We start from the raw sequence: 56,871 nt of genomic DNA, 5'->3' as shown, positions 1-56,871 counted from the left end.
ACTCACCGCGGTGACAGCTCAGAGCTGAGAGCCTTTCACGTTAATTTAAAAACAAGCTGTGTGTGTAGCATATGCACCATCTGTAAGGAGCTTAACGTTTTTCAAATGGTGCCTGGAATTTTGCACACACAAATCTTTCTATTTGCAAACTCAGACTCCATGCCAAAATACAATGCCATTTGTCACGTTCACTTCCTTCTCGGAAGAACTGGCCCCTGTTCCAGTTTCTGTTGTGATTCTTGCGTTAGCGGGAGAAACTGAGGCGAGATGGCGCTTGGGCTTCAAAGTCACTTTAAACACTTGGCCCCCGAGAGCTGGTGGGGCGGGGGCCGCGCTCCCCTGCTGCCGCAGCTTTCCAGGGGGCTGCACAGAGCTGGGGGGAGCCCGTCCTGCCAGGAGCCGGGCCCGCGTCAGAGCTGCTGAAAGTGAGCACCCTCAGAGGTCAGCAGAGAGAGAGCTGTGTTTAGAAAGCCCCCCCAAGAGGACGGGTGACCCCATTCCCGGCGCACGTGCAATGGGAGATGACGGCTCGTGCGTGTGAAGTGGGGTCCCCCAGGCTTCTCTGGCCTGCTTGGGTTCGGAGGTGTCTGTCTTCAAACCTCCCTGGGAGGGGGCGGCGGGGCTCCCCCACCCACAGCCGCCTTGCTGCGGGCCGTGGGCCCCGTTCTGCGGGGGAGCCGGAGCCTCGGGAGCCTCACCGGGGCCACTCCGTGAGCCTCTGCTCTGGGGCGGCTGCGTCCGTGGGGAGGCCCGCGCCGTCCACACGCACGGACCCCTCCAAGGGCCGGTGTGATGGCGGCGGCTGGTCACCCCCCCCCCCGACCTCGGCCGCCTGAACGAGCCCCTCCTGGTCAAGGGCCTTCCTAGGGAGCGCCGTCACCCTCAAGGTAAAGTAGACGGAGCTGGGGCTCCGGCCGATCGCTTCCGACAGCAGAGAAATGTGTGCTCTCCGTTTTCTCGTTGCCCGAAGCGCGCTCTGTGCCTGGCGTTCCTGGGGCTCAGCGGGGGAAGGGGACCCTGGAAAGAAAATCTCCAGCCGGGTCCTGCCAGGGGACCACGCGGGACCTTCCGGCGGGCCCATCACTTGTAAATCGAATGTGCGGCGGGGGCGGGGTGTTGGGGTGGGTGTCACAGAGTGGCCTGCGGGCTCCGTGGCTCACAATCCCCCCCATAGGGAGCTGGGAGACCCCAATAAGGAGCCGGGGAGAGGCCGACCGGGAGGCTACGGAAGAGGATCTCCAGGGAGATTCTCCACCCCTTTCTCCTGTACCCCATGTTCAGCCCGGGTGCGAGGCACACGGGTGGGGGTGCCCGGGGCACCCCTGTGCCGACAGCGCCCCCTATGCCGAGAGCCTGACCTCGGGGTGGGGGAAGGTTTTTAGCTACAGCGCTGAAAATTAACGTTTCATTTTCATTTATTGTCCCTGCAGAGGGATTCTGAAAAATTGAAAAGCCGTGAGCGCACATAAACAGTTGAGTGTAGCAACATTGCGCCTGGCGGAGGAGGCCGAGAGGTTGTCTCCATTAAGAGAATTACTTCAGATTCCTTCTTCTTAGTGGAATTAATTCATTAGAAAATGCCTGCATCAAATCTGCAGCGAAAGGAAGAAGGAGCCAGCAACAGAAAACACAGCTATTATCCAACTTGCCGTAAATACTCGCGATGATGATACCTTGGCATGCTTCCACCGTTCGGATTGCTTTGATTAAAAGATCTCAGTCGAATAAAACAGGGCCGTGGGATAATAGTTTTCTGTTGCTAGATAAATGCTAATGTTTGTTTTTAAACCAGGAAACATTGATCCTGTGACAACGCTCTATTACAGTTGCTGTGTGATACGGCAGGGCTGGTGCGTGGTTCATCATTTGGCTAGTGGGTGTGGGTGCGGGCCTGCTGGGGCCTGCCCGGCTCCCTGCCCCGCCCAGCCGGAGGCTGGGCATGGCCGGGCCTCTGCAGGAGAGCGGCCCCAGCCCCCCAACCCGAAGCCCAGTCCGGCCCCAACAAAGCAGCTTCCTTTCTACTTTTTCGTTTCCCTTCAGGAACCACCGACTCGGGGAGACACATCCCATCTCTTAACACGATTTCATTAGGGCTTAGTGCTAAGAAAAAAGCAGAGCTGTGGTGATTGCAGAAGATGACACATTAGCAGACGCGGTTGCTCACAGGACGCGCGGTTTTCCATGTAAGAAGGTCTGGTTCTTTTCACGAGCTGGCTGCCTTTCTTTTGTATTTTAGAAGTAAACGAAAATCAGCGGACCCCCCTCCGCCCCCGCGCAGCGTGCATTTAAATGTTTTTTTTTTTTTTTTCCCACGGACTGGGACTGTCTTTCTTGGCGTCAAAGATCAGAATTTATTGTCTGTATTGCTGAGATCTCATGTCTGAGAGCTGCTGCTCGCTTCTCGCGGGTCCCCGGCTCATTTGCAAACACTGTTTACCTTCTATCGCGTAGATGCTGTGGGAGATGCTGAGAAGTTAATCAATGGGAGTGATTTTGTTCTGGTGTTTTCTATCCCTAAGCAGCCTCAAGGAAGGTGTTGATCGAGCTTCTGTGTAGAGAGAAAAATGCAAAATACACTTGGTCCTCATTTTTGGCGCTGCAGTCCTTTCCTAAGACACACTAAGGGCGGCCACGGAAGCCTCCCGGGGAGGCTGAACGACACGTTAACGCCCCCTCCCCTTTCAGGGGCGACCCGCCCCGCACCCATCTGTCTCGAAAAGTCTCTGCGATTTGTGACGCGTTTTTATTGCCTTTCGTGTGTGTGATTATTTTAAGAGATGTCTACGAATGCTCGGGTTTTGTCATTTTTCTTTTATATATTTTAAGTTGTATCTCCGTTTTGACATGGAATTCATTTAAAAAGTGGGTGCAGGGAAGGACTCCTTACCACCGTCCATTTTGCTTATCTGATGTGTAATAAATCCATGGTTTTATGGCTGACTTTACGTCTCCCAGAGGGCAGGAGATGTATTTCTGCGGCGTCAGGATCGAAGGAGCCATTCACGGCCTGTCCCTGCGCGCCGCTTCCGCCCCGGGGCCGCCCCGCCGGGGCATAAACCTCCTCCTAGCTGTCTCCGCGCTATGTCCAATAAATTCTGTGCCCTGAATATACCGAAAGGATGCTTCAGTGTAAAATTATTTTGAATGGATGGCTTAAGAGCATTTAGCCATGCTTCAGAGAACATACCAGAACTCATCACCCCGCTCCATCCCTGCTGCTTAGGAGACCAGCACAGGTGTCTATGGCACAGAGACCAGCACAGGTGTCTATGGCACAGAGACCAGCACAGGTGTCTATGACACAGAGAACAGCACAGGTGTCTGTGGCACAGAGAACAGCACAGGTGTCTGTGGCACAGAGACCAGCACAGGTGTCGGTGGCACAGAGACCAGCACAGGTGTCGGTGGCACAGAGACCAGCACAGGTGTCGGTGGCACAGAACAGCACAGGTGTCTGCCACAGAGCAGGCCCGAGGGCAACTTCAGTCGACTCCCCTCCTTTCTGATGCAGAAACTTGCGCCCAGAGGCTGTCCTCCAGGGGTTGGGGGGCACAGCCCTCGATTTACTGGGTGCCCACTAGGCAGACGCGCCCCGTCTGCAGGCGGCAAGTCTCGGTACTCAGTCACAGCGGCTGATTCTTCAATGTCTTCTTGTTGGCGCATCCATGAACAAGTGTTGACTTCTTTTGGAAAAGTGTTGTGTGCCAGCTCACACCCGACCAGAGAATAGACAGTCCACGCAGGCCCCTCCAAACCCTGCTCTGGAGACTCCTGAGCCCCCCCGTTCTCTCCAGCTCTTCCCAGAGATGCTCCCTGCACGTGTCTTTCTCAGGTGCGTGCTCCTACCTGTGCCCAGGGCCTGCCTTGTCCGCCCCCAAATTCCCAGGACCCCAGTGGCCGACTCTTGTCAGGTGGCCTCCAGGATGCCCTGGCTGTGGCCCAGGCCTGCCCACCGCCAGCTCCTTCCCAGGTGTCTCCCTGTAGGTCTTTGCCCACCTGAAAAGTGCCGGGCGGGGTGGGGGGAAGACATGGTAGTTCTAGTTCATTGTTGCCAGAGGCTGACCTGCTTTTTCTTTGGGTCAAGGCCATTTGGTCACAGGAGGAACTAGAGGGAAGCCGGAGGAAATAGGCTTCCCAGATGGGGCTGAGGACAGACCCTGGGCGAGGATCCTAAGGGCAAATACTCACGACTGGCATCAGGAACCCCGTCATTTTGCTAATTAGAAAACCAAGGCTGTAGGATGGACCAGCGGGGCAAACACAAGCCTCCGTGGCCCACAGATGAGGCGCAAGCACTCGACCTACACCCCCGCCCCTGGGTGCCTTGGCGCCTCAGATTAGGGTGCTCATGGGGGCTGGGCCCTGGGGAGTGGCTGGAAGAGGGACTGAGAGGTGGCAAGCAGCTTTCAAGGGTTAAAATGCAAGCTGGGAAACAGCTCTCCAAACAAGGGAGGAGCTGTTCTGAAGCAGGGCGCAAGGTGGGCCCTTGTCTTTGTTAGTGTTAGAAGGCAAATCTGCTCCCCGAGAATCTGCCAGAGCCCCGTGGGAGGGGCGGGCTCCATCAGAAACTGAGAATACCCTCAGAAATTGCACTCGGGTCTAGACTTTTCTTTCTTTCAAGTAGAACTTCTCTTTCTGTTTTCTTAGCAATGTTTGATCACTAAAATCACTTCAAAGGAGAAAAGAAATAGTAAAAAAATTGAACCCCCAAATTAGTGTTATGGACTTCTTGAAAAATGTAACTTTATGCTACTTCAAAAATGTTAGGAAAGTGTGCAGGGAAGGCAGGAGGCTTTTTCAAGTCAACCTAAGACCCCCCTTTTACACGATCCCCCTCCCTGGTGTCACTGGCTCTTTCTACACCAGACTCCAAAACACAGAAAGAACTTTCCATCCGAAGGGCTGTTCACTGGGCCCCTGTGTGAGCGCAGTGGCCCCATCTTTGTCAGACATGCGCCTGTGGTGCTCCTGCCAGCCAGAGGTGGAGGGTCAGCCCACTCTGCACAGGCAGATCCCCCCACCGCCCCCAAGCATCTGGACCCTCCCTCACTCGAGACTGCCTTTTACTGGGTTCAAAGCTATTTTGGGGGAGGTTGTAAGTTTTGTTGTTGGGTTTGGCTTTGAGGAGTTTCAATTTTAATTTTTAACCAAGCATTTCATGTGCATAGAGTAAAAAGCCGAATAGCTCTAATGGGATCATACTGAAAACCAGCACACCCTCAGCCCCCTGGGCAAGCACATCCTCAGGCCAGCCGTTGGAGCACTCCAATTCTTGTGCTGTGAATCTCTGGTTTTCTGAATCACCTGGCTGTATTTCTTTTTCTTGAATGTTCACTTCTAGATACTATCTATTGATCTTTTAAGGTAAGGATTTAGCTCTTATAACCTTTCTCCCTGCCCCTCCCCCAGTGTGTTCGCATCGCTTGTGGCTGTGTCAGTATCTTTTGGCATTTTTTAAAACATACTTACAATGCTGTCTACTCCTGTGTCTGCTCCCATTTCCCTTTTGTACATGACTCCCGTTCCCCCTGGAGTGACTGAATCTGGGTGTTTGCTCACTTTCCTGTGTGTCGTTAGCCCAGCTCCAGACTCTGACATTCTAGTGCGTTCATCCACCAGGCAAGCCATGACTTTTGTGTTGTTTTTTTTTTTTCCTGGGGAAGTTCACTTCTGGAGACTGGCAGCATTGCTCTCCTCCTGGCAAAGACTTTTGTTCTTTTTTGGGGTGGTATCCCCTATTTTCTGGAGCTTGGGCCTCCTTGTTCTGGGTGATGGAGCAGGTTTCTGAGACCCTCGCATATCTGCAAATGTCCTGTGTGCTGCCCTCCTCCCTGGTAGTTGTACTGGGTATAAAAATTGAGGTGGGAAATCACCCTGAGAGTTTTGAAAGTTTTGTTTGCTAATCGCCACCAGCTTCCCTTTATCTGGGGAAAGTCAACTTTCATTTCCAACTTTATTTTGATATTTTTCTGCTGCCCTATGTATAATTTTCAAGAGTTCATTCTTTCCCAGTTTAATATTAGTTGTTTATAGCCACCTGGTCTGGCTAGATGCATAACAGTTTCTTCTTGCTGAGGATATTATAGGTTTTTTTGGTTATTGTAGAGGATCCAAAAATAGTGATTTGTAAAAGGTTACCTTCTTTTCACTGAGCCTGGTAGGGTTTTTGCTGTTTCTGTGCAATCCTCTACATTACAAGAGCTGCTAGTCACTTCAGACCGGCTTTGTCTTTTGTTTTGGAGACTTTCTCCAAACGCCTGATTATTCTGGCTGACCACGCATATATGAGGGAAGCCCTGAAAGGCTGACGGGTCTACTCAGTGTGGGTTCTGTGAACACTAGCTAGGAAGGGACCTGACAGATGCCCCCTTGGGGACTGCTGGCTGGCACCTCTGTGGTTGACTTATCACGTTCCCATCTCCTGCCCGATGGCCTAAACTTGGCCACGAACTCTCAAGGAAGACGAGCCTACAGAGGCTCCCTGCCTTGTGTTGGAGCTTTAATTACTACCTAGATGTTCAGCGTCTGGTGTCTCCATGTCCCAAAGCCCCTGATCAAACATCCGGTTTCTTACAGGTGTAGGGAGAGGATCTGGGGCTAGAACTCCTTTACAGACGTCCCACAAATCCTCCTGTTTTCAGCCCCAGCTCCTAACCTGTGGTGTCTCGCCTGATTGCTCAGCCTTCAGATTCCAGTGCCCGTGCTCTGGGCTCCTCCCCCAGTCAGTGCCTGCACTTGCTCTGCTCTGCTGTCAGCCCCCCTGTCAGCCCAGCAGCTTTCCTGACCTCAGGATGTTACTGAGTCACTTGGAGTCTGTCTCTCTCCTGCTCACCATGTGATTTGGAGCCTTTCTCTCATTGTCTGTAATGTCTCTAGGCTTCAGAATGAAGTGGTGGTAAAAGGTCTGTGTCCCACCTGCCAGTGTCACCAGAAGTCTGGGGGCCTCCTCCCCAGGACCCAGCATGGCCCCTGGTCCATGCCGGGTGCTCCATAAATACGTGTAGTTCTTACTGGCATCTTCATTTTAACAGGAGTAATGGCCACCTACGTTGTGCAGGATTAAATAACACCAGTGTAGGAATCATCGTGTTCAGTCATTAATTAACAATTCCTCAGAAGTAAATACAGCATCGCTGGGCAAACACCTGCCCCCACTGAGCTGACACTGACCTCAGAATCCGCATCCACTCCTCGGGTCACGTGCGAGTCCCAGCCGGCGCCAGGCTGGATGCTCCGGGCTCATCAGGAGGAAGCTCATTTTGCTGGGGAGGAGCTAGGGGGCAGGCACGGGGGCGCTCAGTGAGGGTGCTCTGCAGGAGGCCAAGGGGCTCCCCGTTGCCTCACCCAAAGGGGGCATGAGAAGCTGGAGATGGACCCCCAGAAGGCCCTGGGTCAGGGGACCTGGAGCCCCTATTCAGGGACTACTGTTGCCCCTGGAGAGCCTGGCTGGTGGCAGGACTCAAGTGCGCGGAGCCCAGCTGCTCTCCTGCCTTACTCAGACCACACAGGGCAGCACCCCAGGCCGCTTTAGAGCTCATGGCTCCCTCGGGAGGCCCATGTGGGCATCTACTTGTTGGCCCCGTGTTTGTGCCTGGGCGGTGCTGTGGAGACCCGGGCAGACCAGGGTGCTCTGCTCAGGGGTGGGAGGCTGGCGCAGGGTGGGAGGGGCCTGAGACGGGCAAGACCTTGCAGGCAGCGGGAGCACCGTCCCGCAGGACCCGAGAGGGCCGCGTCCGTGTGACGGGAGACCAGCAGGGAGGCTGCTGCCGGCCTGGGGCAGGGCGGGCGTGGGGAGCTGGTGGAGGCAGGTGGCCTGGAAGCTTAGAAGCTTCTCCTCCGGCCCACCTGCAGCTGATTCCCTCGCCTCCCTCTAATGGGGAGGAGGCGGTAGTCTCGAGGCCACCAGGAACCGCGATGGCCCCGGGACCCTCAGGCCACTGCCCCCATTTGTCCTCTGCGGCAGGAAGCCGCTGCCCCCCCAGAAGCAGGGCCCAGTCACTGCCCTCGGCTCTCACCCCGGCCAGAAGCACTCCTGGGAGATTAAACACATTCGCTTAGAGACAGCAAAGAAATGACTTCTTTTGATAACCAGCATCTGTTTGTTAATGGGCCTCTGAGAGCTGTATACAATTTAAACTTTTTATTAAAAAAAAAAAAGCTCATTTGCTCTCCCGGGAGCTTGCGCTGTGAAATTATAAACTGCACGGGTTTTTTCCTCCCTTTTAAACGTGACTGAACATACAATGGAGAACATTAATTTTGTTTTGTTTTGTTTTGAACCAGAACGGCGGGGTTTGCTCTCCCCTCCTGTGATTAGAGCCGCCTTGGGCTCTTCGTGGAGGGTCAAGCTTCACGATGAGGAATAAAAAATGCTGGAGCTCGGGGTCCCCCAGCTGCCCCCCCCTTATTTCAGTTCAGAGTCTGGGAAGAGACCTTGCACCCAGGAGTGTAGGGCCTGTTGTCCTTTCTCCCGCCCTGATGTTGTCCATCAGCTTCTGCGGCCCCAGGACCATGGCCGGCGTGGCGGGGGGGTGGGGGGGCTGAACTCATCCAGTTGCGGGGCCAGGACCCTGCGCTCCCCAGCCCCTGCCTTGTAGCACGTGACGCTCACGCCAGGCTGCAAGCGGCTCTAGATGGCTCACCCCAAATACAGCCGAGGAGTTCCACCCTGTCGGGGGCCCAGAGCCACAAAGGGCACCCTGAGATGGAGGCCCAGCTGCTAATGACCTAGGGCTGCCCCTTCTCTGCCAGAACCCCAGGTCCTCGCGGGTGAGGGGCCACAGCCATCACTGCCAGGCCTTGAACTGGTGTTTGCTGGGGTTCTGCCAAGAGCCAGGCGCTTGCTAGAGAGGGTCAGCCCTGAACGGAACTTTCTCCTGATCCCCAAGCTTTCCCTCCCTGGAGGAGGCAGGAACAGGCGGGCATCCGTGCAGTCCTTTGGGACAGTGGTCGGCGGCGGCATTGTGAGGACAGCACGCGGAGGGCCAGGACAGGCTGCTTGGGGGCTGCTGCTGAGGGTGCTGGGACCTTGATGAAAAGAAGCCAAACTTCCACCATCTGGGGAGGGATGTTAGGGCAGAAACCACCGGCCGTCAAGGAGGCCTGAGTGTGGCCTGGGCCGGGGGAGGCCGGAGGGGCTGTCAGAGGGGCGCGAGGGGCGCCAGGGGCAGCGGGGCGGGGGGCGGGGCTTTCCTCCGCTGATTTTATTCTTTCACACGTTCTGGGGAAGACAGTTGACTTCCTTTCTCTAGAACCATAATCCCCTTGGTTGACTTTAATAACCAGCAAGAACATTTTTCAGGCTGTTTAATTTTATTAAAAGATTCAAATTTGATGATAAATGGCGGCGTGGTTGCCTCGAGCCTGGGTACGAGGCTTGCTCAGCCACGGGCACCTTGGCGCCACCCTCCCTCGACCCCCCCCACACCCGGGTGCAGTAAATAATCAAATTATTTCTTGTGCCGTGGTAAATACGCCAGGAACACTGGTAGCTCGCTGAGGCCCACAGAGCATATTAATGTGGGTTTTTTTTTTTAAGAATGGGCAGGTAAGTGGGAGCAGTTTTAGCACTCATGGAGCCCCACGACCTGGCCGGGACAAGGGCTTCCCTCTGACAGCACATTCGCCTCGCAGGCAATTGCTCAGGGAGTGTGGTAAGGGCCAGAGACAGGAGCTGGGAAGGAGGGCGGGGCGGGTCACCAGCCAGCACCCAGTCCCCAAGCCCAGGCCCGGGGTGCTGGTGACCTTCACAGTGCACAGCCGAGGCCCTGGGGTGGTGGGCAGGGTCCCTGGAGAGGCACAGCCCGCCCCCCTCCCCTGCCCAGGGACAGAGCAGGGGCATCAGCGTGTTAGTGTCCTGGCCGGGAGGCCAGGCCTTAGGCCTGCTCCCCGCTGACCTGGACGTCTCCCCGCGGGGTGGTCCCAGAAAGGGCGGGGAGAGACCCCTCTTGTCAGTCAGCGGTGGGGACTCTGGGGAGGCTCGTCTGGAGCCTTAATTACTTCCCAAAGGCTGGGAGCACCGCTGCCCTCCTCGGACCTGCCGCTGCAGCCAGCCCTGCGCCCTCCCCGGCCCGGGCACCCCCTGGGCACTTGCAGCCTGGGCACGGGGCTGGCAGGCGCGGCGCGCCCTGGGAACCCAGCCCCTGCCAGGCCGCAGCAGCATCTTTAATCCACGGCCCGCGCGGGGTTTGTGCGGCTAAATCTGAATTAATGATCTGGAAACCCCCACAGGCTGGGCGGGAGCGGCCGCCCGCGCACAACCTCCCCCGCGTCCCGGGGAGCGGCGAGAAGGGGGTGCCAGGGCAGGGGCCTGCGCGCCCCCTGCCCTGCGCCTGCCCCAGGACCCTCGAGAGGGGCGCGGGCCTTGGGGAGCGCGGGGGGCGCTGGCGCGGGGGGGGGGCGCTCAGAGGGGCCGGGGCGCCCTCCCGGGAGCCAGACCCGGGCGTGTCAGAGCCCCCCCAGGAAGGCCAGCCCGAGAACCAGGGGCAGGAGGGGGCGAGCGCGCGGCCCCCCGGTGCCCAGGGCCCGGGGGGCGGCGGGGGCGTGGGCGGCGGCGCGCTCACACCGCACCAGGGGCGCCTGGAAGGAGGTGGGGCGCCGCTCCGGGGTGTCGGGGCTCGAGCCGTCGGTGGGCCTCTGCCCGATGAAGAGCAGGCTGCGCCCCAGGGCGTCGCGCTCCACCTTGAAGAGCTCGTACTCCACGTGCGGCAGGCGGAGGCCCAGGGGCCGGCACCCGCGGGTGGCCGTGACGTCCCGCTCGGCCCCCCGCGCCCAGCGCCCCGGGGCCCCGCAGCTGCCGGGCGCCGCCCCGTTGAGCAGCGCCGTGGTGGCCGCGTCGCGGGGCGTCACCCGGGCGCGCGTCACGCGGAACGCCAGCTCCGTGCCGCCCCGCACCGCGGCCGAGGGCGCGCCGCGCGAGTAGCGGCCGGCGGCGGCCACGGAGAAGGTGGGCCGGCGGCAGGCGGGGTCGGAGAAGTGGTGGTAGCGGCCCTCCCAGGCGCGGCCGCGCGCGCGGAACGTGAAGAGGCGCGTGAGGAACAGCACGGCCGGGCGCGCCTCGCAGCCGGCGCTCACCCAGCGGCCGCCCAGGCGCAGCGGCAGCGCCTCCCGCGCGGGCAGCACGGGCGGGTGGTGCTCGTCGGCGCGCGCGATGAGGCCGCAGGCCGGGCAGGGGCGGGCGTGGCGCTGCGAGAGAGGAGAGGACACGCGGGGCGCGAGGGGTGAGGGCGGGGGCCCCTCCCGCCTGCCCCGCGCGCCCCACCCCCACCACACCCCACCACACCCCACCCACAACCCCACACCCACACCACACCCACACCACACCCACACCACACCCCACCACACAACAACCACACCCCACCACACCCCACCCACAACCCCACACCCACACCACACCCACACCACACCCCACCACACCCCCACCACACCCCCCACACCACACCACACCCCACCACACCCCACCACACCCCACCACACCCCACCCACACCCACACCACACACCACACCCACACCACACCCCCACCACACCCACACCACACCCCACCACACCCACACCACACCCCACCACACCCCACCACACCCCACCACACCCCACCACACCCCCACCACACCCCCACCACACCCCACCACACCCCACCACACCCCCACCACACCCCCACCACACCCACACCACACCACACCACACCCCACCACACCCACCACACCCCACCACACCCCACCACACCCACACCACACCCACACCACACCCCACCACACCACACCCACACCACACCCCACAACACCCCACCACACCCCCACCACACCCCCACCACACCCCCACACCACACCCCCCCCACACCCCCACCACACCCCCACCACACCCACACCACACCCCCACCACACCCCACCACACCCCCACCCACACCCACACCACACCCCCACCACACCCACACCACACCCCACCACACCCACACCACACCCCACCACACCCACACCACACCCCCCACCACACCCACACCACACCCCACCACACCCACACCACACCCCACCACACCCACACCACACCCCACCACACCCCACCCACAACCCACACCCACACCACACCCACACCACACCCCACCACACCCCCACCACACCCCCACCACACCCACACCACACCCCACCACACCCCCACCACACCCCCACCACACCCACACCACACCCACACCACACCCACACCACACCCACACCACACCCCACCACACCCCCACCACACCCACACCACACCCACACCACACCCCCACCACACCCACACCACACCCCACCACACCCCCACCACACCACACCTCACACCCCCACCACACCACACCCCACACCCCACCACACCCCACCACACCCCACCCCACCACACCCCACACCCCCACCACACCACACCCCACACCCCACCACACCCCACCACACCCCACCACACCACACCCCACACCCCACCACACCCCACCACACCCCACCACACCACACCCCACACCCCACCACACCCCACCACACCCCACATCCCCCACCACACCCACACCACACCCACACCACACCCCACCACACCCCACCACACCACACCCCACACCCCACCACACCACACCCCACACCCCACCACACCACACCCCACATCCCCCACCACACCACACCCCACACCCCACCACACCCCACCCCACACCCCACCACACCCCCCCACCACACCCCACCACACCCCCCCACCACACCCCCCCACACCCCCACCACCCCACACCCCCCACCACACCCCACCACACCCCACCACACCCCACCACACCCCACCCCACCCCACCCCACGCCCCACCCCACCCCACCCCACACCCCACACCCCCACCACACCCCACAACACCCCACCACACCCCCACCACACCCCCCACCACACCCCACCACACCCACACCACACCCCACCACACCCCCACCACACCACACCCCACACCCCACACCCCCACCACACCCCACAACACCCCACCACACCCCCACCACACCCCCACTACACCCCCACCACACCCCCACACCCACACCACACCCCCACCACACCCCCCACCACACCCCTAACCACCCCACCCCACCACACCACACCCCACCACACCCCCACCACACCCCACCACACCCCACCACACCCCACCACACCCTCACCCCACCACACCCCCACCACACCCACACCACACCCCACCACACCCCCACCACACCACACCTCACACCCCCACCACACCACACCCCACACCCCACCACACCCCACCACACCCCACCCCACCACACCCCACACCCCCACCACACCACACCCCACACCCCACCACACCCCACCACACCCCACCACACCACACCCCACACCCCACCACACCCCACCACACCCCACCACACCACACCACACCCCACACCCCACCACACCCCACCACACCCCACATCCCCCACCACACCCACACCACACCCACACCACACCCCACCACACCCCACCACACCACACCCCACACCCCCACCACACCACACCCCACACCCCACCACACCACACCCCACATCCCCCACCACACCACACCCCACACCCCACCACACCCCACCACACCCCACCACACCCCCCACCACACCCCACCACACCCCCCCACCACACCCCCCCACACCCCCACCACCCCACACCCCCCACCACACCCCACCACACCCCACCACACCCCACCACACCCCACCCCACCCCACCCCACGCCCCACCCCACCCCACCCCACACCCCACACCCCCACCACACCCCACAACACCCCACCACACCCCCACCACACCCCCCACCACACCCCACCACACCCACACCACACCCCACCACACCCCCACCACACCACACCCCACACCCCACACCCCCACCACACCCCACAACACCCCACCACACCCCCACCACACCCCCACTACACCCCCACCACACCCCCACACCCACACCACACCCCCACCACACCCCCCACCACACCCCTAACCACCCCACCCCACCACACCACACCCCACCACACCCCCACCACACCCCACCACACCCCACCACACCCCACCACACCCTACTCCCACCCTCACCCCACCACACCCCCACCACACCCCCACCACACCCCCACCACACCCCACCACACCCTACTCCCACCCTCACCCCACCCCACCCCACCCCACCCTGAGCTCCTGCGGCCTCAGCCTCGAACGTGCTGTTCCCCTGGAACCCCGCCTTTTGAGGTCTCAGCGCAGAGAGCTTTCCTGGCCACCCCGTATGAAGTCTAGGCGCCCCCTTTTTTGTTTTCCTCCTAGGTGTTCTCCCCTATTTTCTCCCCTCCCCACCACCTCCCCTTCCTCGGGCTGTAGGTGAGAAAGCCAGGGTGACCCCCAGTTCCTCGGGGCCACGGGGGGCTGTGAGTGGAGGGGGGAGGGGACTGGACCGGCGACGCATGGCAGCGCCTTGGGCGAGAGATGGAGAAATGTTGCTGGCGCGCGCGGGGCTGGGACTTGCCAGCGGCTGCCCTGTCGCAGCGGCCGTCGCGGCTCGTGGTCTTTCCTTGCCGCCCCCTGCGCCCCAGGCGGCCGGCCCACACTCCCCCAGCAAGCTGGGGCTCACCAGCCAGGGCCTGCGGAGCCCCCCCCCCAGGTGCTGGACCCCGCTCCTGCGCCCCTGGCCTGTTTCCCCCGGCCCTGCCTCGCCCCCTCTCCGGGCTGGGCTCGCAGAGCAACACGGCAGCGCCAAGCAGATGCTGAGAGAGTCGCATGGGAGCCGCCAGCCCGCCGCTTGGAGCCAGAAGCTCCGCGGAGGCCAAGAAGAACCAGGCGGGCCCCTGGGGGGGTTCCCAGAACGTGGTCGGGAGCCCCGCTGTGCAGGTGACTCCTCGGCTCGGCCGCGTGGCAGAGCCAGGCTGACGCTCGAGCTCCCCAGCTCCCTTCCAGGGGGCACCGCGGGCCGGGCCACACCCCGGGCCGGCTCGGCCGGCTGGGAGGGCATCTGGCTGGGAGGGCATCTCCGTTTCCTCCCCTTGCAGAGGAACAGGGAGCCGCTTGCCCGACGAGCGGGGCCGGGAGTTTGGATTCAGAACGGACAGACCCCTTGGTGGGGCAGGGCCCCCCTTTTCAGGTCGCCACATTCTAGACACGTCATACCGGTCTCTGTGCTGAACCCAAATCTGCCTTGATTTCCATACTATGGAAAACTGCATTATCTGTAGTTTGGGGGGTTCTGACCCAGAGGATGCAGAGTCCCTGGGGGGCGCTGGAGCCGCCGGGCTGGGGCGGGCAGCCGGGGCGTCAGGAATTGGCGCCGGCTGAGAGGAGACGACTGAGACGCGGGCGCTTTAACCCTCATCCCAGCTGCTGTCCTGCCGCTGCGCATTGAGGGGACATGCCGCGTCATGCCACCATAGTCCAGGGCTGCTCCCCCTGCACCCCGAAGAGCTGTCCTCTGCAGACGGGCTATCTGGGGGTACGAGTCGGCCCTGGGAGGCAGGCGGTTTCCTGCCTGGCAGAAACACACCGAGAACTGGCTTCTTGGCTGACAGAAGGGAGAGCTCCTCGGCGGCCTTTGAAGGCGCCCGTTGCTACCCCAAATCTTCCCGGCGTCACGCAGCCCGGGCCGGGCGGCACGTGTTCATGACCCAGGCCCGGCCGGCTGAGTTCACGCTTGAGCCGAAGCCAGACGCTTCCTGGTTGAAGCCTGTGACGTAAAGTCGTTCCTCAAACAGCACATAACAGTTTCTAATTAACCCCCAGAGAGGACCCCAGGCTGAGATGATTTTGGTCGAGTGTTGGCTGATTGGTTGGGGTTCTACATCCAGGCAATGAATTTGGGGATCAAATTGGTTTTAAATTAACTTCTAAAAACGTTCCTGTTTACCATCTGGTTTGGGTCCGGGGCAGGGCTTGGGTCCTGGAGAGCAGAAGGAAACGACTCATTCGTGACTTGGGGGGCTCTCGGCAGCCCGTCCTCCTCTGAAATTGTCCCCCTTTCCTGCCTTTCGGGGGTGGGGGGCGGCTGGTGAGCAGATATCCCGCTGGCGCTGCACGGGGGCTCGCCGGCCTGTGCTCTGCTTCCCTCCCGCCCCCCTCAGGAGTCCGCCCCCCAACTCCCGCGCCGCCTGGGGACACATGAAATTATCATCCTGCAGGCCCGGCTGTCCATCCTCTCTGCATTCGGAGCTCCTCGCCCGCTAATGAGGTGTGGGCCCCAGATCCTCTTCAAGTGGGACGAACGTCAGACCGGCCCCGACACTGGCTGCCGGGAAGGGAGTGATGTTGAGATCACGGCGAGAATTCAGATGGATGCTCTGGGTGTGAGAATGTCCGCTTGTGCTGCTCCCCTGCTAGCCGGATCCTGGGTTGGGAGGAGGGGCGGAGGGGAGCAGAGGAGGGCAGGCGGCAGCCCTGTGCCCCAGGGGGTGAGAAGTTACCCCATCCGCTTCTGTCCCGTGCGAGTCTGCATACAGTAGGACTCACCGCATGCCCAGCGGCGTGAGGGCTGCCTCGGGCCCCCAGAGCACGTGACAGGAACCCTGCACCCTCCCGCTGTCTGCCAGGCCACCCGCGCCCCGTCCATCCTCGCCTTTGAACGATGCTTCTTGGGTGCAGTGCAGCCATTGGGAACCCCTAGTTCTAGCCTCTCACAGGTGTGTAGGCAGCAAACTCGTGCTCACACCCTCCCCGCAGCACCTCTCTTGTCTCCGCAGGGCCGGGGTGCTGGGCGGGGTCTCTACCCATGGCTGCTGTTCCTTCCTCGAGGGAGGCCAGAGTCCCACCCGGTGTCCCCCGCACGCTTTGGTCACGGTTCTGCTAAAACAGGGTCCCGTCTGTTCTTTCCCGTTGGGTTCCAAGCACCCGGCCCTGAGCCTGGCTTCCGGCCTCTTGGGTCCCGGCTTGGGTCCTCTGACTGCAAGTCCCTGGGGTGTCGTCTTGGGCTGTTGCCAGTATTTTTGTGAGGGGAGTCCCGCCCTGCGCGCCCCCAGCCGCCTGGCAGGCGCGCTCTGCAGATGAGGCCCCGCTTCCTCCCGCCTGTGCGCTCCTCCCAGGACAAGAAGGGGCGCCCAGCTCACCCCACAACTTCCTTTAAAATCTCAGTTAATCTACTTAAATGAAATGCACTTAGGGTCTCAGGGGTGCATCTCAAAGAGATATGGCTCCCCATGGCTCCCCGCAGGCTGTTGGAACGGCGCTCCCAGGCCTGCAGGGCCTGGCTCTGCATTTGAAGAAGGTGGTGGGGGGCATGCCAGGGTCTGAGAAACGCTCTCTACCCAACAACAGTGTGACGGGTGCCCCCTGGTTTGGGCTCCAGGTCAACAGTAGGGTTTGTGCCCCACCTGGAGCTTTTGCAGGGCCTGCTGGAGGGGGATCAGAGCTTGCCCTCCTGGGGCCCCAACTCACCAGGGCGCTCTGCAGTGGGTGCTGGTAGCCGGTGGGCCGGTAGTGCTGCCGCTCTGCCGGGTCCGTGTGGATGTCCCCGAGGAACAGCTCCTCCACCAGCCGGGGCCCTGCGAGGGGCTGCGCCTGCAGGCGGCGCTGCACGCGCACCAGGCTGAGCTCGTGCATGCTGAAGCCCAGGGCGCCCGTGCAGTCCAGCTCCCCGCGGGCGGTCAGCAGCCCGTACAGCGCCCCAGGTAGCCAGGCCCGGGCGGGGGGCAGCCGCCGGGCGCAGTCCCGGCCGGCCTGGGTCTGGTTGAGGCGCGCGGCGACGCTGAGCAGGGCGTGGCCGCTGTGGAAGACGATGCCCACTTTGTGCAGGTGGTAGTCGGCCTCCATGGCGCCCTGCGTGACCCAGGAGGCCCTGCGCAGGCGGACCTTGCCCTTGATGAGCAGGGAGTGGGCCGGCTCCCGGCAGGAGGGGTCCTCGTAGTAGAATTGGTAGGCTCGGAAGAGGCGGCTGGGGTAGAAGGTGTAGGCGCGGGTGAGGAACTCGGGTCCAGGCCGCACCTCGCAGCTGCAAGGGGAGGGCAGAGGGGGCACGCGCAGGTGGTGAGAAGCAGCCCCACGGGCCCCTCTCACTCGGGCACGTCCCCACAGACTCAGTGCCCCTAACCGGGCCACTCACTGCCTTGTCACCTCTGCAGGCTCAGACGTCTCCTTCCTTTTAATCCTCTTGCCCTCTCCAGCCCACACCCGCGGGCCCCAGGGCCCCAAAAGCATGCAGGGTTTGCACCCCTGGCCCTGGTTCCACTCCCATGTCTGTTCCTTCCCAGAGCACGAGCCTGGTGGATGCCCGCCAGCCAGTAGCGGGGCCTGGGTTGAGGAGAGGGGTCCCCTTTGCAACCACTTGGGGGCCTTTGGACAGTGGACTCAGGGAGGCAGGGTCATGTCTGTTCTTTCCCATTGGGTTCCAAGCACCTGGCCCTGGGCCTGGCCTCCTGTCCCCTGACAGGGTCCTCTGACTGCAACACTACGCCCGCCTCTGCTACCCTCTTCCCCTCCCTCTCCAGGCCAGGTGCCCTCAGTGCCAGGGACAGGCTTCCTGATGGAGAGCAGGCGGCCGCAGACTTTCCTTGTGATGGTCACTATTTTTGTTTCTGTGGGCCAGGTAGTCTCTGTGGTGACCACTCAAGGTTGTGGCTGGGGAGCCAGAGCAGCTGAGAGGCTGGATGTACATGTGGGCGTGGTGGTGTGCCAATAAAACTTTATTTACAAAAACAGGCCAGGGGCCGGCCTTGACCCCCAGCCTCGGCCCCTGGCCTCTTCTGCAGGGTCGGGGATGGGGCAGGAGAAGCGACCCCAGACCCTTTGGTCTACTCTGGGTGGGGCAAGGCACTGCTGGGGTTGTCCCATGGAGGTTCAAGTGGTGAAATGGGGGACACATTCAGAGGAAGCGTAGCCAGTGGGTCCCTCCTTCACAGGGTTGCCCTACCTAGCCCTGCTACCGGGATTGCTGGAGCAGAGAGGAAACAGGTCTCACCCAGAGTGAAAACGACCCTTTTCACTCTCCTTTTAGTCTCCCTGATTGTGTCTAGGAGCTGGACGCCACTGGGCTCATGTGGCTGGAACCCCAGCGCCCCCTTTTCCCAGGGAGAGCAGCCTGGGAGCCGCGGCCAGGAATCAGTGGGACTGGAATCCCGTTGTTTTGCTTTCATGGACTTTCTTTTTACAGTTACCCCCTGTGTGTGGCGAGCGGCGCTCTCCACATCCAGGGAGACCTTGCGCTTCCTTTAAAAATGATCAGAGCACATTGTAATGTGCGCTGTGCCCCGAGCCCAATTATGCCTCACGGAGCTGTGCAAATAAATGAGTATGTTTAAGTAAACAGACGTTTAAAGGGAAATCCTAAGGAAACACTAACGGGGAGGTAACGATGGAACAGGGCGCCGTGTATGCCGAGGGGGCCGAGGGACAGGCCCTGGAGGGGGTGCTGGTCAAGAGAGACGCAGCAGGTCACTCGGGACACCTCGTGGGCCCGGACGCAGCGTCCTTGCTGCACTGCTTTCAGGATGCAGCCAGGCCTGTCTGGAGAGCACAGAGGGAAACTTTCTAGGAAGAAAGTTCTAGGCATTTCTAGAAGAACTTTTCCTAAGTGAGCTGTTTGGGGGCCGGAGCAGGCTGCAAGCGCCCCAACCCTTCCCTTGCCCCAGTTCTGTCTCAGAGTGACCCGGCCAGCAATGCCTGGATGGGGGGGGGTAGGGGTGCTGGGGAACCTGGGAGTGCATCCAAAGTGGCTTGCAGAACTCGAGTCCCCTCCACCCAGAGTGCGAGCAGATGTTTAGCAGCTGGGCTGATCGCAGGAGGTGCACGGAGGACACGAGAGTCCAGCCCTTGACCCGGAATAGGACTGGCCTGAGGGGAATGTGGGGGTGGGGGAAGGGCTAGGCCTGGAGAAGGTCACTGCCTCACTTGTCCCCCAACACCCACCCACGTGGGAAGGGGTCAAAGCTGCTGCCCCCACAAAAGAGGGCGGAGCACAGTCTGCTGGCCCCAGAGCCGCCCCAGAGCCCCCCACATAGAGGACCAGACCGAGAGCAGGCACCTGGGCCCTCTCCGACCTGCTGCCTCCTGACCCGGGGCCTTTGCCCCCGCAGCCCCTCTGCCTGCCCGCCTCTGGCTCTCTGGAGGGCTGACTCCTCTTCTTTCGGCTCTCAGGGGACTGTCACCACCTCGGAGAAACCTTCCCTGACAGCTGTGGAAAGAACCCTCCAGGTCCCTGCTGTCATGTCCTGGGGTTTTATTTCCTTGGTTGCAGAACTTAGCACCCAGTCTAGCTGGGTGGGTTCTTTCCGTGCTTCCATGTTTAGCGGCCGGCCCCGGCCCCGCGCCTGGCTCGCGGCTGCAGGCGGAGGCGTGCGCGTGGCCTCCGCTCTGCTCTGTCTGAGCCACAGACTTGCCCCGTGATTGTGACTTGGAGCTGCTCACTATCCCTGCCCCACTGCCCTGTGTGTGCATGTGTGGCGGGCGGTGGGGGGTGGGGGCCTCCTGGACTCCTGGGGTCCATATCAGAGATGTGGACCTGAGATTCAGAGTGTGTGAAGGCTCCCAGTCTGGGGCCCGTGGGCCAGGGTGTCTTGGGGTCTCACCCAGTGGAGATCCAGTGTCCGTCCAGGCGCGGGGGCAGCAGGGCAGTGCTGGGCGCTCTGCTGGCCAGGGACTGCTGGCACGGAGGCTCCCAGTGCAGGCGACTGCCCCCTGCTGTCTTGGCCGCCACTGCAGTGCCGGCTGCAGAGGGAAGACCTGGGTTAGCGACCCCAGCACATCCCAGCACATCCCAGCTGCTCCGCTGCTGCCCAGCCCGGTCCCCTGGGCCACAGCCCCGCCTCCACCTCGGGTGCTCCCAGGGCCCCCCAGGCCCCTTAGGCCACCCCAGTGTTTGAGGCAGTGATGGGATCCCCAAGCTGGGGGGCCAGGGATCTGCCTCCTGTCTCCCGCATTCCCAGGTGTGCCCACGGGGAGCACAGGCCTCTGGGGGGAGACTGTCCCAGGCCCCTGCAGGAGCCTCCCAGGGTGACGGGGCGGAGGCCAACTCCCAGGGCCGGGACCTGCCACGGATCATCTTTGCAGGGACCCGCACTCCTGCACGGGGGCCACTCTGCCCCCAGGAGCAGACCGGCCCTGCCCCCACTGTGGTTCCACAGCCCTCCTGGGGCCAAGCTCGCCCACTGGCTGTCTCTGCCCTCAGGGGACCTGGGCTAGCACCAGGGGGTGCCCAAGCAGTGTGTGGCGGTCCCAGGGCTGATGCCTGAGCGGGTAGACTGAGCCTGACCCCTGAGCTGTCGCTCAAGACTTCGGGGGTGCTGAGCAGGGTTTGCTGACTGCCTGGATGAAGAGTGATGATTGAATGAGTGAAAAATGAATGAATGAGTAAAAATATGGGGGCGGCACGACCTCCTTGCTGTTGTCCTGGCTCATCCTACTTCTGATTCACGGGCTTTAGCCGGTCACTCAGAAGTGAAAACAACCAGCCGAGGAGTCCAGGCTGGGCTGTGCCCGCACCTCCCCTCTGGGGGCACCTCCTGGGCCCTTGGGGCTCTCGGCTGTGCCCACCACACCCGGGGTGTCTGGAAAGAGATCGGGTGGTGGGAAACTGGAGCAGAGCCAGGACGCAGCGGTGGGCAGCCAGGCTGGACCCTCCGGGACCTGAGCGGGACACGCGACCCGTGGCCACTGCTCCCACCTTCTCCGTGCCCCCCCCAACCCCGCAGGGAGGCTCCTCCCCTGGATTCGATACCGCAGGTTAATTCCAACATCGCCAGTGTCAATATAATTGTGGGTTTGGGGGGCGGACGGCAGCCAGGGGGGGCGAGGGGCCGGTGCTATTTGCCTGGTGGAAACTCAAGTGACGCCATGAGCCGCGTAGCGGGTGCCCCGGCCCAACGCCCGTGTCCGCACAGCTCGGGGTGACCAGGAAATTTCTGTTCAGAAGAAAACAAGCTTCACGTGCGGCTCCCGGGGGTGCGCGGAGGTGACGGATCCTCAGGCGGTGTGTTTCCCTGAGTGTGCTCTTGTTGTCTTGTTTATCAGTGAGAAATGAGGGTTTAATGAAGTGGGGTGTGGGCCGTATGGTCAGGTCTCCCGGCAGTCAGAGCCCGCGCACCCCAAATGCGACGGGACCTCTCCGTGACAACATGGGCGCAGCCTGACACCGCCTCGAGGCCCTTCCCGAAGCTCCAGCTTCCGCCGCAGACAGATTAGCCAGTGATGAGTGAGCGCCGGCGGCGTCTCCTCTGCCGCTTTTCCAGGCTTTTCCGTGTTCTTTCCCTTTTCCCTCCCCAGAAAAGTCTTAACTGAGAAGCAGCAAATGGCAGATGGCACCGTGGGCCTGGGCAGCCCCAACTTTTCACAGGGACCCGATAGACTGAGTTCAACACACGGGCCAAATTGATTTTTATCAGCCATGGATTTTTAATTAACAGTGGTGTCCACTTAGCGCCACCCATTATTCACTGCTTACCCACTAATTAAACATTATGCTGCTTTCGCACTCGCATGAGTGGGGACATTGGAAATTAGGTAGCATCGTTCAAATTACCTGCAGAATTAAATCCAGAGTGCCCAATCACTCAGCCACGCTCCTGGAGTTTAAAATATGATCAACTTGAGCTGATAAGTCAGAAGCCAGCAACAGGCCAGGGCGCAGACCCCGCCCGGCACTGCCTGGGCCTGGGGCAGGACGTCGCTGAGCCTTTGCCAATTGGGATGAGGCTGGTGGTTCCGGATCTGCGCTGTGCTGGGGCCGTCCCGGGGGTGTCTCTGTGCGTGCCCAGCCCAATGCGGTCACCTGTGCCTGCAAAGGCGCGCCCTGTGCCTCCATGGAAGATCTGTGGGTGCCCCTGCTTTTCAGATGAGGAAGCTGAGGTTCAGAGGGGTGGAGGGGCTCCCCCGTGTCACTCCACCCCAGAATGAGTCTTATCCAACTCAAAGAGGGATTTCAGCATGATCCACCAGCAGCAAACCCACCGTTTTAAAGTACACATTTAAAATGCAGCGACGGTAAGACAGTCAGTCGCCAGGCTGTGTGGCCGCCCCCCACTGCTAGTTGTGGAAAAGGGCCATGGCCCGCAAAGGAACCCCTGAGCCCATTAGCGGTCGCTCCCCACTCCTGTTCCCTCGGCCCCTGGCAACCGCCGGTTTCGTCTCCATGGACGTGGGTGAGAAGCCTGCGGCGCTCTTCAGGGGAGCAGAGCAGCTCTGCGGTGGAGAGCTCGTCCTCCGCGTGCAGGTGTGAAAAGGCAGCTCGGAGAGTTTCACACCAAGGTTCGCACCCCAAGTTTCCTTTGAGATCGTGAGCAGAGCCCCTGAGAAGAGAGGGGAGGAGGCGGAGAGTGGCCTCGAGGCCAGAGCCGATGGGGAAGGCCAGGCCTGCAGATTAGTCCTTGGGGCGGCAAAAAGCAACACGAGAGCAGGATTTTCTTCCATCTCATTATCTCATCTGAGGCCCTGGGTGTGCAGTGACTCCTCCCCCAGCAGGCCTCGACATCCAGCCCCCCTGCCCCACAAACAGCCCCCCTGAAGATGGCCACAGAAAGTGGGTTGATCTGAATGTGGTCTTAGAACAGCCAGTCGGGCCCCAAGTGCCTGGTGTTTACGAAGTGACCGTGTCCGCGGTGGGCGGGGACAGTAAGTGAGCTGGGGGGCACCGTGGAAAGAAGGGGCGTTTTAGCCATCGCTTCCCCTCCAGGATGCAAAAGGAGACCTGCTGGGGGCCCTGGAGGTGCAGCCACAAAGTACTCCCCATGGGTGATCAAACAAAGGGTGTTCTGCTGTCAGGAGCCCTGAAATCTGAAATCAAAGGGAAGGGGGTTTCGACAGGGCGGGGCCTTCTCGCCCTGTCCGCTCTCTGTCCACTGCCACCTGCAGCCTTTTCTCTCCGTGTCTCTGTCTCCACACCGCAGCCTCCCTCCCCTTCCCTCACAAGGAGCCCCGTCCCCGGGTCAGGGCCCGCCCAGCCGAGCCCGCATCTCGGTTACCTCTGCAAAAGCCCCGTTTCCTCACACCATGATGGCGGAAGGCATTGGCGGTTAGATTCTGAACAGACTGGTGGACACAGTTCGACCACAAAGGACACCAGGAGCCCCCCAAAGCGCCCCTGCAGCCTAGCCTCGTTCCTCATTCCTTCACCCTCGCCCTGTAGCGGGGGGTGCATCTGTTCTCTTGAGAGGGGACGGGAATCACATGGGTCCACTCGAGATGATCGTTCAAAGCAAGAGGAGTGTCCCGAAGGAAATTTACACACTTCCCATGGTTCCCCAGGGCAAGCGGAGGAGGAATATCCAGCTTTTCCTTGTGACCTACCATCCCCTGCAAAATGGGCTGTTTCTCCGTCTTTCTGGTGTCGTCCACCAGGCCCGCTGCTCCACGCTAGTGTTTCCTGAGGAAGAGCAAGCAGGCGGAGACCTTTGCACACACGGGGCCTTTGCACACGCGGGTCCTCGGCCAGCACGCCAGGCTGGCCGACCTGGTTCTCCCTCTTCATCAAAGTCTCAGCGAATGGACTCTGCAGGCAAACATCAACCTCTCCCTGTCCGCTGTTCTCCATTCTCTTCTCTCCTGTGTAGCATTGATCACATTGGGCAATTATTTACCTGCATTGTTTTTAATTTACTTTTTTTTTTTTGACTTTGCAATTTGAAATAATTTCAGACTTACAAAAGTGCTGCACCAGAAGGAAGAGTGCTGGTCTACCCTCCCTCCGGGTCCTCCCGGGTTAGCATGAAACAAGCTCAAACCCGGGAAATGAACTTTGAGAGATGTTACTAGCCCACCTGCTGCCTCCCGTGGATGTCACTGGGTTGGGCCCCACATGAGCCAACAGGATGGCGACCTGACTTGGTCACATCTGCAAAGATCCTATTTCCAAACACGGTCACTGTCACGGTGGCCCGTCAGCCTCTCTTCTGGCCCAGTAGCCAGACCCGGCTGGGATGCTGGCTTCACCCACGCGGCTCCTTCCTTTCCTGGAATCCGAGATGCCTCTTGGATCGCCTTATTCCGTGCCCTTGACACTTGCGAGGTGGCAGTTATTCTGCGGCGCACCTCAGTGGGGGTGGTCTGGGGATGGTTGAGTTTTGGTGAGAAGCTCAGGGGAGAAGCTTGGGGAAAGGACGCCCCGATGCTGGTGCTGTCAGCTTTGACCAGGTGCTTCAGGGGTGTCTGCTGGTCTCCCACTGCTGAGTCACCACTTTTCCCTTGGTCACTAGGAGGGGCACACTCCGCCTCCCCACACTGATATTCACACCTCCGGGTGCCCACGGGCCTCCTCCCCGGTCGCAGTTCTTCATTTCCACGGCGTTGTGCAAACATCCTCTCTCCTTCCATCTCTTTCTGCATCCGCGAACTCCGATTGTCCTGTGACGAAGCTGCGTCTCGTCTCCGCCCTCAGCTCTCCGTCCGGGTGTGTGAGCTCACAGGGTTTGGTTTGTTTCGTAGGGTGGACTCCGTTGCTGTCGTCATCTGTCTCGTGGCCTGGGTGCCCCGAGTTAGCTCCTGGGTGCTTTCTCCGCCTTGGTCGACCGCCTGAGCGTGTTCTCACTTCCTGACACCCGGAGATCGTCCCGGCTCCCGCGTGCTTCCCTGTCCCGCCTGGAGTCGGCCAGTGTTTCCAGGATGACCTGTTTCCTTCGATTGGAGAGCGGCGTTTAGAAACCAAGATCTGGGAGCTGGGTGTGCTCAGTCCTACTGGGGTGTCACCGTAGGCCCCTTTTATAACTTCCTTCCTGCCGCCCTCCCTCCCCCACCCTTTTTCTCCCTCTCGCTGTTTCCCCCACTCGCCTGCTGGTTCTATGCGGACGAATCCTTATCTCCCCTGCTCACTGGCGACTCACCCGGCACCCAGCCTGCAGATGTTTAGTAAATACTTGTTTAAGGCTTGGCCCATACCTGGAACACCTGTACACAGCAAGGGCTCAAAACCCTCTCCTTGTAATGGCCACTTAGAGTAACGTGAGTGATGACAGGCCGCGTTCCCTAAGAGCAACGCTCACACGTTCCTCTTGCTGCTTCTCCCGCGCCTGAGGGTGTTCCTTCCTGAAAATCAGCTGTCGGTTTCCTTCCTGTGTGGCTGTTGGGTCAGGCTTGAAATAGAAGGTGACCTCAGAAGTCAGAGGTCACTACACGTCTGCTGAGGGCGGAAGGGAGGTCGTCGGTAGGGGAGCTCCCAGCAGGCTGGGGACCTGGGCTGACCCAAGCAGGTGGAAAGGGAAGTAGGTGAAGGGAACCTCAAACCCCGTGAGAGCTTTGAATGGGTCGGATCTAGTACAGGGAGCTGATGGCAGGTACTTTCCTCTAAAGCTTCCGCTGACCCTGGGGACCCACCCCAACCACCCTAGAGCCCCAATGTGGACCCACACCCCCGAGCCGAGCCCGCTGGGCCCCTCGGCATCCTGCCGTAGAACCAGCACGTGAGCCGCCGTGGCCCACGTTCTCCAGTAGCCGCAGTAAAAAGGCTCAGAAGTAGCAGGTGAGTTAATTTCAACAATAACATCTCCAGCCCCCAGCGCTGTTTTCCAAAATACAGTAAATGTAAAAACAACTGAGGTGTTTGATGTGCCTCCTTGTGACTCTGAGATTTGGCATCTCCTGCACACCCGGCCCTGCCCAGTGTGGGGAGCCCCCTGCTGGGCTGGGCCCCTGTGGCATGTGGCTGCGACCCTGATGGCCTGCGATTTGGGGACACCGTGTGCGTGCCAGCTGCTGAGCCAGAGGTCCTGTAGCTGCTTCCTGAGCCTACTGGCGTTTTGGGGGGAGGATGAGGAGGCCCTTGGGGAGATTCAGTTGCTACCCCCAGCTTGGCCCAGCCAGCCCCACCCTTTGCTTTGGTTTATAGACTGGGTTTTGAATTAAGATCTGCTTTGAAAAAAAGTGTTCACTTGCTTAAAAAAAAAAGGTCTGAAACCATCTGGTTTATTTCAAAGGCCTCAGCTTGAGGTAATTCACCCAGAATGTCTGGACTTGGCTATTACGAACAATTAAGTAAGGTTTTGGCCACGGACCCCCACCCAAAATGCCTTCTCTTGATGAGAGGCAACCACTTCTTGAAAACGGAGCTGGTGGGGGGTGGCGGCCCCACAGGCCACCTGCCGGGCAGCTTCGGGAATGGCGGTGGATGGGGCAGCGGTCAGGCGGGCCCTGGGGGGCACAGAGGCACGACCCTCGCTCAGCCCTGGAGGTTAGGATCCGCCCGCGCGCAACATCAGCTAACCGCAGAGCTCCCAGGACCCCCACTCTGAACTCAGAAGGGCCCGAGCGTCCCCTCCAGTGGGGTGGCCCGCGGAGCCCTAGAATCCCCTCATCTGGCCGTCACCATTCCCCCATTTTGATGGGGGCCCTGGGTGCAGGCGAACTTGGCATCCTCGGGAAGCTCAGGAACGCTTCGCCCTAGTCCCGGGACTTAGAAATGTACCCTCCTTTGTGGGGTGAGCTCAGAGAGCTGAACGCCACCCTGAGGAATTTTGGGGGTCTGGGTACCCGGACAAGCAGATTCTGGGCCACTGAGAAGCCTGAGGGTGTCCAACGCAAACGCTAGTGTGCGGCAGGCACGGAAGGGGCCGTGTCTGCCCCCACTGTGTCCCCGTGCGCCGGGCCGGGGGTGGGGGCCTTGCTCCCGCCACCTGGAGACAGAGGGTCACGTGAGTTTCCAAAGCCCAAGGCGCTTTGTGCAGACCTCTCCGGGAGGCCCCGCTCAGCATTTCCTGCGAGGGGAAAAGGAAACGCAGGGCTGGCGGAATGGGGAAGGAATGGGGGCTCAGGAGACAGGCCTGGCCCGGCAGCCAGTTGCTCTATCTGTTCAGGAATGTCCCAGCTGACATCAGACCTGGCCCCTGTGACAATGCTGCTTACTCCTCGCTCTGGCTGGGGCTCCCACCCAGATGAAAACTGGAAAATTCCAGCCAAAGCCCAGCTGTTTCCAAATAGCCCAGGCGTCAGGGTGATTGATGGAAGCTTTCCTTTTCACCCAGATGTGCTGGTGTCTTGGAGACAGGGCCTCGTCAGCTCCATCAGCATCTTGTTCCCAGATCTGCACGTTGGCCCTCAGAGCGCCCTAATTTATACCAAATTTGTCGCTGCTGTCCAGGCACGCCCACGTGGCCCTGTGCCTCGAGGAGCCCGAGGGGGGAGCCCGAGGGGGGAGCCCGCACAGGTAGTGGGGAGCCGTCCCCAGGGTTGTGAGCGAGCCTGGGCCTCCGGGAACCTTCTGGGCCTGCCAGCTCGAGTCAGTATTTGCTAAACAGAGCGTGTTTCTAGAAGGCTCCCGTTGGATGGGGATCTCACTGTGCTCTTGGCAGGAGGCTGAAGGCTTCATTGTTCTGTAGAGCAGGAATTTGGTGAGATAACCGCAAGATTTTGACACATTCAATAAGCAAGAAGACGTTTGTGTAGCTGCGGTGGTGAGTCTGGAGAAGGCCCAGGACCCGGGGTCTCGCCGGCCCCCACACGGGCCTGGGGGCCTGGTTCTTCCCCAGGTCTTGCTGGGGGGCCAAGAGCCGTCTCATCTCGCCGAGAGGCCTCGGTTTCCAGAAGGAGGCTGGGTGGTCGCCGTTGGGTGCCTGTGCGCGCCGGAGAAGTGCCCATAGACTTGGGGGGTTTGGGGGAGCCGCCGGCCTTGGGGCATGGACGCCACCCACCCGGCTGTTCTCGGGAGCCTCCACAAGGGGGCGCCCTTGAGCTTTGGTTGGGGCGGTTGGGCGCCCCGAGCCGGCCGCCGCCTCTGCCCCGGCTCCCGCGGCCCTGGACGCCCCGAGCCCCCCCCGAGGTCACCCCCGAGCCCCAGGGCTCGTCCACGTGGGAGGCCGGGGTTCCACTCCCACCCAGAATGACTGGGAGGCGGGGGCGAGGCTGGTGGGGTCCGCCCCGCCTGTCTCCTCCCGAGTGTGCCACGCGGACAAAGGGCGCCCACTGGGGCCCCGAGAAAGGCGCCCGGACGCCCCAGAAGATGACCCTGGACGCGGCGGCCCCGCGGGCGCTTTCCCCGAAGGCGATGTGGGGGGCCCCTGGGCCGGCCCCGCCAGGAAGAGGCGAGATTTTAAATGCAAGAAAATTATTGTAATTTAACAAATCAATTTTGTTGCATTGTGTTGGGATTAGAGCCGCGCCTCGTGCGCGGAGCAGGCGCTCCCCGGGGAGCAGCTCGCGTGGACGCTGCATCATGTTCCGAGAAACCCATTTCCTTAGGAGTTACCAGATTTCATGTTAAGAGAAATGGTAATATTTAATTACGGCATTATTTTGCCGTCTAGAAAATGAATGTGCGCGGCGTTTCCGGAGAGGCCCGGCCGCGCCCCATCCTGAATTACCATACAAATAGGATCCGCGCAAATATTGGCTTAAGTGTAGCAGCGAGGCCGCGCTTGCTAAATGTTAAATAAACAGGCTCATGATTCTCGCCTCCCCGGCGGCCGGCCGGCCGGTCCCCCGGGCCGAGCTGGCCGCGGGGTGCAGTGACCGCAGGGTGCAGCTGGCCGCGGGGTGCAGCTGGCCGCGGGGTGCAGCGGGCCGCGGGGTGTAGCTGACCGCGGGGTGCAGCTGGCCGCGGGGTACAGCGGGCCGCGGGGTGCAGCGGGCCGCGGGGTGCAGCGGGCCGCGGGGTATAGTGACCGCGGGGTGTAGTGACCGCGGGGTGTAGCTGGCTGCGGGGTGTAGCGGGCCGCGGGGTGTAGTGACCGCGGGGTGCAGCGGGCCGCGGGGTGTAGCGGGCCGCGGGGTGCAGCGGGCCGCGGGGTGCAGCGGGCCGCGGGGTGTAGCGGGCCGCGGGGTGCAGCGGGCCACGGGGTGTAGCTGGCCACGGGGTGCAGCGGGCCGCGAGGTGCAGCGGGCCGCGGGGTGCAGCGGGCCGCGGGGTGCAGCGGGCCACGGGGTGCAGCGGGCCGCGGGGTGCAGCGGGCCGCGGGGTGCAGCTGGCCGCCGGGGCTGCAGACGCGGGGCCCCCGGGAGGCACGGGCCGCGCCCCCGGCTGGTCCCCTGCACCCGCACTCACAGCCGCTGGCCTCGCAGAGACGCCCCGCCAGGCCGCGCTGACCCCCAGCCCCGGCCGCCCGAGCCGCCCGCGCAGAAGGGGCCTTGGGGGGGCGCGGGGCCAGGTGGACGTCACGCGCCCGCGGCGGGAGGGCAGGAGGTGTGAAGAGGCCCCCGCAGGAGACGCAATTAGCGCTGGGCCGGGCGAGCCTCTCCCGAGCAGGGCGCGGAGGGCGGGTGCGGGCGCGGGCGGGCGGCGCCCCGCGGCCTGGGGGGCCGCCCGCGTCCAGCCGGTGGGTGGCAGGGCCTCGGTGCCAGGGCCCCTGGTGGGCAGTTGAGATTTGATTAGTTGCAAGTCTGTTTTGACTCAGATCAATAGCCCACACACGCAAGCACGAGGCTGGCGCGCGCAGGGGAGGGTTATTTTTAAAAAGAAGTGAAAATGAGTTAGTTGATTTGGAGAAAAACATTGACTCAATTATAGGCCAGCACAGTCAGATGTGGCCAGGGCCCCCGGTGGCAGGCGGCGGGGACCGAGGCTCTAAGGGTCTGTCAGCTCCAGTTAACAGGCTGATCTGTGTATGGTGGGGGGTCTCGGAGGCGCACTGGGGCGAGGACCTCAAATCCTGGGCCGGGCGGCTGTGCGGGTTGGGGGGCAGCAGCGGGAGCTGGGGACGCCAGGCTGGTGCCGCAGAGGGAGCGGAGCAGGGTCTGGCCTCCAGACGGGCATGAGGGAAGGTCTGCTCTGGGGGAGGGTGCAGTTTGAGGGGCCGGTGGGGCACAGGGGAGCCCATCTGTGAGGGGCTGACTGTCCCCACTGCACTCCCGGGGTGAGGATGGAGCTGTAGGCAGCCAGAGGCAGGGTCTCAGGACCGCTACCCCGAAGGGGAGGACCGGGCAGGGGGAGGAGGGGGCTCCTCCAAGAGGGGCCAGGGCGCCAGGTGTGGGTGGCTTGGAAGTGGGGGTGCAGATAAAGCACAGGAGCCCCCTTCCATGTGATTTCCACATACGCAGCGAGCACTCCTTCAGCTTCAGCCGGTCTCAAATATTGCATGGATGAGTGTGGGAGGTCAGGAAGACAAACCGAAGCAGAAGGATCAGAGACGGTGTTTTATGGCCTAATTATTATTTTTATATAAGTCCTTTCATGCCACACGCTGGGCACCATCATGAATCAGAAGATATGGAAATGTGTGAAGCTGATATAAAAACTTACCCCAGTAGCCTCACCCAGAGCGAATCCCATTAACCTGCTGGTCCACAGAACCCCCTGACCCAGGTCCAGGAGCCAAGACACAGGAGCTTGGGGGCCCTGGTCCCCTCAAAATTCTGTCTCTCCTTTAGTTCCTGGCCCATGGCAGGCACACAGCACATTTTTGTTGAATCAATGAATAAATCTGTGTAGACTTTTATCTTCTTACACACACATACATGCATTTATTCGCTTGATTTTTGTAGAAAAATGGAGTCATCATATGCCTATTATTTGAAATCTCTGTTTTTAACTTAATAATAAAATTTAGAAGCCTTTGAGGAAGATTGGCTTTTTAAGGCTTGAGGGACTGAGGGATATTCACAATCGGGGGCAAGGGAAGGAAATAATGAAATGGCAGAAGCTGGAGCTGAAATAAGCAGAGAAAGCGGGTGCCCTAATCAAGATGCGTCCAATAAAAACAGGCTCACCTTCAAACAGAAGCAAGACATGGCTCGAAGTGCAATTTTCAAAATGTATAAAAAAGGTGTAAAATGAAAAGTGAAAGTTGCTTCCTACCCTGAAGCCCAGTTGCTCTCCTTGAAAAGTGAATCATTTTAACAGTTTCTTGTGCATCCTCCCAGAAAATGGTTTCAGGCTGATCTTTGCATATAAATGTATATGTTTTTTATTTGGTTATTAAAATTTTTTTATGAATGCAATCTTTCTATACACCTCGTTCCGCATTTTACCTTTTACACTTAAATTATCAGATATATCTTTTCGTCTTAGACTTATCTCTTTGTAGAAAAGACAAACTAGTATTCCTTTACATAGATGAATCTTCATTTAGTTAACCAACCCTCTGCAGATGGCCTTTTCGATCGGGACAAGTTGTTTATTTTTGCCACCATTACCTAAAAGAGGACATAGGACATCCTCTTCATGTATCTTGGTGTAAGTCTTGTGTGTGACCTTCGAGAGATTCCTAACAAGAAACTGTATGTACATTGATACATATTGATAGATTTGACCAAACCATCCCCTAAAGATGCTGCTTCTATTTACCTTCCACCTTTGTCACATGAGAGTCTCTGTGGCCTTACACCATGTATCTGTGGCCACACTGGATATTGTTAAACTTTCATTTTTTTGCAACTCTAACATATGAGCAGTGGAAGATAAATCACAACTTAATGAAACATTAGTGGTTAATAACACGTTTTTGTGCCTATAAATGAATGGTGGGGGGCACACATTAATAAGCAATGCTCTACTTGCTTGGATTCAACCCTTCTGTTTACTTTTTGCTGCTAACACTCTGGGTCAAGCACCACCATCTCACACCTGAAAGACCAGCGGTGAGTCCTCACTGCTCCCAACCCATGCCCTGCGCAATCCATTCTCGAGGGAGCAGCAAGCAGGGTCTTAAAAGCCTGTGAATCAGCCGCCTGCTCTGTGCTGTGCATGTCTGAATATTCCAAGGAATCCGCTCTGCACACTCTGAGATTGGAGGTAAATTATAATTTTTCAGAAAGCAGGGAAGCCTCTGAGTTCCCCAGCCCCCAAGTGTGCAGAAGCAGGGCCCGTAGAGGCCAAGCTGAGGCAAACATCAGGGTTGGCATTGCCTGTGCCAAAGGCAGGGGAAGCAGGGGTCCAGGTGGTGCCAGCTTGCTGCCCCCTGGGCTCTGGGAAAAGCAAGAATGTCTGAATGATTTTTTGAGGAAAACATAATCATTTTAGATTGCAGACTTTTCCACAAATTAAAGTGAGAGTTGCCAATGGGAGATCACCGAATATGTGGTGGACTGGTGTGATATGTGGTAGACTGGTGTGATAATGTACATCAAAAGAGGTGGAGCCTGCACCCCTAAAACAGACAATGTCATAAACCCTTACCTCAACACAAATAATTGAATAAAGAAAATAACCAAATACTCAGGTAAACAACCCAATATATATTAAGAGTTAGCAGAAACAGCAATACACATCTCAGAAGCATCAGATATTGGACTTATTTATCACAGAATAAAGACAAGTTACGTATGAACTGTTTAATGAAATAGCATATAGAATTTTAAAAAATGAATAATAAAGACCAGCCCATAAAATGACTAAGCACATTCAAGAAGAATCAAATAGAAGCATCAAGAAATGAAAGTATGATTATTGGTATAAAAATCTAGTCTCTGGATCGGGAACAAATTAGATACAGTTGAAAGAGGAATGAGTGAACTGGAAAATAGATGTAAAAAAATTGCCAGAGGTTCAGGGATGAGAGGAGGCTGAAACCAAGGAAAGGGATTAAGGGACACAGGAACTGTAATGAGAAAGTAAGTTGTGTCTCCCAGAAGGAGAGAAAAGAGAGGGTAGAGGAGAAGCAATAAGGAGTGAAGAAATGTTTGATGATTTTCTAGAAGTGGTAACTGACACCAGATCAATAGTACAAGGCAGGGCAATGAGAACCAAGCAGGATTCACAAAAAGAATTCAATTCTTGAAACTGTAGAAAACCAAAGACAAAAAGAACAGTAGATTCATCAACCTAAATTGGTGTGCCCACCAAATGCCCTTTCACGAACAAGAATAAGGCAGGACGTTTCCAGAAGAACAACAGTTGAGAGTATTTTCCTCTAGACTACATGACCTTTTACACAAAGGGCTTTATGAAGAATGAAAATTTACTGGAAGGTCTCATTTTTAAGAAGATATGGTGAAAAGAGAATTGAACATGTGAATTTAAAAAAATGAATAAATTGATCATCTTTAATTCGGTGGGGTCAACCAAGGACATTGCTAAAATAGTGGGAAACAGCAGTATATACCGCTGTGATTTGGGAGAGGAATCATTAGTTAGCGTTCTAAATTCTTTGCTTTATCAGGAGGAGGGTTAAGATACTGAGATGCTATAATCTCAAAGGCAGACAAAAATTGTAGAAGTAATGTAAAAATTTTCAATCAGAAGGAAAAAAAGTCACCAAAATAAATACAACCCAACTACTCCATTAAATACAGAAAACAAACAAGAAAGAAAAAAACATAAAAAGTACAACTTGTACAAAATAAAAAGTTGATAAATATCTTATTTACTTGCCAATTAACCGAGACTATCAAATTGGATGTTTAGATTTTTTTTAGATTTGTTTATGCATAGAACTGGGGCATAGGCCAGAGGTGTGAGGGTGCAGACAGAGTGGGGAGCAGAACAGGCAGATTGACTGGAATACACTGCTGAGGGGAGCAGCAGGCGAGACGGGAGAGGTCTGCTGCGCAGTGTGGGTCACCTTCCTGGCTGGGGGTTGAACTTTCAATTGTTTATAGGTCGAGATGATGAGAAATTCCTAACATACGGAAGATTTAAAAACACAGTGAACAAATTAAATTCACTTTATATTTATGTGCACTACATGTATATATTACACATATATATATTACATATATCACATATGAAAATATATACAGTGTATATAGTACACACATGCATTATATACATAATATTATATGCCTTACATATAGACATTATATATTGCATTATATATAATACATGAAAAAATGTAAAAACTATAAAACTATGCCTAACAATTAGAGAATACACATTCTGTCCAAGCATAAATGTGACTGACCCTATATGAGGGCACAGAATAAGTCTCAAAAAAATTCAAATAATTGGTATCATATAGGCCACATGTCTGACCATCATGCAACTATATTAAAACTGTGAAATAAAATCACTTAAAATTTCTATGTGTTGAGAAATGAAAGTCACTTCTAAAGCACTGATTAACAAAGAAATAAAAATAAAGGTTAAAAACATGCAGAACTTAGCACTGAGCAAAAAGTGAAAATAGCACATATCAAACTTGACTGCAGAGAAAGCAAGACTTGGAGGTAAGCTCACAGGCTTACAAAGCGTCTGTTTGAAAGAAGTTGTTCTGAGAATGACAGACGCCTGTCCAGCTTCACAGTTAGGACAGGGAAGAGCGTAAGCCCAAGCAGGGGAAAAGGGAAGAGATGATACGGGGAAAGTCGGCAATAAAATCAAAACCAAGGCTATCAGATGAGAAGCCACAGGTCCTAGTGGGTTCTCCAAACCCCGTAATAAATCAGATAAAGCTCTGGAGGGGCACACCCGAATGAGAAGGCAAAGAACAGGGTGTGGGCGGGCAGGATGCAGAGAGGGGAGAGAAATAATACTAGCGGTGGGGCGTGCAGAGGCCATGGAGAGTCTCCTAAACATTCTTCTAAACTAGATCCACCAAGCAGGAAAGACCTGGAGTCTACCCCCCAAAGCTAAAATCTCCCCTAAACGAAACAAAATAAAGCAAAAGCGGGCCCAGGGCGTGTCTGCAGACTTTTTTTTTTTAAATGAAGGGCCCTTCCAGGGTTTGTGGAACCTGAAGTTGATTCAATTTGGGGAACCCTTTTAAGAAAAAGCGCAAATGTATACAAACACTCGAAATTGGCATGAAAGTTAACTATGACTTGGAGTGAGGAAAAAGCCTAACAAGTTGCAATTTTTAGGAAGCCGGCGAGTGCCCAAGCCGCCAGCACTGCGAGGCGGGAACAGGAGCAGAGCACTCTGAACCCCCAACCGTCCCCCATCCCCTCTGCAGCCGGGCTGTGCCATCTCAGGCCACCTCACGGGCCAGACACGTGTCCCACGGCAGGGGCAGAAGGGCCAGCGAGCTTTGGTTACCGATGACTGAGAATGTTCTCGGCAGCTCGTTGTTAGCATCCCCTGTGTTTTCCAGGTTGTTTTCCGTTCTAGGAAACTCCATCAAGTCTCTCTCACAGCCCCCCGCAGATGGCGGCTGGCCTGGGCATCTCGTGCTTTCTCCCCTGCGCCACCCACACGGCCGGGGGCTCGTTCCGGGAGGCTCTGTCCAGGGGGTGGGCAGGGGCCGCGCAGGGCAGGGCACTCCTGGAGGCCAGCCCGTGAGCTCAGGGGCCAGTGGCTAAACTTCATGTGGACGTCACCGGAAAACACAAGCGTATCCCAATAAGGCAAGGAATCCCCAAGCCGGCACCCCAAACGCCGTGGTCTCTCCAGCAAGGAGCAGAATGACAGGAGCAGAATGACAGGAGCAAGTCAGAGAGAAGCTAACCCCGGGGTGGCGGGGGGAACCATTCCTTCACTGACCAATGCTAGGGCAGCTCATGCTTCCAAAGCCCACAGAAATGGGTGTCAGCGTGAGCACTTGGCCAGGGTCCCTGCCCCCTCCAGGCTTTGCGAAGGACCCGCAAAAGAAAGAGACTCTCAAGTCTTTCGCGCAAGGAGAGTCATAGGACATGGCTGCAGAAGGCCTAAGATATTAGCAAAAAGAATCGAGCAGGATATAAGAGGTCACGCACCACGTCCACGCGGGGTGTACCCGATGATGCAAGAGTATTTAGTTTCAGAAAGATCTGTGTTGTCCAGTCCACGTGGGCTGTACCCCAAGAATGCAAGAGTATTTAGTATTAGATCCGTGTTGTTCACTGCATCCACAGCTACAAAAATCAGTTGTATTCTGTAACAACGACAAATACGTGGAGGGAAAGTTCCCGTTTACAACTGTAGTGAAAAGTGCAAGGTACCTAGGACGAAGTCTCATAAAAACAAGCAAGACATAGAGGAGAAAGTTATAAAAATGTGTTGAAAGACATTAAAGGAGATAAAAGGAAATGAAGTGATATATTCACGGGAGGAAACATGAAACATCTGTTCCCTACAAACCGATCCATAAACAATGGATTCCAGTCAAAATCCCAGCAGGTTATTTTATTTTATTTTTGGGGATTTTGACAAGATGGTAACACAATTTATATGAGCGAACTTCTGGGTCAGAATTTGAAGAAAAATAAGGTACGGGAGTGTGTTGTATCAGAGATCAAGATTTATTGAAAAGTAAGTTGTAAATCGTATAGTCTCTGAAGACATAAACAAATTGACTGAAGGACAGAAGAGAGACCCGGATCCCGACTCGAGACACGGGGGTGGGGGTGGGGGTGGGGGGCGCGCGTGGAAGGCTGGAGGTGGCTCCCCAAGCGCCGGCAGGACAATTGCTCATCCACATGGGAAATGAAAGGGATCGAGCCCTTCCTCATGCCGTAGCCCTCATCAATTTCCAGTGGACAAAAGCCTTAAAGGTGCCCGGGGAAAATGCAAAAGCTTTCAGGAGAAGATGCGGAATAGCTTCTGACCTCAGGATAGCAAAGAACGGCTTCAACAAAATGCACGGAGCGTTAGCGCTGATAGGAAAGGGAATAAATCTGACTACATTAAAACTAGAAGCGGCTGTTACTCAAAAGACAGGGGATTCCTGGGCAGAATATGTAAAGAAGTCATGAGAATCTTCAGGAAGAGAAAAACCAAACCACACGAAAATAGGCAGATGCACCAGCCGGTATTTTACAGAAGAAACCAAAGGGTAAACAGAGGCAGGGAGTGACAGCTAAACCCACTACTCGTCCAGGCCGTGCAAATCAAGACCCCAAGAGGCAACACTTTACACTCATTAGATTAGTGAAAGTTATGAATTCCCAAAATAGCAAGGGGGGAGGGGGGCCAGGATTAGTGCCACCTTGTGAAACCACACTTGTAAATGAACTTTATGGAAGTTTGCAATGTGAAACCTGTGGCTCATGAATATTTGTGACTCACAGAAGTAGCTCTTACACCAATACAGGGTAGGAGTGCACACCTCCCCACACACCTGCCCGTGCACACCTCCACGCACACAGCACACTCAGAGTAGGGAGGGAGAAACACTCGGAGGAGCGGGGACGGGCCTCGCCGGAGGGGGCTCTCGGGTGTCCATTTCATGTTAGATTTCAGAGTCTACGTATTTTTGTCATTAGCAAATTTCTGGTACAAAGATGCGTGTTCAACCAAGTCACTCTTTGGCACACCCCACTTCCCTCTCAGAGCCCTGCAGCACCCAGGGCACCACGGTCCTCTCGTACCCTCATCCAGTGTCCTGCACGCCCCACATGTCGGCCCAGTATCAGATTTTTTTTTTAAAGATTTATTTATTTGTTTATTTATACAAGCACTGGGTACAGTCAGAAGCGCGGGAGGGTGAGAGAATTCACCAGAGTCAGAGCAGGGAGCAGAGCAGGCAGAGGGACCGAAGTACACTGCTGAGGGGAGCAGCGGGCGGCAGGAGAGGTCTGCGCGCCATGTGGGACCCTCGCCGGTGGTTGGGGATCGAACCGGCGCTGCAGAGGCTGCGGGCAGCTTTGCAGCCAAGAGCTCAACCGCTGCGCCACTGGGGGAGGCCCTCAAGTTTTTTTTATCACACCCAGTACCATGGGTTGAAATTTGTGTGCCCCCAATTTCAGATGTGAGACCCCACTGTCCAGTGACGGTAGTTGGGAGATGATGGGCCAAGGCAAGGTCCCAAATGGGCTCAGGGCTCTGAGAAGGCTGAGGAGACCCCGGCCCCCTCTCTGCGTGAGGTGAGGATGGAGCAAGCAGGCAAAGGAGTCAGGCCTTCGCCAGGCGCCAGAACTGTGAGAAACACGTTTGTTGTTCAAACCAGCCGGGTGTCACCGTGCCATGCGGGTCACAGGGGACTGCGGCATGCAGCCGGGCTCACCCCAGGGCCTTTGCTCTTGCCAGCCCTCTCCCTGGAGTTCTCTTGTTAGACCTTTTGGCTCATTCTCGTCCTTCAGCTCGAGGGCCACCTCTTCGGTGAGGCCGTCCTCATGTGGGCCCTTGGGTGCCCCTAGAGCCAGCTGCCCCCTCTCCACAGCCTCCAAGGTGGTCGCTAGCCTCCCGCAGGGGCCCGTAGTGCCTGCCTCTGGCGTGCACCGTGAGCTTGGGGCGAGGCTAGATGCCTGTCTCCGTCTCCTTTGGCTCACCGTCTGCCAAGCCTGGTGCCAGACTCACATTGCGACTACTGGCCGCCAGGGCCGGTGGGGAGATTTGCAGGACTCGGTGAAAAGTGCAGACGCGCAGCCCTGGTTCAAAGAGCATCGGGACCATCAAGACTTGACAGCAGAGCTCGAAATCCGGGCAGGGCCCTTCTGAGCTGGCGTCCTCACCGAGGCAGAGGCCCAGGCCCACGCAACTGGCCCTCTGGACAGATAACTGTGTGCGCGGACTGAAGCCCTGGGCAGACATGTGCCGGCAGGCCACGCTGCGCAGGCAGTGGGGGCCTGCTGCTCCCCAAGGCCTGCCCCACCCACACACGCCTGCCCTTGCTCATCCCCAGGCCAGTGCCCTGCTCTGAAGCCCCGCTGGGGATGCAGGGGGGACGCTGGCGCTTCATCTCCTGAAGCCTTGGTGTTCTTCCCCTGAAAACCGGGGCCGGACCTTGCCGCGGGGGAGACGGAGCACCCGCCACGCGCTTTGTGTGGGGCTGACGTGGGGAAACCCAGTCCCGTGGCCACACCAGCAAGGACACGTGGGCCCTCAGCGGCCGAGCCGCACCCCCGCCTCCCGCTGGCCCCTGCGCTCCCGCCTGCAGGGAGCGGCCTGGCCCAGGTCGCCACCCGGCCCCTCAGCGCCGTGTCCTCAGCCAAGGCTCAGGCGGCCACTCCAGTCCTCGTCAGCGCTGGCCCCGGCCCGGGCGGGGCTCTGGGTTCTGCGGCTGCAGCGCCTGCTCTTCACAGCCACTTCTGTGAGCACGGAGGGCAAGGGGCGTTTCTGGCCGGCCCTGCTTCCTCCAGGGTTAATGAGTTCAGGTTGCTTTTCTGCATCCCGAAGAGAAATTTTAGTGGATGCAATTACAGCTTTTAATTAGCAGCAATAGACGCGACGCCCGGGTCAGGCTGGGACGGACGTGAAGAGGGATCAGGTGGGTCTCGGGCCTGCCCGGAGCCGGACCCGGATAAATCCCCTCTGTGCGGAGGGGGTGTCACGCGCCAGAACGGCTGCACTGATTTGCACAGGGCACCTCCCTGCATTCCCACCGACGACGGGGCACACCACTCCCCCCTCACAGCCTGGCTAGCGCTTACTCTCCTTTCTCTTTCCGATGCTACCCACGCTCCCAGGCCCAAGGCAGCCTCTCATGTGGCTTCAATTTGTATCTCCCAGGCAATCGTGATGTTGAGCTTCTCCGCGTGTGCCCGTTGGCATCCTGTTTGTTTTCTTTGGAGATTTGTCTGTTTTTCAGTCAGGCTGCCTGTTATCTTCTGCTATGGCGTTGAGCCCGTTCTTCATATACTTGGGGTCTAAGCCCCTCAGCAGACATAGGGTTTGCAAATACTTCTTTCATCCCATAGATGCCTTTTCACTTTGCTGATGGCTTCTTTTGCTGTGCAGCTTTTTGGTTTGCTGTAGTCCCACTTGGTTATTTTTTTATTTTGTTGCTTGTGTTGTAGGGGTCATATCCAGAAAATCACTCTAAGACCCCTGTCGAGGTGCTTCATTCCTAAGTTTTCTTCTAGGTGTTCTATGGTTCCAGGGTCTATAGTCAAGTCTTTAATCCATTTCAAGTTAATCTTTATGAATGGTGGATGATATGAGGCCAGTTTCATTCTTTTACATGTAACCTCTAGTTATTCCAACACCGTTTATTGAAGAGACTGTCTTTTCTCCGTGGAGTGTTCCTGGCTCCCTAGTCAAATATTAGTTGATTGAATATGCTTCAGCTTATTCGAGGCTCTTGACTTTGTCCTGCTGGTCTGTTTTAATGCCAGTGCCATACTATTTTGATGCCTTGTGGTATAGTTTTGTTCTATAGCAGAGCTTGAAATCAGGAAGCGGGGGGGGGGGTGGTCCTGCTTTGTTCTTACTCAGGATTTCCTTGGCTATTCAGGGTCTTTGGTGGTTCCACACATATTTTAGGAGTGGTTTCCCTACTTTTACAGAAAATGCCATTGGAATCTTGATACAGAGATTGTGTTGAATCTAGAGGTGACTTTTGGTGTTCTTGACATTTTAACAATATTAATTCTTTCAATCCATGAACAGAAAATATATTATTGCATTTATTTGTGTCTTCAACTTCTTATATCACTGTACCTTGTATTTTTAGAGTAGAGATCTTACCCTCCCTCGTTTGATTTATTCCTAAGTATCTTACTATTTTTGAATCTATTATACATGGTATAGATTTATTTATATTTTTCAGTAAATTTGTTGTTAATGCATGGAAACACTACTGATTTTGTATGTTAACTTTGTCAACTTTACTGAATGCATTGATTAGATACAATCTTTTTTTGGTAGAATCTTTAGGATTTTCTATATATAAAACCATGCCATCTGCAAATAGAGATAATTCTACTTCTTCCCATTTCTGTTAACTTTTATTTCTTTTTCTTACCTGATTGCTCTGGCTAAGACTTCCAGCATTATCTGAAATAGGAGTGGGCAGAGTGGATATCTTTGTCTTATCTCTCATCTTAGAGGAAAGCTTTCAGCCTTTGCCCATTGAATATCACATTGGCTGTGGGATTGCCTCTATTGTGTGGAGAATGCTCCTTTTATCCCTAATGTGTTAAGAGTTTTTATCATGAATGGATATTGAATTTTGTCAAATGCTTTTTCTCTGTCAAGATTATCATGTGAGCTTTTTCTTTCGTCCTATCAAAGTGATACATTACACTGATTGACTCGTGGCTCCTCAAACATCTTTGCACCCCAAGGATACATCCCACCTGATCAGGGGGAATGGACCTATTAATGTGCTGCTGAATTCAGTGTGCTGGTCTTTTATTGAGAATTTTTGTATCTATTTTCATCAGGGACATTGGCCTATAGTTCTCTTTTTTAGTGTGTCCTTTTTGGGTCTGGGGATCAGGATAATTCTAGTCTCATGAAATGAATTTGGAAATGCTCTTTCCTCTTTGTTTTTGGGGAAGATTTTGAGAAGGATGGGTAGTGATTCTTCTTTACCTGTTGGTAAAACTCACCCGTGAAGCCATCTGGTGCTGGGCTTTCCTTTCCTGGGCGATTGTGCCTAGTGATTCTGCCTCCTTACTGTCGGTCTGTTCAGATCTTCTACTCCTTCCCCACTCAGTCTTGGTGAGTGGTGCATTTCTAAGAATTTTCCCATTTTTCCTAGGCTGTCTAGTTTGTTGGTGGATAGTTGTTCATAGCAAATTCCTCTTTTACATGAGGATAACAGTCGTTGTGAACTAGGGCCAAGCAGAGAGGCCTCATTTTAGGCTGAGCATCTCTGTGAGGCCCCTGTCTCAGGTAAGGTCCCAGTATGAGGGGCAGGAGCTTAGAATTTCAACCTGTGGGTTGGGGGCATACAATTCAATCCCTAACACTGATCCAAACTCACACGGCTGGTGGCAGGCAGGAGCCTTCCAGCCCCTGTTAATATATTCTCATTATTAAAAAATAATCCAGTGCAGGGAAGTAGCTTCCCTCCAGTATGCGCCTCAATGCCTCCCCCTCCCCAGCCGCGACCGTTATTATTAGTCAGTGTATCCTTCCAGACCTTGTTTCTATGAAGGAATATACATAAATATGCTTTGGGGGCTGGCAGGCTGTTTTTAAAATAAAATTTAAGTCCCTGTTATGGTGAAAAACCTGTCTAATGAAAATTAAGTTTCAAAATAGACTGAGGCATTCTTCGTGCTAAATACCGTGTTCTTTATCTCATTTGCAATGGAAAAGTCCCTTGTTTCAAAAAAAAAATACATTATTAAGAGGCCTTATAATACAAATCACATTTTCCAATTCAATAGCGTACAAGGTCAGCCAAGCAGAGACAATGTAAACGAGCTTCAAGAGTGTCTCGCTCAATAATGAAATTTGTTGGGAGGGCAGCATCGCCCAGCCTGGTGCTGGCTCGCGCTGGCACCGCTGAAATGCCAGCCTCCAAAACGAACCCCTCTGGTGATTGGGAACCTATTAAAGGTGCTTAAGCCGCTTGCAGATATCACATTTCCTGATTAACAAGGATATAATTTCTTGAAGGAAAAGAAAAGGATCCTGCTAATATTGTTGGTCTTCCTGAATTGGCCCTTGTGTGAAAGGAAAGGCCACAGGTCTAGGCGGAAGCTGGGGGGGCCGCTCCACCAGGCGGCAGGGGCCGGAGGGCGGAAGGAGGAGTTTAGAGTCTGTCTGAACTGGCCGCCGACGTTCTGCTTGGACCTGGAGTCGGTGACGGCACCTCCAGGCCAGTTACCTTGGTTTCCCACCTGACCTGGGCCTCCCCATGATGGGCGTGTGCAGGACCCGTGGACAGCTCTTCCTGGAAGGCTTTGGAGCAACTCGAGTTGATGCATTCGCAAGGGAATGTCCCATCTTCCCAGGACCCCGGCTGGTGTCCATCCTAGTTTGGGGTGCCACCACGTGCTGGGCAAAGCCCCTCTCCAGGCCAGCCACCAGGCCGTCCTGCTGGGCTTTCCCCAGCCGCCATATGGCACTGCAGTGGCACCACTGCCTTTGCTGAGGCCTGCAGGCCCCACTGGAGCTGGCCACCACCTCCTGATGAGGCCCTGCGCCTGTACCACAGTTATTTCCCTTCAGCCTCTTACGCCTCCCTGGGGTCCCTGTATCCTGGATCTTCACGCCATTGCCTCTTTGCCTCTCTTAGGACAGACTTCAGGGTCCTCTGCTTGGAGGGCTTCTGGGGGGCACCGCATCTGGGGCGCTGCCGCCCCTCCCGGCCTCTTCTCGCGGTGTTACCATCATGGGCCATTTTCAAGTTGATGCACCTGCTTTCGTAATTACTGCCTAACTCCCACCCTGCTGCCCAGCCTGACTGTGGGCCCCCCTCCACCCCGGTGTGTCCCAAGGGGGTGCCCAGCACATGGTCGGTGCCTGGCACATAGTAGGCCCCTGCACAGCTGCCAAAGAGCTGGTACTTGACTGAAGGATAGTTTCCTCTCTGGGGCAGAAGTTACATGAAGTCTGGAGACAGGAAATGTATTTTCCTCACTTCAGCTCCCCTAAATTGGCATTCAGAGTGGAGAGAAACTTCGTGCTGAAGCAGGATTAAAACGAAAAGAACTTTCCAAGCAGATTAGCTGCATACCCAGGGCGTACCTTCAGCCCTTCCTCACCAGCTTGAGTGGTTCTGCCCAAATGCCGTCTCTCTCTCTCTCTCTGGGATGATGAATATGCATATTTCAGGTGGTTCTGTGTCCTGGCCCAAGCCAGACACCCCCTCCCCAAGCCCCTTTACTGATGAACACCCTGGGTGGGAACTGACTCAGCTCTTGATGCGGGGCTGCGAAGTCCAACTTTCCAGGAAGTCAGTCACCCCTAATCCCACCAGCGGCAGAAACCACACATCTCCGAGTTGCCCCAAGCAGGCACCTCCAGTCTCTGAAATTTGGGGGGGAGGTGGGCGAGGGAAGAGCGTTGACTAGGAAAGTGCAGCCTGTCGCCTGATCTCAGGTGATCACCGCCTCTGAGGTTTCAGTGGCCGCTTTAAGTGACCCCTGCGAGAGGAGGCGGGCGCAGCAGCGCAGGCCGAGGGTCGGCCCCGAGCAGGGGGGTGTCCATTCCAGGGACTCTGGGTTGCTGCTCAGGACAAGGGGCCCATCAGAAACCGGTTAGAGCTGAGGGACCAACAGGACACTCAGATTTCAAACTATCTAGAAACCGCACCAACCACCAAAAACACATGTGAAAACAGCTCTAATTGTGTATCTCAAAGAACAAGTAATTTCATCTCGCCGCGGCCCCTGGCAATTCCAAGCCAAGCGCTCCCGTGTGTGCTCTGCAGTGCGTGTGTTGGGGGAAGCGTGGGGCTGGGCGCGCGTTACTGCTCTTCTTCCCTTTGCTGCATCATGTAAGCGTGGGTCTGGGGGCGGGCAGCCCCGATTTCGTGATGCACCTGGCGCCTTGGGAGCAGCAGAGGAGGCCTGTGGCGTGTCCCTCGCTTACCTAACCCCTCAGGTGCCCACCGGAGCCGCACTAGGTGCTGGGCCGCACACCCCCCACCATGCTCACACTATTCAGAATGGGGTCTGGTTTAGGAACAAGGTCTCTCCGTGGGCTCATCCCGCACCGGGGTGGGGCCTATCCAAGATGGCCGGTCCTCATAAAGGGAGGAGAGACACGGCAGGGAGAAGACGGCCAAGTGGCCACAGCAGAGGAGCTGGAGTCAGGAAGGCCCAGGGCTGTGCAGACTCCAGGACGTGGGGTTGGGGGGGCTCTCCTGCTGTATTTCGGGGAAGCGTGGCTGCTGGCAGCTCACAGAACTGCGAGACAACAGGTTTCCACTGCTTTTAAGGAGTCCAGCTTGCATGCTTTGTACAGCAGCCCCAGGAAACAAGTAGGGGGTCCCCCACTACCCAAACACGCGATGTGGAGCTGCATTACCAAGCAGCAGCAGCAGCAGGAGCAGGAATTTGGGCTGCTGACCCCTCCCCCTTCCTTGAACCCCATTCTCTGGGATCCTGTCCCGCACCCCTGTCTGTTGTTTCCTCCCCAGCCATGCTATGTCCCAGAATGCCTTGCAGCAGCACACCTGGCCCCTCCCCAGGACCTGGCCTCTTCCCACCACTGGTGTGCCTGGCCCTGCACTCAGCTCTGCTCACCTCATCCTCTCAGCAACCCCGGGGGGTAGACATTATTTTGCAAAGGAGGAAACTGAGGCAGGAGGGATTAAGCCGTTAGCAAGTCAGCGGGACAGCTGGCCTTGGAAGTGGGCAGTGGACCCCAGAGCCCGACGCCGCTACAGTCTCTGCAGATGCACAATTAGGAGCTGTGCCTCTCCAACAACTCTCAGATTAGCGTTTAACTGGGGCTCTGAAAGCTGCCCTTGTTGGCGTGCCTGTGGCCTCCCCACAGCCGCCTCCCGCATCAGGTCGTGTTTGAACCGGCCCAGATGCCGCAGAGCATGTGGACCCGGTGCCCGGACTGTGCTCCCATCCCTGCACCTTGCAAACTGGCAGCAGGGCCGGGAGGGCCTTGCCCGAACCTGAAGCTGAACGCTTGTGGGGAGGGACAGCGGGGGCACGAAGCAGGGGGCCCAGACACCCTGGTCCCTGGGTTCACCGGCTGGATGTCCTGTGGTTTTGCTGTGTCTGGTACCGGGGAGCCACAAGGTGACACGCGCAGCACGGGTGGCCCAGCCCAACGTCTCTCCGGCGGTAGGAGCACCCGGTCCGCGTGGGCCGGGAGCCCCGCAGGCACAGGAGCTGCCACTTTTTCCCCAAAAACCTCTAATGGCACAGAAGTTCATATGTTGAAGCCACACATACAGAAGGAGACTGACTGCCACACACACGTGCCCACGCACACACACAGGTGCTCACATGCATGCACACATGCCCACGCACCACACAGGTGCTCAGACGCACGCACACAGGGGCACACACGCACGCTGCAGGCCACCCCAGAGGTGACGGCACAGCGGCGACCGCGATCCCCGTGAGGGTGCAGCTAAAGGCAGCTCTGTCGGCGCGTGAGCCGAGACCATCTTAAAAGCATTCGGGAGGATTTGGAGAACCCGCAAGAGGGGGACCCGGGGTGCCCAGGCACTCCCTGCTGAGGGCTCTTGCTTGGTTGGCAGCAAGAAGGGCTCTGAGTAAACCCGACAGGAGACAAGACCACGGGGACTGGAGCCTGGCGCCTGGGGCTGCTGGCGGCCGAGGACGGGGCTGGGCGAGGACCTGGCCGGACACCAGGAGTGGCAGCGGCGCTAGCGCGGGCCCGGGAAGAACTGTGCCCATCCTGAGGACGGAAGGGGACTCAGCTTGCACACCCCCCCCCGGGGCCCTGCTGGACGGCAGCGGAGCCAGGGTCCAGTGTGTCTCCTTGGGGTTCACTGAGGGAGGAGGGCGACGCCAAGGGCCCGGAGCAGGCCGTCTCGTCCCTCTGGGAGTCTGGGGAGCGGAGTGCGGCACCCCAGGGGCGCTCGGTCCCAGTGTCTAGGACTGACCCCACGTCCCCGCGTGCAGTCCTCAGCGCTCCCAGAGGCGTGGCCACCGCCATTCCTGCCTCAGCCTGCCCGGCTCCACTGTGGCTCCAGGCGCCCCCGTCCTGGGCCTAGTCACGCCTCACTGGATCACAGAGGTCCCTCCTCCCCGACCCTCTGCGAGCAGGCACTCCCCAGTGACGCCCGCACTCCCCTGCTGTGCAGCTCCCCAACCAGGCCTCGGGGCCCAGGTCACCACGTGCAGGATGCGCGTGGGGCTGGCTGTGCACAGAAAGCTCTGGAAAACCACTCCAGAGCGACCACGCCACCCTGCTGGCCACAGATCCTGGCCACCGCAGCCCCAGCTGCAGCGTGAGCCCCCCTCCCAGGGGCCCCCGAGCTGGGCTTCATGGTCCTCAAGCTCAAACTGGTCTTCGTGGCCTCCCCTCTGTGCACGGGGCTCTTGACCCGCTCTTTGCAGCCCGACGTTGGCGGTGAACCAGCGTGATCTTGGACGGTTGTGAGGGGCCCGTTCTGGCGGAAAGGTTCCATTAACATAGTTAACTTCCAATATATTGCACAAATGTTTCTTCATGTGTCGCTTCTAACTGGTTTGCCATCCAGATGGTTTTGAAATCAAGGAAGCTGCCATATTTGCCCCGAGCTGGTTATTTTGAATTTGGAGATCAGTCTCGGTGACGAGATAAGGGAAACAGCTGGCTGCAGTGATCCAGCTGGGCCGGCGGCTCACACTCCAGAGAGGACGGCCCTGTTGACCGTTTCCTTTGTTTCAAATAACTAACGCTATTACCGATCTCTACGCATGCTTGATTTTCGGATGAGCGTCCATAAGTTGATTTTCTTCCCAGTTTTTATTCTGGATTTTGAAACGCAGCCCCACATCAACAACTCATTCATTGTGGGGTCGGCTGTGATTCTGTCCTACTTAGTCTCTAAATGATAACTTGCCATCACAAACTATATGGCTAGAGATAAAAGCAAGACTGAAATTAGACCAAAAAAATACAAATGAAAAGAAAAAGAAGCTGTGGTTTCTCCTTTTCCCCCTCAAGTATAAATTGTTGAGTAAGGAGATTTTGAAAAACCAGAAATGGCCGTGGCGCGGGCCAGGGCCGGGAGCCGGGGCTGGCACGGGGCGCTGGTGTGCAGACTCCGGGAAAGGCTGGGCGAGGGCAGCTCCCGCGCCCCCAGCAGCCGGCTCCTGACACCCCCAAGGGGACGTTCCGTGCCCCGGAGGGAAGGGGAACAAATGGGAAATATCACGTCCAAAGGGCAACGACCAAAGCTGCGTTGTTTTTCTTGGGGCCCCACGGAGCCTTTGATTTCCTGATTGCTCAGAGCAAGAATAACAAAATCCAGACAGCCTGGTGACGTGGACAAAGGTTCATCGAAAAGCTGCTGTTTGAGTTTGATCGGCCAGGCTGGGGCTGCTCAGCCCGGGGTCTGCCGATGCCAGGGATGCTTTAGTTTGCCCTATCTGGGAGGTGCTGCTCTTGCCTCTGGTAGGCGGGAGGCTGTTGCGCCCCAAGAACAGGGGACAGCCCCACAGCAGGGAACGTCTGGGCCCCAGCAGTGGTGCCGAAACCCTGGAGGGTGTGTGTGTGTGTGTGTGTGCACTCGGCGTGAAATCACTTGGCAGGGGGCTGCTGTGCCGTCCCACACAATGTTTCCAGAACGCGGACACGTGGGGTACAGGCACGCCTCGGCTCAGGTACCCGAATTACGTTGGAAGCCCGAAGGATTAATCAGGTTCTGTTTCCTTTCACCGAAGCGAAGGCATCTCATTGCTGGTGAAGCAGCCAGCGGCGAAGGGACGTGGAAAAAGGGCTCAAGGGGAAGTGGTCCGGGTTTGCTGCGGGGACCTCCGCCCCAGGTCCCGGGTCTGAACCCAGGTCCCGGCTCCCTGGCCTCCCCCTCCACCCCTGTGGCCCTTGGGCGCCCTGGGCTTCTGTGCTCAGGAATCCGACTGGATGAGGCCAAGGTCTCCGAGGAGGGAAGCAGCAGGGCGCCCCGGAGCAGCGCGGTGCTGAGTTTGCAGTGATTTTATTGGCATGACGAGGAGCCCAGGACCTGCCAAGGACAACAGCCCTGCGCTGCGACCAGGCCTGCGGGCTGCTGGGGCATCTGTCCTCTGGCTCCTGACCCATCCCCAGGGGACCGGGCGCCTGGGAGGCAGAGGTGCGAGCATGCAGGCTGGGTTCCTCCGCTCCCCGCCCAGCCCAGCACCCCCAAGGGACCAAACTCCCTCTCACCAGCCACTTCCAGCCGATTTTCCTGCCCTCGCTGACTTGCCCGACTGTTGCACGCCGGAGGACGGCAGCAGAGGAGACCAAGACCCCCACTTCCAGGGCGTGATGACGTGCCCCCCACGGGGAGCACCCTCTCTGCCCCTGGCCTTCCTGCAGGCCCCTTTCATCTCCCCTCTGTTAGGGGGAAAAGGCTGTCCCAAAGCAAATTCCATACAGGCTTTGTGGACTCCACCCCCACCCCAGGTCAAAGCCAAAGACACTGGGAACTCCACATCCCATCCCCACCAAAGGGAAGGTGGCTGGGACCTGAGGGTGGGGTTAAGCAGCCAGGTGGATACAAAAGGCAGACACGTGGGCTTTGGGGGGTCTCTCCATTTTGGGCTCTTGGCCAGCAGCAGCGTCCGGTCAGCTCTGAGAGTGACTTTGGGGTTTCCAGGTCGTCGGATCGGGGAGGACGCATTAAAGACTTTATTTCCCTATTTTCTCCCTGAGTTGTACATTTTCCTTATTTCCTTTCCTCTTGTAAATAAACCTTTTATTAACCCTTTTGTGTGTGTCTGTAGTAGAGTATTCATAAGTCCCTTTAAAGCGCGCGGGTGAGGACCCACAGCCAGGAACCCGTTTAATATCGGGGTTGCTCTATAACACCTCCAAATACTTGACTTAGGAATTTGGGGTTGGGAAGAGACTCTGCTTGGAGCTGGAGGGCCCGGGGCAGCACGCCTTTCTGTGGGGCTGGACAGCCCCCCTGGCTGACCACCGGTCGCTTCCTCGGTGCCCAGCGCCACACTAAGTGCTTCCTGCACCCTTGTACCTCCTAGGAAGGGGGGATGTGGTGGTTTCGTGCCACTGAACAGACGAAGTACAGGCTGGCAGGTGGGCGTGTGGACACCACATGGGCTGGCATGAAGCTGGTCCGCCTCTGAGCCGGGCCACCGGCCTTAACCCCCAGCACCGAGTTCCCTTCCTGGATGTCACTGTACTCTGTCTTGCCCTGGCCCCTGGGGCCCCTGGTGGGCACAAGGTCCCGGGCATGTATTATTTTGTCCTTTCCAACCTCCAAGAAGAGTCCGCGGAGAGCAGTTAGTCCTGGGAAAGGCACCGGCGCCTCCGAGGGAGCTGAGGCTGCGGCACCAGCTTGTGCTCAGGCCACTGTAACCTGCCCCCCCCCAGCCTCCTCCCACAGGACAGGGAGGCTGCACCCTGCACCCCACAGCCCCAGGAGTCAGGGCCAGACCCGAACCTGCAGCCCTGCTCCAAATGACCTTGGGCTTGTATAGAGCCACTGGGGGCTCGGTGGGTCTGGGATCCTCCTGCTGCTTCTTGGAGGTCCAGGGACCCGTGGGGACCGGCACCAGGGACTGCCCCCTTGCCGGGAGCCAAGCCACAAAGAGTGTGCAGAGCAGGGACGCAACCAGGGCGAGGAAACGGAGCGTGGGGAGGAACCTGGAGGTGCAGCAGGTGGCAGCCAGGTGAGTGCAGAGCACAGAGCAGCATCACTGGGGAGCGCAGGCGGGTACCGCGTCCCCAAGACCCTCAAGGAAGGTCCGAGGGTGAGGCGCCTCCCTCGGACCTGAGCGGCTAGGCAGGGGGGAGGGGCGGGTGGCACTTACCTCCCAAAAGCACCAGGACGCAAGCGTAGGGGATCATGGCCGCGGGCATCCCGTCGGGGCGGAGGTTTGCGGGGCGGGCGCCCCACCTTGAGTGGTGGAGGAAGCTCGGGCGCGGGCCTCTGCAGCCGGGGCGGGGCGGTCGGTCGCTGGCAGCCGGCAAAGTCCAAAGCCTTTGCAAGGGTCCTGCGCCCCCCTCGGCGCTCACACACGCTCACCCTCCGGGGCTGTTGATAGTTGTAAGTTGAGCTGCGCACTCATAGGTCCGACTTGCCAGAAGAGGTGGAGACAGCCCCAGGCTTTGCGCACAGAGGCACAGCGCCCCAGCCCTCTGGCGCAGAGCCTCCTGCCATTCAGACCCCCCAGCGGATCCCATTCTGTCCCCTGGCCTTGCCTCCCCCCAAGGCTTCTCTGTGGGCAAGGAGGGCTCCCTCAGGCTTCTGCACCAGCCAGTACAGAGGGGTGCGCTCCTCGGGGAAGGCGCTCCTCGGGGAAGACCCGTACCTGGCCAGACCATCCCCTCCAAGGGCAAGAGGGGCAGTGCCAGTGCCAGTGGGGTGGGGAAGCACTTCTGTAGTCACTGGGTCTCTGGAACCCCGAAATTTCTTTTCAGACCATCCACATACTCTTAGAAAAGCTGCATCAACTTGGGTCCCAGGGAGCAGAGGGGTTCAGTGAGTGGCCACCTTGGGTGCCCAGCAGCCCGGGGCCCTCTCTGGAATGGGCTCTTCCCATCGCAGGGAGCATCCAGACAAAGGGGGTGGCCCGCACAGGAGGACGGGGTTCCTTGTGCCACCACCCCCATCTTCTCAGTGAGGTGGAAATTCAGAGGAGAGGCCCAGAAGGACAGACAGGATGCCCCAAACTCGTCTTCCACCCCCGTCCCAGACAACCCTGCTTCCCCGGGCAGCTCCCAGGGCCAGGCCAGCCTGGAAGAGAGGCTGGGGGTCTGGGGGCACCCAGGAAGATGCTGCCTCAGTCCCTCCTGCTCGTGCATGGGCTCTGTCACCTGGATGGGGACATTTAACCAGAAGGTTTCAAGCGCGGGGATCACCTGGAGGGGCAGAGGCCAGAGAGCCATCCCCGCCCCTCTACGTACCCGCCGTGGGCTGAGAGAGAGATGAAGGGGGACGAAGAAGGACCCCGAGAAAGGCCAGGCGAGGGCAGCTTCCAGAAATAGGCAGAGTGAGAGGAGAGAGGCCGGTGGGGGGGGGGGGCGGGGTGCAGGGCAGGGAGACAAGGGGAATAAGAAAGGGGAGGAAAAAAGGCAGCTTAGAGACTGGAGCTTGGCCCCTTGGGGAGGGAGGGCTGGGGGTAGGGGCTGACCTCGTGGATGTCTGCGCCGCGAGCCTGCCCCTCCGGAGGGCTTGTCCCTCCATCTGCCCCCGTGTGGGATGGAGAACAGCACTTCATCGTTTATTCCTTACCAGAAGCTTCCAGAGCCTCACGGCGCCAACCCCAAGGACCCCGACCCCGGCGCCTTCAGCATGTTCTCGGGGAAGAGGTCAGCAGGAGTGCAGAAGGAGGCCATAGCGTGGCGAGTAAGAGAGGAGCAATTCCCTTCTGGAAAATCACATGTTTTCTGATCTCTCTGGTTCCCTGAGAACAGCCCGAGCTGCGAGGGCCTTGCTGACGCCCGCTCAGAGCCGGCTGCCCCGCAGCCGGGTGCCCGCCAGAGATGGACTTCCCGTCAAGGGCCGCTGTCCTGGGCGGGAGGGTGATGCAGAGTCCTGTATGCGCCATTATTTGCAAAATTCCCACTTGCGCTCCAAACGTCGTGTGCGGCTTGGGGCCTACCGGCCTGGCTCCTCTTGGGCTTCCTGAGTGGGGCGTCTCGTCGGGTGGCTGACAGCCCTGGAAGGCTGAACTTGGGGTGCAGCGATGTCTAGGGTGGGGTGTGATTCGATCCTCCGGAAGTTACTGCCCCGTAGCAGAAGTAGGAACGATCCATAAAGGATGGGGCGCGTCTGGGCACCGTGTTGATTGCTCTATGAATAGAGGGAATTGGGGATCAGCACGGAGAACGGTGTGGGCCAGGCGCCGCCTATGCCTCCGTGTCATCACCACACAACAGGCTGAGGAGCAGGAATGACATTTGCATTGGACGATGGAGACAGACACCGGGGAGGCGGCCTTGTCCCCAGGCTGCAGAGATGCCCGGTGGCAGGCTTCCCGAGCCACGGGGGCCCAGGTCTCCTCGGATGTCCCCCCAGGCTGTTGGCTCAAGCTGAATCCCAAGAGCCCCCCCCCCCCAACAGCAGTGATCTTTGAAGAGGCCTAGGAGGGACAGAGTCCTCCTTAGCTGGAGCCAGGTTGAGTCCCAGAGTTACGGGTGGCCCAGCTTGTCCCACCTTCCCTCGTGGGTGTAGTTAACACTCGGGGGCTGGGGAGACGCTGGAGGGGATTTGGGGACTGAGTTCCTCAATTTACAGGTGAGAAAGCAGGGGTGCTGGGCACATAAGCTGCCTGCTCAGAGGCGATGCAGATTTTGCAACAACAAAATATACATAAAGCAAAAAAAGAATGAATAGCGTTTGAACAAGAAGCCGCTGGTCACAAAGGCTATCAGAGGAGAAGGCGCTAAAGCTAAACTCGTTCATTGGCTTCAAACGTGTTTTTTTCCTAACCAAAAAAAAGGCCACACTGTCCAGACCATGCCGTGCTGGGGAGCGTGGTGTCCGCAGGCCCTGCCTGGCGTGCACTGAGCGTCCCCGGAGCGTTCGAAGTCGCGGTAATTATGAGGTTGCTTGGAGGAGAAGCAAATTCTTTCTGGGCCCTGATGCTGCCCGTGACTCACGTCCATGGGCGTGATTGCATTTTGGCCTCCAGACTGGGCTTTCTGGGTTGTTAACTGCAGGGGCCCTCCCGCCCCTGGGGGGCAGAGCCGTAGGGGGCAGGTGAGGACACAGGGGGGCTGTCTGGGCAGGCACAGTGGGTGTGAGGAGGTGCCCGTCTTGCAGGGTCTGTGGCTCCTCGCCCCCGATCAAAGTGTGTGGGGGTCGCAGGAAAGCCTCGCAGGTCGCAGGAAAGCCTCCACCAACACCCATCTCCTTGTCCCCTCGTCCCTTCCCCTGTTAAAAACACCACGGGCAGATAAGATCAGCCCTCGAAATCCTGCTATAAAATGGTCTGTTTCCTCTGCTTGTTATCAGGGGTGTCTGATCAAAGAAACGGTGCCCGGGCTTGGTTATCTAATAACCAAATAAACATCCAGCAGCTTCCTGGGTGGGAAAGACGCAGGGCTGCTCCGGAGGGGTGAGGGGCAGACCAGAGCAGGCCGCGCCCCTGGGGGCCAGCCCTGCCTGGGCAGCGTGGGCCGGCCGGGTCACCCCCGCCCCGCTCTAGCTGGGGAAACTGAGGGGCGCAAACCCCTCTGGCTCTTGCCGTGGTGCCAGCCGGGTTGCCGCCCGGAGCAGTGCCCCTTGCTGGCGCGCCTGGGCGTGGCGGACGCACTGCCCGTCGGGTGCAGGGACGAGCGAGCAAGTGCCTGTTACGGCCCGGCCGGTCGTGGAAGGTGCGCGCTGGCCGACACTGCCGCGCCAGGCCCCGGCTGGGTGGCTCTGCGGCTGGCGGCAGGGAGGTGCTCACGCTCAGCTCCTGCAGGAGCAGGGGCACCTGGAAGCCGGTGCCTCAGTTTCCTGCTCTAAACCCAGGCGATGCCCGCAGGCCCTGTAAGATTAAGCAGCGACGTTCCTGAGCCTCCGTGCAGAGTCCCGTCCTCTCGGGCCTGCGGCTCCCTGGAGAGCAAGTCCGAGGTGGCACCAGGATGTGAGGTGGAGCTGGGCGGTCGCCATGTCGGGTTGAAAGGGGCAGGGGGCAGACAGAGGCAGGCTGTGAGGTGCCCCAGCGACCGCGCCCTCCGCCCTGCTGGCAGCACTCCCGCCTCCTTCTTCCTGCCCCGTCAGGCTGCTGTGTGTGGGGCAGGGAGGCGCCGGAGGGCTTCACCAGCCCCGTGCAGAGGAATTCAGTGGCCACATTTTGGATGGCGGGCGGGTGGGTCGGCGGTGGAGGGGGGCTAGCGCTGGAGGGCGGGTGGGAGGAAGGGTGGGCAGGTGGCCGGCCGGCGGCTGGGTGGGCAGCCGGGTGGGTAGGCGAACGGCTGTGTGGGCGGTGGAATAACCCACATCTTTGCTGCGGTGGCGGCTGTTCTGGTGGTGCCCGAGGAGGGTGGTTTGTGAATCGCACCCTCGCGTGTGTCGAATGACCGCTGACCCTTCGCACGCGTGTTGCCCGCAGTAGCGCGGCCGAGTCAGGCTCTCCTCCCCAGAGGCAGGGCCCAGGCCCGGGGGAGCTGCTTTGGAGCTAACACAGGGGCGGCTGCTGAGCGGAGAGGGGGCGCCTGCTCGCCTGGGATTTAGGGTTGTCTCCTAAGCCTCTGGGCTGCCTCTCGGCCTTTCCAGCTGACACGAGGCTGTCGGTGCCCGGAGGGGATTTGAGTGGATGCCCCCGAGAGGGAGAGGAGGCAGGCGGGCGTGAGACAGGGCAGAAGGGAGGCTCGGAACACGACAGGTGAGCCAGGTGCACGGAGCCGGGTGATCAGCACCCCGTGAACTTCCTGCATCGAGGTCCAAAACGTAAGATGAGCCAAGGCACCCCTCTTCTTGCACATGGGGAAGTCAAGGCATGGCAAGGAGGGGCTGCCAAGGTGAAGGGTGGGGGCCTGCCCTCCAGGCCTAGAGACCCCCGCTCCAGGCACAGGCAGGATTCACCTTCCAGGCCCATCGGCTCCCCTCCACCCGCGGGCTGCAGCCAGCCGGGCCGTGTGCCTTCCAGCGCTGTTGATATTTTCTAAACCGTCTATTGTTATCCGCCCATCATCAGGTCCCCTTGCACTCCTAAGCTAGTGTTTGCAAAGCTTGCGTTCATTTCTCTCCCATTTTAAAATTAGCAGTGCTCTAATTTTCTATTTTATTTCATAGAAATGAAAATCACGCGTGGTCCCGCTTCCCGAGGACACGCCCTGCCGACTTGGGGTGGGCAGCTCCCCTCATTTATATGCGTGTTTTCTACTCTGAGGTCACATTTAATAATGTGAACGTCGGAGTAAACCACGCATTCCCCAATGTCGTCGTTTGGGTTAATTTACCGGCTTTCAGGAACTGGCAGGTGCAAGGCCAGGGGGTGGGGGCGGGGGGCAGAAGGGGAGTCGTGTTCTCTTTTGGCCCCAATACCCCTCATCCGATCTGCCCCGGTTTCGTTCTGTTTGAGCTTTTCATCTCGTGAGACAGCTGCTTGTAAACATTGCTCTGCTGACAGTTTAAGTCTGGAAGCAGCAAATTGATTTTGAATAGAAATACCTTAAAGGTGGTGGTGCTTGGGGGTTTCAAAATCCCCCCACCATCAGCTGCCAAGTGAGGCTCTTAGGGCTGGTTCCGGCCATAGAAAAGGTTCGTCCATTGGCTCTGGGAGCCGCAGGGGTCGCTGGGGGTGACAGGCAGGCACCGGGGCCGGGAGCAACCAGTGAGCTCTCCCGCCCAGCTCACAGAAGACCTGACTTCATTCTCCTGCCTTTCTTTTTTTTTCCTTTCAGTTTACAATTAACATTCAGGGTTTCATCTCCACCCTCCCTCTTGAAATGGAATTTTTATCTCTTGATTCATGCTACAAGATAAAATCCCTGTTTATCCAGTTGCATGAATAATTGATAAGCTCTTTCCAACTTGCCAGAAGCAACTTAGCATCTCTGCCTCATGGTCTGGAAACCCTGGCGATTTCTGGGGCTCGGGACAGAGACCTGCAGGTTTTCCGCTTGGAGGCTATGGACTCTGTCTCAGGGGTGGGGCGCTCCCGTTGTGGGGGTTTCAGAGGGGGCACTCAGGTCTCCGGCGCTGGGGATGGGGGGAGGTGGGGTGTCAGGCCCCCTCAGGCTTGTGGAACTCACTGCTGTGACAGGTGTGGATTCCGGGGGGGCCGCCCAGCCAGTGGTTTCAGAGTTCATGGCATTAATTAACTCTAATCTGTTCCCTGATAGTTTAAACCAGACCCGAGATGTGAAGGCATTTTCTTTCCTACATATTTAATGGACTTAATGAGATAACAATGAGAACCTGTGTTTAGACACCTCCGTGCACTTGGCACGCAGACCCGCTTGTGTGATAAAAGCCACAGGGTGTTATTTATGTTCTTAGCTGGGGTCCATCCTTTTTAAACAGGTCTGGGCAGATACCTGTTATATTTGGCCTGAAAAAAAG

At 58.0% G+C, this 56,871-nt stretch overlaps 1 protein-coding gene across 1 annotated transcript; it reads right to left on the bottom strand.

Annotated features, from left to right (window-relative positions):
- Positions 1–10,446: 10,446 nt before the first annotated feature.
- On the bottom strand, positions 10,447–50,732 carry APCDD1L (APC down-regulated 1 like; the record flags this gene model as incomplete). The annotated part of the gene is made up of 4 exons (XM_084246603.1): positions 10,447–11,184; positions 17,354–17,906; positions 20,479–20,617; positions 50,684–50,732. The coding sequence occupies 4 exons, from the start codon at positions 50,730–50,732 to the stop codon at positions 10,447–10,449; spliced, it is 1,479 nt and encodes a 492-aa protein (XP_084102729.1).
- Between the last annotated feature and the right edge of the window lie 6,139 nt (positions 50,733–56,871).

This window comes from Talpa europaea, assembly GCF_964194135.1.
Source record: "Talpa europaea genome assembly, chromosome: 11".
In the NCBI taxonomy this organism is placed as follows: domain Eukaryota; kingdom Metazoa; phylum Chordata; class Mammalia; order Eulipotyphla; family Talpidae; genus Talpa; species Talpa europaea.
Note: the sequence above shows the minus strand (reverse complement) of the source record. Positions and strands in the feature narration are given on the sequence as shown.